Genomic DNA, 72,089 nt, shown 5'->3' with positions numbered 1-72,089 from the left:
TTTCTGGTTTCCTTCAAGTCTTAGCTTATGCCGCATCATCTTCAAAAGTCTTTCCCAATTACTCTTAATTCTAATGACTTTCCTCCATGGTTTTCTTTAGCTTATTATGCATATAAGATAAAACATACATATTATGCATAATATAATTATATATGCATATAAAATAATCAGTGTCTTGTTTTGTATTTGTTTCCTCTCCTGTTCCCCATTAGATTGTGAACTTCTTAATATCAAAGACCATGTTTTGCCTTTTACTGTATCCTCAGGATTCAGCAAAATGCCTGACATAAAGTAGGCATTTAATTAATACTTGTTAACTTCATTAAACTTGACTTAAAATCTTGGGAATAATATTAAAATGTTGAACAATGGGGCTCTAGAGATACTCTTGTTTATACCACTAACAGTATAATGCAACTGCTCCTGAGAATCAAAGAAATAGCAGGTAAGTATAGGGTTTTGGACTGATCCTAAATTAGAAATCAACATGGTGGTCAACTCAGAAGAGTTTTGAGAATTCAAGAAGGCAAGAACAATTGGAACAAAACAAAATAACCACTATCTCACATGCTAAAAATACCTTGCTACAGTTGGCTGGCTATTAATATGGAATAGAATGCATGGAATAGAATGGAGCCATGAATATTTTTTCCAGGATAACATCTTTACAGGGTATATATCATAAGAGGGGGATTTTCACTTCTTTGCCACATAAGCTTTATAGATATACTGAAGCACATGCAATAAATGCAGTGGTTATATACATAACTTTAGACTTGAAATATGTTGTATCAGAAGTCCTTTTTAATACAGGTGAGGCAAAATGAATCCCAGGTAGAATGAACTGACTATCACTCAGATAGTAAATGACAAAATGATGATATTGCTGCTCCCTTCAAATATCTGCTCTGTCCAAAATAGCATACTATCTCTTTCCCTAGATCATTGGAGGTAACAAGGAGAAAGTGAGGGGGAAATGTGAGGAAGTTAAAGAGAGTGAAGAAAAATAATTTGATAAATGGACTCTAGCACAGGATTTATATCATGCTTATTTTGTAGTTTTTAGAATAAAAGTTTTCTTGATAATTTGTTTCTTATATTACCACAGTATCTTGTGTATCTCCTCCCCAATCTCTACTTGAGAGCCATCCCATATGCTAAATAGTATTTTTGAGAGAACAAAAGCAAGCACAATTGATCAATGTTTCTATAAAGTCTGAAAATATGTGATACTATAATTATAATACTATTGATCAAAAATGTTTTTATTTTCCCTAAAGGAACATTTCAGTATGGTGTACCAGTTCTACACAGATGAAGTTCATCCTGATTGTTCTGAGGTATTTTGGGGAACACTCTTCATCAGATTAAGGGAGAGAAAAAGAAAAAGGATTCCACAGGTAGGTGTTTTGAAGTGACTTGGACATGTAAGGTTAGCAATTAAAACAAATGTTCAGTTGTCAGGGATTATAAGAGCACAGTTATAGGTCTGGAAAAGTTCTCATCCAATCACTTGATTTTTACTTACGAAGAAACTAATGCCCATGGTGATTAAGTGAATTGTTCAAATTTCCATAGCTAATTAGCATCTGAAGGAAGATTTGAACTTAGATCCTATTACTTCAGACTCACTTCTCATTCTACAACTACTCTACCAATTACTCTTTAATCAGATAACTTGGAGCTGATAGCAAAAAAGTCATTGCAAAACACAAAAGGATGTTGGGAAAGAATGATGATTAGAAAAGGAGGGCAAAGATTCCTCTGTGGGTCAAAGGAAAGTGAATATGTCAATGGGCTGAGTGACCCAATAGCATTGTCCAGTGGATAGAACATTGAACAAAGATCAAGGCCCTCCTGAAGAATTTATTAGCTATTGTGACCCTAGGCAAATCACTTCAGCTCTGTTTCCTCATCTATAAAATGAAGAGGTTGGACTCTGGCTTCAGGTGTCAAAGCAATTCTAAATCTATCATCCTATGAATCTGGATCATAGAAAATAAAAAATAAAAATAGGTAAGAGCCTAGTAGATGAGCAGTGACAATTAAGATTTCTCTAGTAAGGGCAATTTGCTTGAAAGAAGCTCTTAATCTATCATTTTCTTTTAATAAATCATTACCACACTCTCTGAGGTCCAGTTTTATTAGACTGTTTTTAATAAAACAGGATTCTTTTTATACTTTGCAGCTCCCAGCATCTGACATTGAAGACACTTCTATACTCTGAGAATCAATACAGGGGTGGGGGGAAAGGGTAAATCAGTTAGTCTACCACTTAAGTTCATGTGCTCTGGAACTCATCCTTCTAGAGAGAAGTAACAATTGTTTCTAACTATATTTCTATCTCTAGTTAATATATGTCCAGATATACATATACATAAAATTTAAAAATACTATAGGTCTATCTTTATGCATAAAGATAGACCTATAGCATTTTGTATATGTAAATATATGTAAATGTATATGTAATATATGTAAATATATGCAATATATGCATATATGTAAATATATGCATGTAAATGTATATGTAAATATACATCTGTATATATGCATGTATGTCTTATGTGTATATATGTTGCTATAAATGAATGCAAAGGAAAATCTGCAGGAGTGAGAGAAAATTGTACATTTTATTCATGAACTTTGCAACATACAGGTACCTCACCTGAGGCACGAATTAGTCTTGGAATTTCAGGTAATTTATAGACCTCAGAAACTCTTTCCCCACCCTCTTGGATGTTCATAGGCTCTCAGAGTTTAAGTTACAATCCAAGAGGTCCACCCATTCTATGACATGCCCCTAATATGATCCTCCCACACATCATATGTAGCATGATATGTTAATGAACCCCGATTGTCACAGGAGGTGTGACAATTACCTAATTGCACTAACTCAGTTGCATTAGGTCAAGATCTCTAGGTCACTCTTGATCTGTTGAGAACTGGTTTGGGGTTTGCTATCCCTGGAATGGGATTAGGAAATTCTTCCAGTCTTGTGATTGGCTGGGCCATTCCCCCTTTGTAATGGATACCCTAAGGGCTCCCCTCCACACCCTGTGAAGACCAATCCCTTACATTCCTCACATATGTATATATGCATGTGTGGATATGCATATTTTTATGTGTATATATATATATATATATGTTATTTGGAGGCTTTTACTTTTTTCTGCATTCTATCTATGGGGTGAAAGAAAGGCTTATGTAATATGCATTGTTGCCTTGAATTGCTGAATTGAAATTCCTAATCACAGAATTATAGTTGAAAGGTAATGTGATCATGCATCCAAATGATATCTAAACAAAAAACCCACTGTAAAGTATTCATCAAATTGTTTTCCAGGTTTGCCTTAAAGACATTTAGCTACTTATATCTTGCAAAGTTCTATTAAGCAGTTTTGTTTGGTTTGGTTTAGAATTGTTTCATTTGGCTTGATTTTACATCTAGTTTAAACTGACTTTACTTTCCCCCACTTGGTAACAAGAGTTTCCAGGATATAACTTGATTTATTGAGACTGAACTTCATTTTATAAAACTAATATGAGAATCTAGAATGTCCTTTGGGGAAGAAGAAATTTAATTTTTGACAACTGATGATAAAGCATTACCAATTTCAATTGTATCATTTCATTGAGGATGGGGGGAATAGGGTGACATAAAAGTTTATTGTTAAAGTTTTGCTTCTAGGTCAAATAGACCAGATCTTATTACTGTTATGCATGACAACCTTTCATATACCTGAAATATTTTCATTTTACTGCAGTATATTGCACAGTACTAAGTTAAGCATTAAGAATATAAAGAAAATAAGGTTTCTATTATCAAGGAGCATATGCTTTTAGTGAGAGGAAAAAAACACATACCTAAACAAATTGTTTTTCTTGGTTCCCTCTATAAATAATAAAGCTAATACTACATGAGATAAATTTCTTGAATATGCCTTTTTTAAGGTGACCTATATTATGACTTTTGATCTCTCTGAAATGTCATACTATAATATCAATATTCTATTTATTAATGAAGGCAATAAACCAACTGATTAATCTCCAGAATTAAACCCTGTCCTTTTTTAATGGAAGCATTAGCAAATCTTCCTTATCATTATGATTTTAGGTTGTGTTATCAGTCAAGTTAGTATCAAGACATCAGTTATGTTCACAGTTAAAAGATTTGTTGGTGTTCCTGTTTAATTACATAAATACATATACAGATATACTATGAATACAGGGGTATCTATCTATCTGTGTGTGTATATATATATATATATATATATATATATATGTAGTACAACAATTATGAATATTGGGAAAACAACTTTTCTTGTTTATTTAGTTATATAATTTATAGAAATAGGCTTAATGAAAATATCACTGCTGTAGAAGTATGGAAAGATGTTATATTACTACATTGAGGACTTTTTTAGAACACTTAATATAACTTTTTTGATAGATTCTTTTTTCTCTTTATTGTCAAAAGACCTCTACTATTAAATAAAATTGACTTTCCATATTTAAGCATGTTTACATGAAATTTTTTGTGTGACACAATTTTCTATCACTGACACCTTCATTTGATATAGTAAAGCAGTACTGATGCCCTTACCCCTGTGTTTACCACATTCTGATAATGACTTAAAGTTGCATACAAATATTTTCAATTGTTCTCAGCTTCCTGGCACATCTCCAACCAGCGATTCTAAGAGAATAGAACTGAAGTCTATGAAGTTACAGGCTAATGAACAATAACAGCAGGTTCATCCACAAATCCAATTACCAGTAAAGTAAATGTAGCATATCTAGTTAGTGATATTGTTTAATATTTAATCCAGTGAAACCAAAGCAAGACCATTAAAATTCTCTATCAAGGTTTCACAGTATCAGAATAAATTGCCAGAGAAGCAAATCTTAATATTTACAAAGACCCAAAATTCCTGTGGAAACTGTTTCTAACTTGCTCTGCATAGGCAGAATAAATGCAGGTAAAATGGAATGCAGGTAAAGTTTCCACTAAATTGTAAGCTTTTCCATTCATTTATTATGTTTTGTTGGGGGGGGGTTGTTTGTCTTCTTCAATCAAAAACATTTAAAAATGAATTAGGTTGATTTGAAACACAAAGAGAACAACTCTTTAAACACTGCAGCTAGAGTAAATCTATGGTAATTGTGGCCTTCCAGAGTAAGGAGAGGTGAACAATAGTAATTTTTTCAGATTGATTGTTAGGTATGGTTTATTCCTCAATATGAATAAAAGCCTGTAGCACAGTTCCTAGTAGTGATATACATAGACTGAAAAATGCCACATCTTGAGTCATCTGAGATATCTGTCAGGGATTTTTATGTCTTATATGTTTATCATTGTGTGCTTGAGGCACTTGGGCTGTGGGCCACCTTGGAGACATTAAAATGTGGTTCTAGATGTCTGGATACTTTACAAAATCATCATTCCCTTGAGTAATTTACTCTCAAAGTTCCTCCCTTGGTTTAATAGATTTGGACAAAGAATTAAGATACATAGAAATTATTTTTCTTAATTCTTGAATAAATAAAAATTCAGCATTATAAATTTTTGTCAAGGGTACTCATGTGATTGTGTGTATGTGTGTGTGCGTGTGTGTGTGTGTGTTTCTGTGGGGGAGTGCGCACTTGTGGGTTTGAGCATTTGAAATCATGTATTCAGTTGGATTAGAAGAGCTCTAAAATTTATTATACTTTCTTTTCTATATCCCTATTTATAATAGTTGCCAATATATAATAGTTGTAATACACAAACAAGAGTATTTATTAAACATCTGGATGTCCAGATCAGACTGATTTCTTCTCTCAATTATCTGATTTAACTATAGCCAAAGTATTCTGTAGTTTCTGGTGTGAGTAAAACAATTGAAGGGTTGTTAAAAATTTTAGGCAAATTGTGATTCAAAGTTTTGAATGACTAGTTCTGCATACTGCTATAGTGTGATCATGTAGCTTATAAAGCCATCAAAATGAGGATAGTCAGTCTCTTTACACTGTTTTGTAACCTAATTAATCTTTCTTTCTGTTTCCTGAATGAGTGTACCTGTATATTCCTACTGAATATTCTTGCTATTTCATTTGAGAAATAGTCAATGTGCAAGTATCAATGAAATTTGCCTGATATTTAATTCACCTAAATTTGTAGCATGAGCTACTAAATATAAGACATAAACAGATATGTCAATGACATCTGAATTTTGGGGCCAGGAGAATCTGTTTCTTAATTGTTCTAAGTTTTTCAACTGATCCTTAAGTTCAAAATCATCATGAAATATCTTGATGACCATAATGTGATATGCTTTGAGTAGTACCAATTTTTTTTTTGGTAATCATATGTACGATCAATTAACATTCCAGTATTATAGTGCATTTCAAAATTCCATCTTCTACCATTATCTCAATAATATGAAACCTGATAAAGAACAGATCTTTAGTTTGTTAGATTTAATTTATTCTTGACTTTTGTATAATGACTTCTACTTTAGGAGCTCATACATAGATTATCATATATCCTTTTTTGAAATTAGTTTAAACTTCCATTTTAGGAGCTCATACATAGCCTGCAATATCCTTTTTTGAAATTAATTTAAATTTAAATAAATTAATTTCAAAAAAGTATATATGATAAGCTACATATGAGCTCCTAAAATAGAAGTAAAACAAAACTCAGAAAGATTTTTAAACAAATTGTATCATTCAAAGAACAATTGATTCTAATAGCATATTACATTTTTTAAAAAAAATTAGGAAAATGGGTTTTTACTAAATCAAGGTTTTTTAATACAAACATGGACTCAATATCTAAGTCAAGAACTCAAAAAGAGAGAAAGAAAACTATAGAACAATATCCTTAATGATAATGACAAATTTTAAACAAAATGCTAGTCAAGAGACTACAGCAAAATATCTCAAAGTTTATATACTATGATAAGGTTGATTTATAACAAGAAAGCAGAAGTGGGTCTATTAGAATGTTTGCCAACTTACAAGACTATATCAATAACAAAAACCATATATTATCTCAGTGGATGAAGAAAAATCTTTGCACAAAATATACCATTCATTCATCAAAAAAAAAAAACCAAACTAGAAAATATAAGACTAAGCGTACCTTTTTTTTTTAAATCTGACAAGTAGTCTCTCTCTGGGGACAGTCAGATTGTACAGTACAGAGTATACTGGGCCTAATGCCAGGAAGAATCCTTTTTAAGAGTTCAACTCTGTCCTGCATGATCCTGACAAGTCCTTTAACCTTATTGACCTCAATTTCCTCACCTGTAAAAGGAGCTGGAAAAGGAAATGGCAAACTGTTCCATTATCTCTTCCAAGAAAACCCAAAGAGAAATTATGAAGATTCAAATTTAAATGAAAAATAAGTGTCTATCTAAAACTTAGTACTGATATTTTATGTAATGGGGATAAAATACACATCTTCCAAAAGATTGGAGAGTAAGTGGGAACAATTATTATTGATGCTGCTATTTGCAATGCTGTTAGAAATCCTACCTATAGCAACAGAAAAAGAAAAAAAATGAAATAGAGGAAACAGGGATTGATCAGGAAGAAAGTTTTCAAAAAATAATATGATGGAGTGTGTGTGTGTGTGTGTGTGTGTGTGTGTGTGTGTGTGTGTTTAGAGCATCCTAGAGAGTAAATAAAAAATTTCATTGAAACAATAATTTTATCAAAAAATTGATAACTTTATCATCTTCAGTAAATAATACAAATAAATAATCATTATTTCTCTATATTGTCAATAAAATCCACCAGAATGAGAAAGGAAGAGAATTTCTATTTAAATAACTGAGAATATGTAAAATATTTTGAAATCTACATAACAAGGCACACAAAGAAATAATATGAATGCAATCATCAAACAGCCTTCATAGCATTAGAGATGGGTGTAAATAAATGGAGAAATGTTACTTGATCAACTGTAGAATGCATCAATATAATAAAATAACAATACTAACTAATATAGTGACATATCACCAGAAAAAATAATAAAATTCATTTAAAGGAATAAAAAAGGTGAAGAATATTTAGAAAAATACAGGAGGAGGGATGGAATAGTAAGGAAGAAAAATCTAGAACTATCAGATTCCAAATTATACTACAAAAGAATATTCATAACAATGATTTGCTAATGGTTAATAATTAAATGAAAGTTATAATCAGTGGATCAGTTTAGGAACAAAGAATGTGAAAACAAATGAAGAAGGTAATCTAATATTTTATAAAACAAAAGTACTCACCTACTGGGGTTAAAACTAACTCTCTTCTCCCTCTCTGTGCACATATGCATATATACAGATATATGCACAATATAAATATATGTGTTTATATATGTATATATGTGACTGTGTGTGAAAATGGAAATACATTGAATAGGAGCTAGATATAGATGGATATTTCATGTTGCTTTCAAAGACAAGCTTCAAATACATGCATGATTTAGACATAAATCATGTTATAACAAACAATTAAGTAAAGCAATGAAGAAATCAACCTTTCAGAACTATTAAAAGGGAATTATTTTGGGGCCAAATGAAATAGAATAAAAAAAGATGAAATGGATAATTTTGACTACAAAAAATAGATAAGTTTTGTGCAAATAAAATCATGATAAAGTAATTGAGAAAAATTTTGAATTAAATTTCCCAATTTAAATTTATAACATTGAGTTATTTTTTAATTGGTGAATTATGAATCAAAATGGACAGTTTTCCAAGAAAGAAATCCAAGATTTCAATAGCCCTATTAAAAAGGAAAATAAAGCCCACTGATAATGAGGAAATTGTTAAATAAGCAACTCTCACATTCTAGTTTATATCTATAGAATCAGAAAAATTGAATAAGAAAAATAAAAAAATATAGGGCCTAAACAAAAAATAAGAACATTAATATATTGTGGATTGAAACTATGAATTTGTCCAGTACTTCAGTAAACTTATTTAAAACTATAGCAAAAAAATATAAGAAAACAAAAACCAAGCACCACCTCCACAAGAAAAGCTTTGCATACCTTTTGACTAATTTATTCCTAAACTAGGCCTATACTTCAGTGGAATCAAAGAAAGAAGTTAAGAATAATCCATATGTAGAAAAGTATTGCTAGCAGCCCCTTTGTATTGGCACTCTTCCCCCCTAGAAATAGAGGAGTACCCATCAATTGTGAAATGATGGAACAAATTTTGTTATAGGATAAAGGTATACCACTGTTCCATAAGAAAGGATGAGAAGTTTCGGGGAAATCTGAGATTTCTATGAAGTCATAAAATGAAATTATCAGAAACAGAACAATTTACATACAAAAAATATTTTGAAGATGAACAACATTGAAGGACTTAGGAACGCTGATCAGTGCAATGAACAACTATAATTCCTAGGGTTCCGTGAGTAGCTTAAGTTGCAGAATAAGGCAAATATATGTTTCTATATGTACAATAATGAACTCTTTCTCACTTTACTATGCACATTTGACTTTAAGGTTTTTATTTATTTATTTTTTTAAATTTACTAATGGGGAAGTAGAAGAGGAAAATTAGATCTTTGGTAATAGTAAAGAAAATTGAAGATAACAACGAAGAAGAAGAGGAGGGAGAGAGAGAGAGAGAGAGGATAGATCTATAGAAAATAATAGAATTAGAAATAAGAAACTTGGACACAGAACTAATTCCAATTATGTGAGTTAAAAATATTGTTACTACATTTTCTATTTTCTGTAAAATAACAAAAATATATAAAAGAAAAAATTCCAGAGCTTCTTCAGATGTTTAATCACTATGTGTGTGATTGAAGATAATAAATCAGAATTGATGTTTATCTGTTGTGAAAAATGCATATGAAATTAAAATATATGAGAAAAAATTTGTCAGAGAGCATATGACAGAGAATGCATAAGTTTTCTTCCTATATTTGGTAATGCATATACTGTTGATTTTCTGTCATGATCCTTGATTGAAAATTAGAACAAATTCATCCCTGTAAGATAAAAATGTTTTAAATTAGCTATAGAAAAGAAATAAAATAAGTTCATAAATGGTATCCTTATTTGAACATCAAATTTTGAAAAATTGTTAACTTTATAAAAATACTTAAAGTGGAACTATAAAGCAATACAAAGCTTCTTCTGCATAGAAAGGTTTCATGAAAGATTATTAGCTAAACTTTGAGTTATAGTACTATATATGAGCTTCCTAGCTAAGATATTTCATATTAAATCATAAAACAGTTTCCATTTTCTGATTTTGAGCAATCAAGAAGAAAAATACAATGTATTTTCACCCTTATAGGATGCTGCTCTCAATAGGCTACAAAGATTATGTCAAAAATTTAAACTGGGGGCAGATAGGTAGAGCAATGGATAAAGCACTGGCCCTGGAGCAAGGAGTACCTGAGTTCAAATCTGGCCTCAGACACTTAATAATTACGTAGCTGTGTGACCTTGGATAAACCACTTAAACCCATTGCCTTGCAAAAAAAAACCCAAAATCTTAAAATAGTATGCTTCTATCTTTATTTAGATTCCTTAGTTCTTTCTCTGCATGTGGATAATATTTTCCATCGAGAATCTTGTGGAATTATCTTGGCTAGTTGTAGTTCTGAGAAGAGTTAAGTCTATCATAGTTGATCATCACAAAAATGTCACTGTTACTGTGAATAATGTTCTGGTTCTTCTCACTTCATTCTGTATCCATTGATATATCTTTCCAGGTTTTCCAAAATCCTCCTGATTTCTTATTGCAAAGTAGTATTCCATTACATTCATATATCACAACTTGTTCAGTCATTCCACAATTGATAAGCAATCTTCAATTTCTTTGCCAACACAAAAATAGTTACCATAAATATTTTTGTACGTGTGAGTCCTTTTCCTTTTTATGATCTCTTTGGAATATAGACCTAGTAGTGGTATTGCTGAAGCAAATGGTATGCAGCTTTATTGCCCTTTGGACATAGTTCCAAATTTCTCTGCAAAATGGTTGAATCAGTTCACAACTCCACTTTTCCCACAGCTTCTCCAACATTTATTTTTTTATTTTCTGTTTCATTAGCTGATCTTTTAGCTGTGAGGTAGTATCTCAGAGTTTTTTTTTAATTTGTATTCCTCTAATCAATAATAATTTAGAACTTTTTTGTGACTATAAATAACTTTAAATTTATCTGAAAATTACCTCTTCATATCCTTTGTATAATTATAATTTGGGCATTGGCTGGCATTCTTATAAACTGACTCAGTTCTCTCTATATAGTTGCAAAAAAATCAGAAATACGGAGTTAAAATGTTTCTCAGCCTTGTTCTTTCCTTCTGATCTTGGTTGCATTGGTTATATAATTACATATTTTAAATGAACATTCAATCTTTATGATGCATTAAATTTTTCAGAAACCTTGTTCAGAATATTGTTATAGCATTATTAGTCTTGAAGTAAAAGCTCTTTCTAAATGGATTATGTGTTATACATACATCTTTTTGTGGTGGAAATTAAACAAGTCCATCTTATTTGGAAAATGAAGGAATAAACTGTAATATATGAATGTAATTGAGATCATGACATGGATGGTTTCAGGGAAACCTTAAGAAAACATGTATGAAGTGATAGAGTATAGTGAGCAGAACCAGAACTTTCAGACTCCTACAACCTCCCACAGCACTTGTCATCATCCCACCAGGTAAATAGCCAGGACCTGAAGTTTCTAGGTCAAAATGTTAGAAACAATGACCCTTTCACCCTGGAAGCAGAGTGCAAATTTTAAAGAAAAAGGTCAAAAAATATGAGCAAATAAAAGCAAAAAAAGAATATGACCACTGACAGTTAATATAGTGACAGGTAATGGGGAAGACCTAGACACAAACTCAGAGTAGTACAATGTCAAAACATACTTCTTAGTCCTCATCATTTCATAAAGAATATCTGCTTTCCCAGTTTGGAACATTTCACTGGTAACTGCACCCCAATATGTACCCTTCCTCTTTTGGAGCTGTAAGTCTTATATTGTACTTTAATGTACTGTGACAAACTTCTAGTGAATCAATAATTATCTAAAATGAAGAGAAATAGAAAAATAGATTGAGTTTGATTAGTACTGACCTTCAAATTGGATAAATGAAATAAGAAACATTCCTCTTTCCTTCTTCCCCCCAAAATTAGATTTTTTAATTTGAATTACCTGAATAATTTCTTCAGTGTTCTGCTACCAAGGCAAAAAGCTTTTCAAAGCATTTGTTTTCACACCATGAAAAGCAGACTGTGAGGTATTCTTGTCATCATTTATAATTCTGTAAAACAAAGTTAAATTTCATAGAATATTGTTTTTAAAAATGTTTCCTTTCTTTATATAATGCTTATGAATTATTTTACCTCAACTTCATAGAAATTGTTTATGAAAAACAGAGGCCATATGAAATAATTCCATATATATATTTCTGTGTACAAGAAAGGATGATAACTGTATAATGTAACTCAGTCTAAAATAATGTATATATATATATATATATATATATATATATATATATGTATGTATGTATGTATGTTCAAATCATTGGGAGAATGGATTGCTATTGCTTCCTTAAGGTTATTGTAAGGAACACAGAGTGAAATAAATTATCAATATTAATTTTCAAAGGAGAGATATTTTAGCTTGATTTAAGTGAAATGGTCTTGGTTTCCTTTATGATATGTTATGAGTTTTATAATGTTTCTTCCACAAGATTTTAAGTACCTCTTTAAAACAAAATACAGTGCTGATAGTGTGAAGACAGAAAATGGAATTTCCTGATTTTATTTTTTAAATAAGTCTTTACAATGCCTCGTGAGTGAAGTAGCCAAGAATTTTAATGGCTTAAATAGGAAATAGAGGCTATTGTTCATTTTTTAAATTAGATAAAGAAATTGCCTATTTCCCAAAGTAAGTGCTTTCTGTTCCTAAGCACTAATTTAAAGTATTCATTTGCTACTTGACTTCATAAATTCAAGATCAAGTAATTTTTCACAATATGTATCTAACCTAAGAGAAATGTTTTCATTAATAGCTTCTAGTCATTGAAAAATGTCAAATATTAGACTGTCCAGTTGCATTACCTCTAAGCAACATCATTCTGCAATTGAAAAGTTGAATCATAGGTTGTCATTTTAATCACAATAATAATAAATATTTATAAACTGTCAAGTTGTCTTTTCTTATTTTGAAGAGAATAATCAAGTCTTTTTCTATCCTCTTAGTCTTCCTTTTGAACAAGCATGTTTCACTAAAATAAAATTTTAGAAATAGATTTCCAGGGTAGCAGTGACATGGAAGTTAAGTAAAAGAAGGAAGGGCAAAGAACTCCATAGAAGAAATAAGATGGAGAAGAACCATAAAGGAGTCAGGAAAAGGGATGATAAGGAAGCAAATCGAACAAGGAAGCAAATCCAACCAAGGCACTATATGGTAGTCACTATGAAAGCAATCAGAAGGAACATTTTAATAAATTCAAATAAGAATGGTTCTGTTGTTATTGTTATTGTTCAATTGTTTTTCAGTTGTGCCTGACTCTTTGTGACCTCATTTGGCATTTGATTGGCAAAGATACTGGAGTGGTTTGCTATTTCCTTCTCCAGTTCAGATCATAGATAAGGAAATTGAGGCAAAAAAGGTTAAGTGACTTGTCTAGGTTCACACAGCTAGTAACTCTTGATGATGAGTCTTCCTTGACTCCAGGTCCAGAACTTCATCCACCGTGGTAGCTAGTGTTCACATGGAAATAACCTCATTTTCCAGATGATGAAACTAAAACATTGTCTGCTTTGAAAATTTGACAAAATTCATATGTCCTAAAAACATAAAGCAAAAAGCAACTTGGCCATGTTACATACTAAATCAGTAAAGGGTAGAATCAGAATTTGAGTATATATGTATTTGTGCTCTGACTCCAGAACTAGTGTCATTTCTATTAGGCCAGGTTTTTTTTTCTATCAAGATAATATACTTTTTTCCCCCTTATAATGCTCTCCAATACTATCCCAAGTCATTCAGTGAGATAGGAACACACTAATGAGGTGGTGTGGTATTCTAGGAAAACATTTAGAAGTAGACAGAATTGTTTCTAAGCTGATCTATGCATTTATGCTTATATTTTTCTCTAAGTTCACTTGTGTAAATTTTTTTTCTTAAAAAAGGTCTGAGTAATTTTTTTTTCCTTAAAAAAGGTCTTAAAAAGGGCAAGGGTAGATCTTCAAATAAGTAATAGGTACTTACCCAAAGGATATGTAACTTGAAGGCCAATATGAAGTCACTTACAATCAAAACAGTATCTCCCCTTCTGGTCTGCAATAAATTGTGAAATTACAGATTTTTTTAATTTATCCCTTTTTATTAAGGATTTGCTATTATCCTTTTGAAATAGAAATACCTGGGAGGCAAGAACAATCATTGTCTGTTGATTGTTAACCCCACTGAGATTTAACACTCAGTTGGTAATGGGAGATTCATTATGAATACAATCAGGTATAGTTAATTTTAGAATGTGAAGATCCCTTCAAGGATAACAACCTTAGCTGTATCCTGCAAGAAGTGTATATGGAGAAAGAGTGGAAAGTTTTAGGAATTGGTTGGGAAAAAATCCTATTGCTGCATAGATGAAAAGACATCAAGGGTGCCATGGATTAATTGTAGTGTTCTAGGTTTTAATTGGCAGTTCAGACATTTTGAATGTTATTATTTGCTCTGTGCTTTAAAAAAATAGTTAAGTTCAATTTAAATACTCACTGGTATTCTTAGGTCATCGGCCTTGACAAACTGAGGGAGATCTTTGATCAATTTCCACTTATTCTATAGTACTGTCTGTGTTTCTGTGTGTGTGTGTATGTGTGTGTGTGTGTGTGTGTGTGTGTGTGTGTGTATGATACATTACTAATTCTGTTTATTCCCTTTCCAGAATCACATCTTAAGAAAATATTTTTTATAAAATGATAAAAAAGAATCACATCTTATATATCAAAAGAGTTGCTATTTTTAAAATAAACAAACCCAGATTAAAAAGAATCTCATGGCAAGAAAATATTCTACCTTTCCAGTTTTATTATACTTTGTTCTTCTCCGTGAACTTCTTCAAATTCCAGGTACATTTGGGTTTCTTGCTGTTCCTCAAATTCAAGACTTCATTTCCCAGCTCTTCACATTTTCCCTAATTGTTCTCCATAGTTTGAATATTTTCTCTCACAACTGATTCCTAACTTCCTTTTAAGACTCAAGAGGCTCCTCCCAATTCCTTCTGCCTTCTCTCTAAGGGTATCTTACATTACCTTGCTATAGAAAGTGTATATATAGTTATTTGAAAAAATCCTCCCCCATTAGAATAATGGGAACTTGAGAAAGTGACCATGTTTCTTATCTTTCTTTGTATCTTCAGTGCTCATCACATTTTTTTGGCAAGTGCTTAATAAATGTTAATCAGCAGGGCAAATGTGTGGCAAACCTTACTTTGGCTAATAAGTCCAGAAACAGTGATTATATGGTTATATTAATGAGAATTGATACTTGTAGGGCTAATTCAGGTTTGCAGATCATTCTATATACATTTTCTCATTTGCTCTTGATAATAATCCAGTACGATAAGAACTATAAATATTATCTCTATTTTATATGTTCTATATGACAGTAAGTATCTTTTTCTAGTCTGAAGAGCTAGTATTGTATTCCATCATTAAGATCATACTTAGAGCCATTCAGGTTTAGTAAATGCTGACAGAACTTAATGTCTGAAATGAAAGGATGTCATGGTAGAGTGAGGCATAATAGGAGGACTTCAATGAAGGACAATATTGTTTACATAAATACATTACATAAATACATTATACTATTAGACTTAACTGATGTAAAGTATTTTGCATATTTTAAAAGTACTATATAAATGCTTATAATTATTACTGCTACTTAGTAAAACATCTATATATTTTTATGGTAAGATAACTCATTCCATAATCTGGATTGATGAGATTGATGAATGATGTTTTGCCATGTAATAATCCTTTTTCAAAGTCCCTTCTGAAAATTCTGTGGCAAATTGGCATGACTACATCTTTGTTCTTGTCATATTCTGTTGAAGTTGAAGAGATATGACCTCTGTAACTTCTCTGGGGCTTAGACTGTATCTATTTCCAGCTGTATCTACAGATGGACATAATGAAAAGAGAAAATTTCAGCCAATCATCTGAATATTTAGTACTGGAGAAACAAAGCATTGAAGTATTTAGAAACACCTTACTAACTGCCCAGGTTTTTCATTTTTCTTCTGAAAACTATCAGGATGAAATAATAAGTTAAAAAATTCATAGGTCCCTAGAGCCAGTGAGTTATGTCATGATTTAATAATTTTTATAAAAATAGAGAATTCTAGTAAGCATACTAGTGATTATCAAAGAATACATTAGCTATTGGAAATAATCCTTCTTTTGAAATTTCTAAAGTTTGTCATTAGAGTGGTTCTACATATATTGATGTAAGGAAATACTGATAGCTAGATTTTGAGGAAATTTGTGGACTTGAAGATTTCATGTTTTCCCCTGACCTAATTGTACTGCCTGGTTCCCAGTGTCTGTAGGGTTATCTTCTAAGACACAAGACAGAAGGAATGGACAGGAAAGTACCAACTTAAATAGAGGACAGGTTGTTGTATAGCAACCCCAAGCTTCATATAAGACCTGACTCCTCCAATCCCTGTATGTGAATAGTTGTTTCCATTCTCCCATTGTAGTCCATCGGTATAATTCTATTTTCACTAGATAGATATCACAACACTGATTATCATTTTTGTTCATCTTTTGGCAATCTTAGCATACTCCTATCATGAGAGTCCTGAATGTCAGTTCAATATAAATCTTGACCTTCCCTATACTCTACCCCTTCTCCTCTATCCCATGCAATATATACGTGAATTGAACCAGAACTCCAATTAATCAATCAGCTGACAAGGATTTACTAAGTTATGAGGACATAAAAAGAAAAAAAACCTGCCTGTCTACCGGAAACACACTGTAATGGAAATCTTTTTGAAAGGAATGTTGCTCCAATTTTATACTTATCTAGTTAGTTTAGATATGACTGTATTCAAGACAGATTATTAAGGACAAATTAATAAGCTATTAGAATTAATGGAAAACACATGCAAAAAAGTAGATAAATAAAAGATAGCTACAAAGGAGAAGGAAGGTAATATCAAAATGGCAGATTGGTGTTGTCCTTTATTCTTTTTAAAAATTTTTAAATGTATTTATTAATTTATTTTCATCCATATGCACACAAATTTTTAAGTTAAAAAATTTCCCTTCACCCTCCCTTTCTACCCCCCCCTCCCCTCAGTGGCAAAGAGTCAGGTTAGCATTGTATATACATATTTTGATAAATATGTTTACTAATTAACAATTTTTGGTATGAGGCATTAGGATTAAGGGAAAAAGATACATAAAAGTTAATTTTTTTTAAGTGTTCATCAGATTCTGAAAGGTGGTTGTTCTGTGTGTGTGTGTGTGTGTGTGTGTGTGTGTGTGTGTGTGTGTTTGTGTTTTGTTGTTTTTCCCCCTGGATGGGGCTAATATGGGGATATATAGATAACATAGCCAGTCTAATATAGTTGCCTTAGCTCACTGAAATGCTGAGAGATGCTGCTACTATCAAGGTTGTTCATCTCAAAATGTTGTTGATGTGTACATTATACTCTTGGTTCTACTCCCATCGCTAATAACTAGTTTTTAAAAATATTGATAAAATTCTCCTATGAATTCATAAGGATCGAAAGGTTTTTTTGTTTTTGTTGTTGTTAACACCTTTGGTGGCTCTTTTGAAACTATTTTTTTTAATTCCCTTCCTGAGATAGGGTTAAAGTTATCTATTTGATTTTCATTTTGTTCTCTTTTTCTTTTTTCCTTTTTTGGTTGTTGTCTCTTTTTTAATTAAAGATTTTATTTATTTTGAGTTTTACAATTTTTCCCCTTAATCTTACTTCCCTCCCCCTACTCCCCACAGAAGGCAATTTGACAGTCTTTACATTGTTTCCATGGTATACATTCACTCAAATTGAGTGTGATGAGAGAGAAATCATATCCTTAAGGAAGAAACATAAAGTATAAGAGATAGCAAGATCAGACAATAAGATATAAGGTTTTTTTTTTTAATTAAAGGCAATAGTGCTTAGTCTTTTTTTTCAAACTCCACAGTTGTTTCTCTGGATACAGATGGTATTCTCCTTTGCTGAGAGCCTCAAATTGTCCCTGATTGTTGCACTGAAAGAAGGAGCAAGTCCATAAAGGATGATCATCGCCCCCATGTTGTTGTTAGGGTGTACAGGGCTATTCTGGTTGTGCTCATCTCACTCAGCATCAGTTCATGGAAATCCCTCCAGGCTTCCCTAAATTCCCATCCCTCCTGGTTTCTAAAGAACAATAGTGTTCCGTGACATACATATGCCACAGTTTGCTAAGCCATTCCCCAACTGAAGGATATTTACTTGATCTCTAATTCTTTGCCAAAACAAATATGGCTGCTATGAATATTTTTGTACAAATGATGTTTTTAACCCTTTGTCATAATCTCTACAGGATGTAGACCCAGTAGTGGTATTGCTGGATCAAATGGTATGCACATTTTTTTGCCCTTTGGGCATAGTTAGAAATTTCTCTCCACTTTGGATGAGTTCACAGCTCCACCAACAATGTAATTGTGTCCCAGATTTCCCACAACCCTTCCAACAATGATCATTATCCTTCTGGTCATATTTGCCAGTCTGAGAGGTGTGAGGTGGTACCTCAGAGAACCTTTAATTTGCATTTCTCTAATAAGTAATGATTTAGAGCAATTTTTCATATGACTATAGATTGCTTTGATCTCCTCATCTGTAAATTGCCTTTGCATATCCTTTGACCATTTGTCACTTGGGGAATGTTTTTTTTAAATATGACTCAATTCTCTGTATATTTTAGAAATGAGTTCTTTGTCAGAAACATTTCTTGTAAAGATTGTTTCCTAATTTACTACATTTCTTTTGATCTTGGTTACAGTGGTTTTGTCTGAGCAAAAGCTTTTAAATTAAAAATTAAATTTAATTTAAATCATCTAGTTTGGTTTTAGTGACATTGTCCATCTCTTCCTTAGTCATAAACTGCTTCCCTTTCCATAGATCTGACAGGTAAACTAGTCCTTGATCTTCTAATTTGCTTATAGTATTGTTTTTAATGCCTAAATCCTGTATGCATTTGCATCTTATCTTGGTATAGGATGTGAGGAGTTGGTCTAATCTAAATTTCTTCCATGCTAACTTCCAATTTTCCCAGCAGTTTTTTTTTTTATCAAAGATACTCAATAGCTGGACACTTTGGGTTTATCAAAAAGCAGATTGCTATAATTGTTTCCTGCTATTGCACCTAGTCTATTCCACTGGTCCATGACTCTGTTACTTAGCCAATACCAGAAAGTTTTGATTACTGGTGCTTTATAACATAATTTTAGATCAGGTAGGGCTAAGGCCCCTTCTTCTGTGCTGTTTCCATTGAATCCCTGGAAAATCTTCACTTTTTATTTCTTCATATGAATTTACTTACAACTTTTTCTAACTCATTAAAGTAATTTTTTGGAATTTAGATTGGTATGGCACTAAACAGGTAATTTAGTTTTGGTAGAATTGTCACTTTTATTTTTATTATATTACCTCTACCTATCCAAGAGCAATTGATGTTTGACCAGTTATTTAATCAGATTTATTTCATGTGATAAGTGTTTTGGAATTGTTTTCAAAAAGTTTCTGAGTCTGCCTTGGCAAATGGACTCCCAGGTATTTTTATACTGTCTGAGGTTACTTTGAATGGGATTTCTCTTTCTAGCTCTTCCTGCTGTATCTTGCTAGTCATATATAGAAAAGTTGAGAATTTATGAGAGTTTATTTTATATTGCTAAAATTGCTAATTGTTTCCAGTAGTTTGTTGGATGATTTCTTGGGATTCTCTAGGTATGCCATCAGGTCATCTGCAGAGTAATAGTTTTGGCTCTTCCTTCCCAATTCTACTTCCTTCAATTTCTTTTTCTTCTCTAATTGCTGAAGCTAACATTTATAATATGATATTGAATAGTAGTGGTGATAATGGGCATCCTTGTTTCACCCCGATCTTACTGGGAATACCTCTAGCCTCTCCCCATTGCAAATAATGCTTGTTGATGGTTTCAGATAGATACTGCTTATTATTCTAAGAAACAGTCCATTTATTCCTACACTCTCTAGTGTTTTTAGTCACAATGGTTTCTGTGTTTTGCCAAAAGCTTTTTCAGCATCTTTTGATATGATCATATAATTTCTGACAGCTTTGTTGTTGATATAATTGATCATACCTACAGTTTTCCTAATATTGAACCAACCCTGCATTCCTGGGATGAATCCTACTTGGTCAAAATGTTATCCTAGGGATAACTTGTTGTAATAATTTTGCTAAGATTTTATTTAAGATTTTTGCATCTATATTCATCAGAGAGATAGGTCTATAATTTTCTTTCTCTGTTTTTACTCTTCTTGGTTTAGGTATCAGTACAATATTGATTTCATAGAAAGAGTTAGGCAGAGTTCCATTTTCTCCTATTTTTCAAAAAATTTATATAGAATTGGAACCAATTCTTCCTGAAATGTTTGGTAGAATTCACTTGTGAATCCATCAGACCCTGGAGATTTTTTCTTAGGGAGTTAATGATGGCTTGTTGAATTTCTTTTTCTCAGATAAGGCTATTTAATCTCCTCTTCATTTAACCTGGGCAACTTATATTTTTGTTAATATTCATCAATTTCACTTAGATTCTCAAATTTATTGGCATAGATTTGGGCACAATAATTCCAAATCATTACTTTAATTTCCTCCTCATTGGTGGTGAGTTCACTTTTTCATTTATGATACTAGCAATTTGGTTTTCTTCTTTTTTTTAATCAAATTGACCAGAGTTTTATCAATTTTATTGTTTTTTTCATAAAAACCAAATTTTGGTTTTATTTATTAATTCAATAGTTTTTTGCTTTCAATTTTACTAATTTCTTCTTTAATTGTTAGAATTTATAATTTGGCATTTAATTTTTGATTTCTGCTTTCTCTAATTTTTAGTTGCATTTTTAGTTCATTGCTTTCCTCTTTCTCTAATTTATTCATGTAAGAATTTAATTATGAAATATTCCCCTGACAGCTACTTTGAGTGAATCCTATAGGTTTTGATATGTTGTTTCATTATTGTCATTATCTAGGACAAAATTATTAATTCTTTCTGTTATGTGTTGGTTGATCCATTCATTTTTTAAAATGAGGTTATTTTTTTCCTATTAGCTTTGTGTTTGTTTCTCCCTGGCCCAATAATGCATATGAATTTTATTGCATTGTGATCTGAGAAAGATGTATTCACTATTTATGCCTTTCTTTAGTTGATCATTATTGTTGTATGCCCTAGTACATGGTCAACATTTGTATAAGTGCCATGTACTGCAGAGAAGAAGGTATATTCCTTTCTATCCCCATTCAGTTTCCTCCGCAAGCCTATCATATCTAGTTTTTCTAATAATCTATTTACCTCCTTAACTTCTTTCTTGTTTGATGATTCAATTTATCTAGATCTGAGAGTGGGAGGTTGAGGTCTCCCAGTAGTAGAGTTTTGCTGTCTATGTCTTCCTGTAGTTCTTTCAGCTTCTCCTCTAAGAATTTGGATGCTAGCCCATTGGGTGCATTTATATTCAGTATTGAAATCACTTTATTGTATATTTCACCTTTTAGGAGTATGTAATTTCCTTCCTTATCCATTTTAATACTATGTATTTTTGCAGCTGCTTTGTCGGAGATAAGTATTGCTACCCCATGCTTTTTTTCACAAATATATTTTGCTCCAACCTTTTACCTTTACTCTGTATGTATCTCTCTGCTTCAAATGAGTTTTATTTTATGCAGCATATTGTAGCATCCTGGGTTTTAATCCTCTCTTATATTTGCTTATGTTTTAAGGGAGAGTTCATCCCCTTAACATTCAAAGTTATAAGTACTAACTCTTTATTGCCCTCCATGCTATCTTCCCTCTGTTTGTATTTTCCCCCTTCCCCCTTATCTGTATCTGAATTCCACCCCCTGCAGTGTGTTTGCCCTCCTATATCCACCCCTCCCCTTTCTTTCCCCTTTCCATTTTCCCCTTTTCCCTTCCCTTCCTTCTGTTACTTCCTCTTTTTTTCTCCTCCCTCCCTTTCTCTGCCCACCTCCCCTTTTCCCCTTTTTAATACTTGAAAGGTTAGATGTTTTTTAAGTTAATTGAATATGTGTGTAAGTTAACTTTAAACCAAGTCTAATGTGAAGAAGATTCAGGTGTTTCTTATCTCCTCCCTTCTTACCCTCTATTAACATAGGTATTTTGTACCTCTTAATGTAATGAGATTTACCCCATTCAATCCCCTCCCTCCTGCCATCTCCTTCCTGTCCCCCTTTTTAAGGATGTAATATTTTTTAGATCATTCTATCTGAGTCATAGAAAATTCTGAGTATCCATCACTTATAGGTAGGTACATTCTGTCTAATGCGGTTAAAATTCTTGAGAGTTATTAGAGTCTTTCTCCCAAGTAGGGTTATAGCCAGTTTCATCCCATTGGATTAGCAGTCTCATGGACAAATCATGATTGTCCATTACTTCTGGCTAGTTATATTATCTCTGATAGAGTTTCAATTCTGTAGAGTTATGTGGAGCTTTTTCCCATGCTGGGATATAGCCAGTTTCAACTTATTGGATAGCAGGTTGTTTTTTCTTTATCCCCCCCTTTTTATCCTTTCATGTGTCTCTTGAACCTTCTGTTTGATGTCCAATTTTTTAATTTAGCTCTGGACTTTTCATCAGGAATTTTTGGAATTCTTCCATTTCATTAAATGTCCATTTTTTCCCCCCAAAAAAGAAGACTCAGCTTTGTGGGATAGTGGATTCTTGGCTACATTGTATGTTCCCTTGCTCATCAGACTATCTTGTTCCAGCCCCTTGCATTCCTTAATGTGGATGCAGCCAGGTCTTGCATAATACTTACTGAGGCTCCTTGGTATTTCAATTGTTTCTTTCTGGCTGCTTATAGAATGTTCTCTTTTATCTGATAGTTCTGGAATGTGGCCACAACATTCCTTGGTGCTTTCATTTTAGGATCTCTTTCTGGAGGGAATCTATGTATTCTTTCTGTAGCTATTTTGACCTCTAATTCCATGATATCAGGGCAATTTTCCATCACTAGATCCTGTAATATTAAGTCCAGGCTTTGTTCCTCTTCAGTGTTTCCAGGAAGTACAATAATTCTCAGGTTGCCCTTGCTCTATTCTTTCTTGAGGGTAGTGGTTTTCCTGATGATGTATTTTACATTTTCTTCTATTTTTTTCTATTTTTTGGTTTTGTTTAACAGGCTTTTGCTGTCTCATGATGTCATTAGTTTCTGTAGCCTCCATTCTTTTTTTTAGAGAGGTGTTTTCTTCATTTACCATTTGCAACTCCTTTTCCTATTGGTCAATTCTATTTTTGAAAGACCTTTCCATTTGACCAAATAAGATTTTGAGAGAATTATTTTCTTTTTGCATTTGACCACTTGAGGTACTGAGAGAATTATGTACTTTTTGCATTTGCCCTATTGAGGATCTGAGAGAATTATTCTCATTTTGTATTTTTCTAATTGAGCTTCTGAGAGAATTTTTCTTGTTTTGTATTTGTCCAACTGTATTTTCCACTGATTTGTTTTCTTGTTTCAAGGTGTTAATCTTCTCTTGGGCTTCTTTTCCCAAATTTTCCAATTGATTTTTAAATTCCTTCCTTATATCTTCAAGGAAGTCTTTCTGTGCTGGAGACCAGATCATATTCTCCTCAGAGGTTGTAGGTCTCTCTGAGTTAGGATCTTTTCCTTCCAAGAATTTTTCTATGGATCTACCTTTCCTCTAACCTTTCTTCATTTTGCTAAGACCTTGAGTTGGGGAGGGACTGGTTCACAGAGGTTTGGTGTTGGGATCACTAGAGGCTTTACTTATTGAGTGCAATATCTCCAGCTGGCCAGTAGGAGGTGCTGGTTGCTTTCTCTGGAGTGTCAGTGACCCTGATTGAGGCCTACTCCCTTAGCCTGGAGGGAGTGGTTGAAGCTGTTAAATACTTTTGTCTTCAAATAGTGGTGGATTTTACCCTGGGGGTGAAATCATCCCTCTCTGTATTGTCAGCTGGGCTGATTCTTCTGCTCACCCACCTGTGCCTGAGGAAGAATTAGTCTATGGTTGTGTTTGTTCTGGGAAGAGGCCTCAGCTGCAATGGAGGCTTGGACTCTGAGTTCTTCAGACCAAAGGAGCCTAGGGATGATGGCTGCAGCTCTCCTGTACTGGAACTCTCCTCCTCCCCCCCAAGCCCTGTCAGTAACCTCCAAACCAATACCTCTGCTCCCTAGTTGCCCCAAGCCCCCATGCTCAACCAAGCTCTAGCCCCGCTGATCAATGCAGTCTAGTTCTCGGGCCCTCAGGTTCCCGAGGCTCTAATGCCACTGCTAATTAGACTGATATGCTGCTGATCTTCCCTCTGTGCCGGGACTCACCCAGGACTTCAGAAAACAAATTCTGAGGTAGATGTTCTTTCTCCAGGATTTACTTTCTGGGTTTTGTGGATGGGATTTCTGTTAAGAGATTTGTTTCATATCATTGATGGGGAAAGATCAGGAGACTTTAGAACTGTGCCTGTCTTCTCTCTGCCATCTTGGCCAGTGTCTGTTGTCCTTTATTTTTAAAGAAGACAAAAATAACATCACTATGTAAGAGTCAATTTACAATGCAACTGATCAGACCAATATGAGCTTAAAAAACTGTATCATAGGTCAGACACAAATGGTCCATGTGAACAATTGAAGTGGATTCTCTCAGTTTGTGTATCTCATTTTTCTTTTGAGCTATTTCATTTCTGCTTTGATCATAGAGCACAGCACCTTCTTTTATGAGAGTGTAACTTTGAGAGTGTTATTGTATCATTCTGACCACCATATGAGCACTTGCTGGTATATATTTGGCCTTCCATCTATGTGTCTAAGCTATTGGAGTTGCACTCTCTGCAGTAGTTTGAATGCTTGGCAGTTTAGTTCACGAAAGAAGCTCAGCCTCTAGAATTTTATTCTGCCAAGTGATCTTCATAGTCTAGTCAATTCAAATGAAAGAAAGTTTCCTGACTTGGCATTGATAAATATTGTCCAGGTTTCAAAGGCAAACAGCAATGATGTCAGCATAACAGCTCTGTAGACCTTCAATTTGGTAGTTAATCTAATGCTTCTTGTCTTCAGTCTCCCAAGCACTGTACTAGCTCTGGCAATAAGTGCATCAATTTCATTATCAGTGTTTATATCCCTAGAAAGTAAACTGACAAATAAGTGAACTTGTTCGTAGCGTTCAATATTTCTCCATTTGCTATAACTGATGGTTCCATGTATGACTGATGTGGTGTTGGCTGCTGGAGCTTAGAAGTGCTTTCTTGGGTTTAATGCTAGGTCAAAATTAGCACAAGCAATAGAGAATCGAGCAATACTTTGTTGCATCTCAGTTTCAGATGCTGCATTGAGTGCACAATTTATCTGTAAACAAAAAAATTCATGCACTAACTATTCCTCCTCTTTAACATTGGTCTGTAGACTTTTCCAAGTTAATTTACCATCAATGTGGTAATTGCCCTTTATATTGTTTTCATGTGCATATGTTATCAAGATACATTCAATTTGGAGAGAAAAGGGAAAAAAGAAGATCCTAAAGCATCATAATTCAATTATTTCAGAATTATTTATCAAAGATATATTATTTTCAAGGAATTCACCAAGCTTATATAAATAAAAATTAGAAAAAGTCTATCTTCAAAGAATGTGTTGTCTGTCTATTTGGGAAGACTTAGCAATGCATGGAGCATATGATGAATGACAAATGAATGGTTATATATTTGTCTTTATATCTCAAGTACCTACCATAGTTCCAGGCACTCAGAAAATGCTTAATAAACACTTGCTAACTGAAGGAACATAATCAAGAAGTGCTGTATTTATTGTGAGAATGATTAACAGAAATATGCAGCATAAATCAAACAAAAATCTTACAGATTTAAGTTATATCTCCACACATATTATTGTAGAATTTCAATAGGGGGCTTTAAATACAGGAAAAAATCCTATCCATTTGAAAGGGCATTCCAAAGGTAATACTTATAATTATTCAATTTTTATTTTGTCAGCCTCTCATATTCAAATATGTACATATGTATATCTATCTATCTATAACCTATGATTAAATATAAAAATTTAATAACTTGATTTATGGTTCTCATAAGTTTGGTGGTAATAAACTTTGCTAAATACTAAGACTGAGAATGTGCTGTGCAGGCAGATGGTAAATATATGCCTAAAGTCTATCCCAGAGCTGCAAACAGAACCATCTGCTTATGGTACTGATCTCTTTTTTTGTACATTGGCATCAAATTGAGCTAAGGATCACACTTTACAAACACTCTAATTTCATACCCCAGGCCCCAATAGTGAGATCACTCATGTCCCTCACTAAAACTTGTTTAAGTTTATAAGTGACATTTTTTTTTCATAGAAACTCAGGAGAAACCTCATACCAATTTACTGAATATCTTTCAGATTAAAGAACTGATGTGGTTTCCAATAATGAATGGTTTTTTTCTAGTCAATCCTCATGGTTAAGAATTTCTTTTATATAAGACAAAAAGAATGCCTTTGTACTAGTACAAAAACTAATTAAGAATATAAACAGATGAAATAGTTATTTTTCTAAAAAAACCAGTCAAAGCTGTAGCAATAAGAGGAAAAAAAGAAATTGAAGGAATCAGAATTGGCAATGAGGAAGCATAGGTTACACTCTTTGCAGATATATGCTTAGAGAACCTGAGAAAATCATTTTTAAAACTCCTTGAAATAATTACCAAATTCAGCAAAGTAGCAGGATATGAAATAAACCCATGTTAATCATCCGCATTTCTATATAAGAACAACAAAGCCCAAGAGCAAGAGATAGAAAGAGAAATTCCATTTAAAGTAACTATAGACAATAATAAATACCTCCCAAGACAAACCCAGAAACTGTATGACCACAATTATAAAACACTTCTCACCCAAATAAAGTCACATCTAAATAATTGGAAAAATATCAATTACTTACGGTTAGGTTGAGTTAATATAATAAAAATGACAATTCTACCCAAATTAAGTTATTCAGTGCCATACCAATCAAACTACCAAATAACTACTTTGTTAATCTAGAAAAATAGTAACAAAATTTATCTGTAGCAACAAAAGGTCAAAAATAGCGAGGGAACTGATAAAATAAATGTGAAAGAAGTTCAAACAGATCTAAAACTACACTATAAAGTTGTAGTCATCAAAACTGCTTGGTACTGGTTAAGAAATAAAGTAATGGATCAGAGGATTACGATAAGTTCAAAGGAAAACACAGTAAATGACTATAGCAAACTCCACTTTGACAAACCCAAAGACATCTGGGATAACAACTCACTATTTTACAAAAATTGCTGAGAAAACTGGAAAATAGTATGGCAAAAACTTGGTCTAGACTCACATCTCACACCCTATACATAAGTAAGGTCAAAATGGGTACAGCATTTAGATAAAAAGGGCAACACCATAGGTAAATTAGTAGAACAAGAAATTATCTTTGGAAAGGAGATAAATTTATGACCAAACAAGTACATTTTAGAGTACATTTTAAACTGCAAAATGAATGGTTTTGACTATATTAAATTAAAATGTTTTTGCACTAATAAAATCAATGCTGCCAAAATTAGAGGGAAAGAAGAAAGCTGGGAAACAATCTTCACAACTAGGAGTTCTGATAAAGGTCTCATTTTTAAAATATATAGAGAATTACATCAAATTTATAAGGTTACAAGTTATTTCCCAGCTCATAAATGGTCAAAGGATATGGCCAGACAGTTTTCGAATGAAGTAATTAAGGCCATGTATAATAATATGAACAAATGTTCTGAATCAGTATTGATTAGAGGAATGCAAATTAAAACAACAATGGGATATCATATCACATCTATCAGATTGGCCAAGATGAGACAAAGGGAAAATGATCAATTTTGAGAATTTGTGGGAGGATTTGGATATTGATGCATTGCTGGTGGAATTGTGAACGGATCCAATCTTTCTGGAGAGCAACATGGAACTATGGCCAAAGAGCAATAAAACTGTTCATACCCTTTGGTCCAGCAATTCCAATTCTAGGTCTTTATCCAAAAGAAATTATAAAAAATGGGCAAACTCTTACATGGTCCAAAATATTCAAAGCAGCTCTTTTTTTAGAGTCAAGAATTGGAAATTGAAGGAATCCCCATCAATTGGGGAATGGCTAAGCAAGTTAAGGGACATGAATAATATGGAATATTATTGTTCTATAAAAAATCATAAATGTTGGACTCTAGAGAAGCATGGGATGAGTTACAGGATCTGTTGCTGAGAGAAGGGAACAGATCCAAGAGAATGATGTACACATTAACAACAACATTGTGAGATGATCAACCTTAATGGAAGCAATTCAATGAGCTAGGACAATCCTATTAAACTGGCTTTGGACAATGTTATCCTCAACCAGAAGAAAGAAAAACAAAGCAAAACAATACAAAAAATCCCCCAATCTTTCAGAATCTGTTGAATATTTCACAAAAGTGATCTCTTATGTATCTCTTTCCCTTAATCCTAATTCCTCATATTGAAAATGTCTAATATGTAAACATGTTCATCCAAAGTATATATGTACAATGCTAAACTGACTGCTCACCACTGAGGGGAGTGGTGTGGGAAGGGAGGGTGGAAGGAAATTTTGTAACTTAAAAATATGCATGTACATATGCATAAAAATAAATAAATTTTAAAAACAGTCAAGTACTAGAGTTATACTTTGCTTCTTCTTTATTTTTCCCATCTATTTCCAAATTTATGAATTTTCTAATATGATGATAAGAGAAAATAGCATGAAATGTAAAGAACTAAGAATAAATTTGCAAGTTTGAATATACTTTTGCACAGAGAAAGACAAAGACCAAAAAATGGGAAGAATCTCAGCCTCAGGAGTTGCAAATGTTTCCCATTAAACAGAGCAAAACCTCTAGAACTATATATGTTTTTGAATATGTTAAAAATGAGAAACTATTTTGAATACAAACAGGAGACCTAGAACTTTCTAACTTTGAACAAGTCATTTTAACTTTTGGGAACTTTATAAAATGAAAGGATCTGTGCAGAAGATTTTAAATATTCCTTTCAGCTTTAAAATTTGTTTATAGCATTCATCTTCTTATAGTTATTTATTTGAATGTTTTGAGGCAAATCTTCTTAACCTCATTTTCAGTATCTTTAAAAATGGAATGTGTTTGGATTAATTGTTCTCAGAAATCCTTTCTAACTCTAGATCAATGATCCTAGGATCATCAAATCTATCTGATATTTTGATTAGTATTTCCAAAAAGATCGAAACATGGTCTAAATTATCTTCTGTTTGTTTAATAACTGGGATTAAATGACTACATTTAGGAAATGTACTTTATATTTTATGACTTTTTAAAAGTTCAGGGGAGATATTCAGATAAAATATCACTCTTTTTAATCATATAAATATTTTCCAACTATATACAATGGTCGTTAACCAATCATCTTTTTTTTGCAAGGTTTTGAGTTTTTCAAATTTTCTCCATCCCCACCTTCCTTCCCTCCCCACTTCCCCACATAGAAAGCAATCTGATATAGGCTTTACATTTGTAACTATGCTAAACAAAGATGGAAATTGAATGTGTTCTGAGAGAAGAATCAGATCCAAAAGAAAGAAGGAAAACATAAGAGGAAATGAAATTATATAACACATAAGATAACTTTTAAAAATCGAATAAAATAAACATTGGTCTTCATTTAAATGCCACATTTTCTTTTTCTAAATATGGATGTTATTTTCCATTACAAGTTCCTTAAAATTGTTTTTGATTTGATCATCAAGCCATTAAATAAAATGTTTGTAGATGGTTTCAAATAGACACTGCTTATCATTTTAAGGAACAATCTATTTATTCCCATTACCTATTGATAGGAATGAGTGCTGAATTTTGTCTTAAGCTTTTTCAGCATCTATTGATATAATCACATGATTTCTGTTAGATTTCTTATTGATATTATTATATGATTATATCAATTATACAGATAGTTTTCCTAATATTGAACCAACCCTGCATTTTTGAATCAATTCTGTTTGTTTATAGTGTATTATCCTAGTTATAACTTGCTGTAATCACTTTCTTAATATTTTATTTAAAATTTTTGCATCCATATTCATTAGGGAAGTTGGTCTATAATTTTCTATTGTTGTTTTGATTCTTCCTAGTTTAGGTATCAGTACCATAATGTGTCATAGAAGAAATTTGGCAGAGTTCCTTCTTCACCATTTTTTCAAATAGTTTACATAGAATTGGAACCAATGTTTCCTTGAATGTTTAATAGAATTCACTCGTGAATCGATTTGGCCCTGGAGATTTTTTTCTTAGGGATTTCACTGAAGGCTTGTTGAATTTCTTTTTCTGAGATAGGGTTCTTTAAGTATTTAATTTTCTCTTCTCTTAATCTGCAGAATTTATATTTTTATAAATATTCATCTATCTTACTTAGATTATCAAATTTATTAGCATACAGTTTGGGAAAATAGTTCTGAATTATTACTTTAATTTCTTTCTCATTGGTGTATGAATTCACCTTTTCCATTTTTGATACAAGTAAATTGATTTTCTTTCTTTTCATTAATCAAATTAATCCAAGGTTTATCTATTAAATTTTTTCATTAAAACCAACTCCTGATTTTATTTATTTGTTCAATAGTTTTCTTGCTTTCAGTTCTATTAATTTTACCTTTAATTTTCAGAATTTATAACTTGGCATTTTATTGGGGATTTTTCTTTTGTTATTTTGCTAATTTTCTAGCTGTAGCCTCAGTTCATTGAACTCTCCTTTCTTTATATTATTCATGTTATCATTTAGAGATATAATATATCCCCTAATAACTGCTTTGACTGTGTCCCATAAGTTTCAGTATGTTGTCCTGTTATTGTCAATGGCTTGAATGAAATCATTAAATCTTTCTATGATTTGTTGTTTGATCCATTCATTCTTTTAAGTTATATTATTTAGTTTCCAATTAGTTTTTGATCTATCTCTCTATTTCCCTTTATTTCATGTGATTTTTATTGCATCATTGTCTAAAAATGATGCATTCAATATTTCTGCCTTTTTATATTTGATTATGAGGTTTTTATGTTCTAATAGATGGTCAATTTTAGTGTAGATGCCAGAAAAAAAAGTTGTATTCCTTTCTATCTCCATTCAATTTTCTCTAGTGATCTATCATATCTAAGTTTTCTAACATTCTCTCACCTCCTTAACTTCCTTCTTGTTTATTTTATGGGTAGATTTATCCAATTCTGAGAAGGGGAGTTTGAGGTCCCATACCAGAGAGTTTTGCTATCAGTGTCTTCCTGTAGTTCATTTAGCTTCTCCTCTAAGAATTTGAATGCTATACCTCTTGGTACATACATATTTAGTAGTGATAGTATTTCATTCTCTAGTGGAAGAAACAAAAATAAAAGTGGAGAATTTGGAAGACAGCTAGAGAAGACAAAATTTAAAAATTATCAGGCTTCTCCCAAACTGGGAAGACTCTAGAAAATGCTATTCTGCATGTTTTGTTTTGTTTTGCTTTTTAGTTTTTTCAAGGCAAATGGGATTAAGTGGCTTGCCCAAGGCCACACAGCTAGGTAATTATTACGTGTCTGGGGTCGATTTGAACTCAGGTACTCCTGACTCCAGGGCCAGTGCTCTATCCACTGCACCACCTAGCCGCCCCTATTCTACACATGTTCAGAAATATTGAAAGGTTGCAAATCACAAAAATATAGAGGATGCTAAGAGGGAAGAACAATTGATTATTATCAAACATGTGAATTTAAAATTTTTAAATAAAGTGTTTCAGTAGTATTGTTAGTTTTTCCAAACACTTCTCTCCACTTCAGCTTGTTTGATACTATGAAATGAACATTATGTTTAGAATAAAAAAATCCAGGTTCAAAGTCTGCTTCTTACTCTCACTCTCTTGAGTAATACCTGTAACAAATTCTATTTATATGGGTATCTCTACTTATTAGTGAAGATAAATATACTGCCTTGTGTGAATGGGAGATGGAATTGTTGAAAGGTTAAAGGGTTTCCCTTCAGAATTCAACAGTTCCTTTTCGAATGGGGGATTCCTCCTTCAGGACTCTTCAAGCATAGAGACTTCAAATTTCTAATTTTATCAGGTGCTTTTGACTTCCAGCTTAAAGTAGGAAGATGGAACAGGCGAAAACCACTTCAGCTTGCTGAAGGAAAAGATGACAGTCTCTATCATAAACCTATCCACAACTTGCTATACTAGAGACAGAGACTACAGTGATTTTTCTCCTTGGGTGGGATTCAAAACACTCATTTAACTGAACTAAGTTGTCTTGTTCCCATTAGGAGAACTTCTTCACTTTGCATTCTCAGGTATACAGTTTTCCTACGAATGTCTTTTCTGATTTCTATTTTGCAATGATTTGGATAAATGGGTTTCTTTGTAATATGTTATGTGTGTTCATTTGGTGATAAGGGGTTAAAGCCTTGGATAGTGAGCTAGTGGTATCCCTTTCCCTCAAAAATGACAAAACAGTTAGAAGTTAGACTGATATAATCATATATCCTAGATTATCAATATTTAAGGGAGCAAATAGATATAATTCTAACAGGGCCTCTGCTCCCAACATCAGGGAGCTGACTCTTCAATACTTTTGGAGTCCACTTCTTTGATAATCTCCCTTCACCAGGAAACTCTCATCAATGCAATAAATTAACTCATTGATCCTTAGTTTCTTCATCTGTGAAATGAGGATTTTAAACTAAATGACTTCTGAGATTCTTTTATTTACAATCCTATGATTATTATATAATCTTCTCTAGCCTAAGGAAGATTACTCATCCAAAGTCTATCACTACTCTGCCAAAAGGAAAGATGTGCAGCTCATCATTAATTCTGAGGAAGCATGATTGGTCATTGCATTAAATTTGGATTTTGATGAAGTTTTCCTGATACTACTGCAGAGGTTCACATTTGAGAATTTCTGGGTAGAGCTTTCTAGGTTTCATGCACAATGTTTTGTGGGTTTCTTGAAAAGTTGAAAGTTTCTGACTACAGGAGCAGTTTGGGATTAGGGAAATGTCACATTTTTAGGGTGGAAAAAGATCCTAATCAGATGAATCTGGTTGATTGTGCACCACTCAAAACAAAGGTAAGAAGTCACCATTAAACTGAAAACCTGGATGCTTATAGCTAAAAAGTTTCCAGTTTAAAAAGATCCATATTTAGGGGATCAAACAAGGACAAAATGCAGTTTCCTAAACAGAGTAAAAAGAGACAAAATATTTTTCCCATCTACACCCTAGAATTTAATATATAGAATTAATATATATATATATATATATATATACATATATATATATACATATATATACACATACACACACCAATAACCAGCAGTCTTGCATTTTTTTAAAAAATATTTCATTCAAAATTTAAGACATAAAACACACATTTCCATAAAATGATGATGGAAATGATTGAATCTGAAATGTTGTTCCTTTTAAATTTTTAATAAAATTATTTAACATTCTCTTTTTTTCTCCTTTTTCCTTTCCCTCTCTCATCCCACCCCAAGATTACACTATTAGGCACAAATATGTAAAACCATTCTGTATATACTTCTTTTATCAGTTCTGTCTCTGGATATAGATAATGTCTTCAAAAAATCCTTTGTAGTTAATTTGTAGTTAATTGGGTATTTATAATAGTCATAATGACTTATTTGCCCAAAGTTGTTCTTAAAGCAATTATGTTGTTTTATATATCTATATATACATTTTATTCTCATTTCTCTCTTTGTTATTTTATGTAATTCTACCCATGTTTTTCTAAGATCACTCTGCTCATCATTTCTTATAACATAAATGTATTTCATCACAATCATATGATAAAACTTGTTCAGCCATTCCCCATTTGACAGACATCCCTGCAATTTCCAGTTCTTGGTCATCACAAAGAGATAAGCTTTATATATTTTAGGGCCTTTTCCTGTTTCCCTAATCATCTTGGTAAACAAATCTAGTAATAAAAATGTTGGGTTAATTCCAAATTGCTCTCTATAGTAGTTATATCAGGTCAGAATTCAACCAATACTAAATTAGGGTGCACCATTGTTTTCGCATTCACTCAAATATTTGTTGTAGCCCCCTTCAAACATTGTATTCAGTCTGATAGGTGGAAAATGATATTTCAAGTTTGTTTTAATTTGCATATCTCTAATAATGATTCAGAGCATTGTTCTAAAAGATTTAAATTGTTTTGATATCTTCATAAGAAAACTTTCTGTCCACAAACTTTGAACAAATTGAAGAATGAATCATAGTCTTTTAGTTTTGATAAAATTATTTATATATGGTGAGCTATGAGACTTTTATCTGAGGAACCACCTACAAAATTTTTCCCACAATTTTCTGCTTTCCTTCTTATTTTGACCACATTCTTTTATTTAAAAAAATCTCTTAAAATTTAATGTAATCAAAATTATCCATTTTATATCTTACACTTCACTGTACCATTTCTTTGACTAAACCTGTCTGATTGACAATATATTCCATTTTCTTCTAATTTTCTTCTAATACCTCTTTTATTTTTAAGACATGTATCCATCCTGATCTTATTTTGGTAAATAATGCAAGGTAAAGCATTGGTCTATGCCCACTTTATGTCATATTGTTTTCTAATTTACCCAACTTTCCCCCCCAAATAATGCATTTTTATCCCAAAACTTATTTTTATATTTCCTAAATGAGGTTGTTATATGTATTTGCTGTTATAAATTGTATGTCTAATTTTTTCTCCTGATATACCTTTCTATTTCTTGTCCAATAATATTACTTGTTAAAAAAGGAAAGTATTACTTGAAACAATAGATAAGTAAGAATTAGAACTATCTGTATGCATCAGACTATCCTTTAATAAATTTAAGTATTCAAACTATTGAGGAAAAGACTAAGACAATTTTCCTATCCATCAAATGATGAAACGTTGACTATATGACATCTAAGATTCCCTTCTAGCTCTAAATCTATAATCTCAGGAATCCATGATTATATTTTATGAAAGTTTCTCAGAGAACTATCAAGCAATTTTCCAAAAATATACTTTAGTCCAGTAGCATAAATTGTGCAGTATGAAAAGTTCCAAATTTGTACACAAGCAACAAGGAAGATTATATCATTTTTTTTAAATAGAGAAGATTGGATAGAAAAAAGTTCATAATTATGACTAAGAGAAAATTAATTTAACAAGAAATAAAATTAATCATAATAGAGAAAACAAGCATCTTAAACCATATGTAACTATAAAAGCTATTGCACAATGAAAATAATTGGAACCAGCAAGAGAAATTTCTGCGTGTGCACATTCCTTCTCAGATAACTTTTCAAATGTATTTATATATTTATATATGCCTCTACTTATATATCTATACTGATAATGTATATTTATTTTTATATTTTGCATGTATTTTGTTGCTCCAGAATGTAGGACTTTGCCTGAGACAAAGTAAGCACTTAATAAATACTGGTTAATGGACTAACAAAATGACAGCTAGAGATATATATTAGGAGCAAATACATAATTCTGATAAACATTTGAATGAATTTGAAAGGACTGAGTCCTTACAGAAATACAAATTATCAACTAGAGCAGAAAAGCTCTAAACATTAAAATACAATTTATTTAATCAAAATTTTTTTATTGCGATGATTTCAATTCTTTGATTGCTTATCCATTCTTCCCCTTAACTAGAAAAGTGAAGAGTACTTCATTCAATTTTCTTTGATTTTTTCCAATTTTCCTTGATATGCTTTTAGTAATATTATATTTGGATCATGTATTCATTTGGCTTTTAATATAGCATATGGTTTAATGTACATGTCTAAATCTATCTTTTCTCAAATTGCTTTTTAATTTTCCCAGCATTTCTTGTCAAATAGGGAATCTTTGCCCGAGAAATTTGTTTTCCTGGATTAATTTAATTGTAGGCTATTTTATTTGTTTTCCTCTAGGTTTTGCTTGTCTAGTCTAGTCTGTTTGATGGAATCAAGCTATTTCCATTAAAAAATTAAAAACATAAAAAAGAAGCTGGAATCTAATATTACAGATGTTGAGAAATAAAAAATTTGATTTCCCATCATTAATGCAGCAAAATTAAATATTCTTTTCAAAATGAGATATAAACTATTTTTAATTGGAGAATTTATAGAGTGCAAAAAACTTATGATAACTTCTCAATGGGACCAGAGCAATTAATAGACTATATATAATCAATTCATGTTCAAAAATTGTGCATTATCTTAACATATATTTATTTATAAATATCAGAGTTATATTAAAAACAGACAAACAAGCAATTTGATTGTCTAAAATGACTAAATGAATATGTAGGCTTCTCTCCAAATTAATAAGTAGAAGAGAATCTCTGTTACTCCAGTGTGAGCTCCCATGAACAAGTAACTACATACTGCTGCAATCTTCCTTAAGGGTTAAACAAAGGAGAAGAGAAAAGAAAAAATTATTAACTGATTGTTATTGCTGCAGAAAAATAAAGAGTTAATATTACTTTCAAGAGAGGAAGAAATTGAGGTTAAGGAGTGATAGAAGTAAACGTATGCAGGTGAGGAAACTCCTTTATTAAAACAGAAGATTTGGGACAAGATTTCTTTTAAAATATATATACATATATACATATATATATGTATATATATATGTGTGTGTATAGATAGAGCGATAGATCAATAGATCGATAGATTGATAGATAGATAGATAGATAGATAGATAGATAGATAGATAGATAGAAATATATCTAAACACATATATGGAACTAAACATATAAACATATATGTATTCACATGAAAATATGTTTAAAATGTGGTAAATCTGTTTGGTGGTTGCATCATTATTGTATATACTTTAAGCCAGTAAAAAATTGTTAGTGAAAAATAGAATATTGTCATTTTCCCTCTTTCAGTCTCAGTTATTTCCACCCTAAAATGAGAGAGTTGCAGAGAATGACTTCTAAAGATTCTGCCACTTCTAATCGTTAATGGTATGATTATCTCTACAATATTTTTTCATTTTTAATATTTTTCTACAATTAAATGAAAAATATTTTACATTCTTTGTATTTTTTAAAGTTTTGAATTCCATATTCTGTCTTTCCTTCCTTCACTCCCTGCTCCCTGAGATGGTAATCAATATGATATAGGTGTTTTATTTTTGCAAGGCAAGTGTGGTTAAGTGGCTTGCCCAAGGCCACACTGCTAGGCAACTACTAAATGTCTGAGACCAGATCTGAACCCAGGTGCTCCTGACTCCAGGGCCGGTGCTTTATTCACTGTGCCACCTAGCTGCCCTGATATAAGTTTTTCATGTGCAATCAGATAAAACATTTCCACAAGAGTAATTTTTAAAGGTTCAAGATTATATAAAAAAAATCCAGAAAAAATGAATTTGATAAAATATAACTTTTTGTGTTAAAAACATTAACATGAAGAGAGAAGAAAGCACTTTTTTAAAGGTGATAAACAAGACTTTCTATGAAACCAAGAAGTAGAATTATAAGTAAGGGGTAAATATTAGAGTATTTCTAAGAACAAGGGAAATTATACCTGCCTGTTCTCATCATTATAACTATTCGTTGTACTATTTGAAATTTTAACTATAAAATTAAAGTAATACAATTAGCTAAGGGAATAAGTATTAACATATAAGGGATCATGATAGGTCTACTTACAGATGATATGATCATATATTTAGAAAATCTAAAATAATAAATGACTTTATTAAAAGAATAAGGGGAGGAGCAGCTAGGTGGCACAGTGGCTAGAGCACTGGCCTTGGAGTCTGAAGGACCTGAGTTCAAGTCTGACCTCACACACTTAATAATTACCTTGCTGTGTGGCCTTGGGCAAACCACTTAACCCCACTGCCTTGCAAAAAAAAAGAATAAGGGGAAGTAGTATTTTATTAATAAGAAAAATAATAAAATTTATATGATATTTTAAGTAATATAATATGTTGAATATATATGAGTTTTAGCCTCCTAATGTACTCACAAGATCTATGTTAAAATAACTATAAAACTATTTTTTAGCAAGGCAATGGGGTTAAGTGATTTTCCCAAGGTCAAACAGCTAGGTAATTATTAAGCATTTGAGGGTAGATTTGAACTTGGGTCCTCCTGACTTCAGGGATGGTGCTCTATACATTGTAGCTCCTAGCTGCCCCTAAAAACAATTTTGAAAGAAATAAAGGAAGAAGAAAATAATCAGAGTAATACATAGTTTAAACCAAGATAATAAAAATAATAGTACTATTCAAATTTATAGAATAGTTACAAATTTAATAGAAGTAGATAAAAATGATTCAGAAATTTCCAGGGAATAAATGAACAACAGCATCAAGGAAAATTTTGAAAATAAGAGGAATAGAATTCTGTACTACCGAATTTCAATCTTTATCATTAAATAATTATTAACTTCATTTGCAACTTGATAAAAATTATGAAATAGTATAATGGGACAGAACAAATATAAGGAGAAAACTAAAGCACATGATAGAGCAGTGATTAAAAAACTAAAGATGATAATTCACTATGATAAAAAGTTGTCATGAAAGATAGTAGTTGGAAAGAAAAAATGAGGGAGGAAGGATGAATTCTTATTAAAATAAAATACAATAATATACAATATGTCTCTTATGTAACCATTTCATTTTAGATCACAAATGTGGAAAGGAAAGATATCTATTAAATAAATTGAAAATCATTGCTGAAAATTAAGATATAAGTATTTGTATTTTAAAACATCTATAGATACGTCTATATATGTGTCTATATTCACATATATATATATATATATATGCATACATATATAATTTATATGTATTAAAATCTTTGCCATAAATAAGTATAATAAAATTCTGGTATTCAAAATCTAAAAATAATGGACAAAATCTCATCAAAGTATATAATCCATTTCACAACATCTTGGTAATAGTAAAAGATATGAGAATGAGCAACTCTTGAAAGAAGAATCATTAGTTAATAATAACCACCTGAAAAAATTGTTAAAGCTTTTTAAACATCAGAAATAAAAAAGTTTCAAAAATCTCTGAGTACCCCTCTAACTTTATTAGGTTTGCAATGATAATTTAAAATTATATACTTCAATATTAGTAATGGCATTAAAAATGGGTTTACTGTAGACTCCTCCTCAAGCTCCATATTGAATTCCTGGAAGGCAGTATATTTATATTGCTTAATGTAAGGCAATTCAATAAAAGCTACCAAATTTTATATATTTTGGCCAGTTATTGTACCAATGGAATTAAAATGGAAGTATTTCACTGAAAAAAAATAAGACTTCAATGCACAATAATATTCTTCAAAATTTTACTCATAAGTACAAAAAAGCAGAAACAAACTTTTAACAAATTTTAGCATTTGAGTAGTATTTGGCTCAGAGTTAGCAAGGTATGGTTTTAAATTTCTGCTAGCAATATTTCCTGGTTGTGTATCTATGGATAAATTATTTAACATTTTTTGGCCTTTGCCTTTAATATATTAAATGGCATTAATATCTATCTCTCATGGTGGAAGTGAAACTCTAAGGAGGTATCTGTAATGTTCTTGCAAAACTGGAAGTATTAAATAATTGCTAATTATTATTATATTGTTTGTTAGTAATAAAAGAATTTTTGGTATTTGAACTAAATGTTATATCATAAGACATGTAAATTTCATAATAAAAGAAATAAAAATTGTATATGAAATGATAAACACAAACACTGAAAACTGTGAACACCATTTTAAAATACCTAGAAATAAAAGATGCCAAAAAGGGGGTAGAATGTGTGGAAGCAAAACAATTACTTATTTCCCTCATTCCCAACTTTGAAAAACAAATATGTTAAAAAAGGAAAAAATTTGAAGTTCATTATCATTTGAAATAGATAGGTTTGTTTTGTTGATAACTATCAAATTTAGAAAGAATAAAATAAAACAATAACAATCACTGTGCCTAGAAATGCATCATCTGACAACCTGACACTTGCAGAGGGATGTTTCATAAATGTCTGATATTGAAGAAAAATATTTTGATATTGTCACAGAATTTTAAAACTGTGAGTAGTTTTAATTATTTTTCTAAAAGTAAACAATTTTGGTGCCCATATGAAAAGTACTTTGATGATATCCGGAAAATATTTATTTACAAAATCTGTTAAATCGATAAAAAGTATACTTTTAACCATTTGTTTGAATCTCATACCACTTTTTCTCTTAACCTTGTGATAATTTCTCTGAGCATAGATGTGTGTAATTCCTTTTGCAGAATCCGGCATTAAATTTATATCCATCAAAATATGTAGTTTCAAATGAAATATTTAGGATTTTTTTATAAAAATATTTATTGGAGGGATGGAGACAAGATGGTGACAAGAAACAATCATCTCTTAGGTGCTCTCTCTTAAAACTTATAAGCTAAGGACACTAATTTTTTTTAGGTTTTTGTAATGCAAATAGGGTTAAGTGGCTTGCCCAAGGCCACATAGCTAGGTAATTATTAAGTGTCTGAGACTGGATTTGAACCCAGGTACTCCTGACTCCAAGGCTGGTGCTTTATCCACTACACCACCTAGCTGCCCCAGGACACTAAATTTTTGAGAGACAGAACCCACAGAGGGATCCAGTGAGGCAGTTCTCCAACCTAAGGTAACCTGGAAAAGAGTGGAAAGGCTCTGCTCCCTATGGTTGGAGGGGTAGCCCACCACAGCCAAGGAAATACAGCCTCCCAGAGGCAGCCCCAGTGCGATGGGAGATATGGCTCACAGTAGCGAGGGCACTTTCCTGATCTACACCCCGGGGAGCAACAAGCACAAGTTGGGGGATCAGTGGGAGTACCTTTTCCAGAGCAAGCACGTGAAGCCCAGCCCTCAGGGCACACAGCTAGCAGGTGGCCACAGGACCCCAGATCCAGAAACTGGAAGCAGAAGCTGGTACGAAGGAGCCACGAGGGCATGAGTGCTGAGCCTAGGGAGGGGACTGAAGAGAAACTACCTAGCTCTGTCTTCTGACCCTCAAACAGGGCTCTGGGGTTCTGACCACATTCAGACCCTGATTGCAGTTTAGGCCCCCCATAGAACAACAGACCTCCCCCAATTCAGTCCCATTGCAGAAGGGTGCACTTATGATCATTCACAGACCAGGAGGGAAGACAGAGCCTCACACACGGAGATTGTTGTGGGGGGTATGTACCAATAATACTCAAAAGCTCAGGAAGCACTCCAAAACCATGCTCAGGATGGGGAAATTAGTAAGCAGAGAAAAAAGAGGAACACCACTGAGAAATACTTTGTCTGTGATCCCAAGAAGGATCAAAACACTCAATCTGAAGAGGAAGAAGCACAAGCTCCTGCATATAAAGATTCCAAGAAAACAAACAGAAATTGGGCTCAAGCTATGACAGAGCTCAAAAAACACTTTGAAAATCAAATGAGGGAGTTAGAAGAAAAATTGGGAAAAGAAATGAGAGAGATGCAGGAAAAAGATGAAGAAGAAGTCAGCAGCTTAATAAAGGAGATCCAAAAAAAATTCTGAAGAAAATAGCATGTTAAAAACAAGTTCAGGTGAAATGGATAAAACAGTTCAAAAATTATTGAGGAGGAGAATGCTTTACAAAGCAAAATTGGCCAGATGGAAAAAAAAGAGATAAGAAAGCTCTCTGTGGAAAAGAAATCCTTCTGCCAAAGAATGGAAATGAGAGAGGTTCCTGATTTTATGAGAAATCAGGAAACAATACTTCAAAACAAAAAGAATTAAAAACTAGAAGAAAATGTGAAACAACTCATTGAAAAAAAACAACTGATATGTAAAACAGATTTAGGAAAGACAATTTTAAAAGTTATTGGAATACCTGAAAGTCATGATGAGGAAAAGGGCCTTGACATCATTTTCAAAGAATTGCTACAGGAAAAATTGCCCTGATATCCTAGAAGCAGAGGGCAAAATAGAAATTGAGAGAATCCACCAATCTCCCTGAGAAAGATCCAAAAACAGCAATGCCCAGGAATATTATAGCCAAGTTCCAGATCTCCCAAGTCAAAGATAAAATATTCCAAGCAGCCAGAAGGTCATCCTGCAGCTGCAGTCAGGATCACACAGGATTTATCAGCAACTACATTAAAAGCTCATGGGGTTTCGAATATAATATTCCGGAAGGCAAAAGAGCTTAGAATGCAACCGAGATTCAACTACGCAGCAAAACTGAACATCCTCTTCCAGGGAAAAAGATGGATTTTCAATGAACCAGTGGAATTGTAAATGTTCCTCTTGGAATGGCCAGAGATGAACAGAATGTTTGATTTTCAAATACAGGAGTCAAGTGAACCATAGAGAGTGTAGGAGAAGGGGAAATATGAGGGACTAAATGATGATGAACTACATGTATTCCTGTATAGAAAAATGATACTGGTAATATTTATATGGACCTTCTTGTTTAATAGAACAGGTAGAAGGTGCTTTTATAGATGAAGCACAGGAGAAAGCTGAATTTGAAGATATAATGTGGTGTAAAAATGTAGTCAATAGATAAAAGGGAAATGTAACGGGAAAAAGAAAAAGGAGAGGAGGAATACGCTAAGATATTTCATATAATAAGATTTTTCTTTATTACAATGAGCTATTGCAATGATATGGAAGGGGGTAGGCAAGGGGAAATGAGGGAATCTTTACTCTCATCAGAGGTGGCTAGAAGAAACAGCATATATACTCAATGGGCTATAGACATCTGGAGTAAGAAGGAGAGAAGGGGGACAGGGTGTAGGGCGGGATGTGAGTGAAGGAGGAGAGGATAGACCATGGCGGGGAGAGTGGTCAGATATAACACATTTTCTTTTTTACTACTTGCAAGGGGCTGGGATTGGATGGCCTGTTTGGGACCATAGGGCCAGGTGGATGCTGGGCCTAAGGGGTAGTATGTGGTCTCAGGGCATCTCGGCCCCAGGGCTTGGGATCTGTCTGCACCACTCAGCTACCCTACAGCAGAGACAGAGTGAAAGGAGAGAGAAAATATAGTACATGGTAGTTGAAAAGTATGAACAGAGGGAGTTGGGATCAGCAATGGCAATGGTGGAAAAATATGGAAGTAACATTTGTGATGGACTTGTCATAAAGAATGTTATCCACCCACAACAGAGCTGGTGGTTTTGGAACACAGACTGAAGAACATTTATTATTATTATTATTATTATTATTATTATTATTATTATTATTATTATTTTGGGGGGGTGCAGGGCAAATGGGGCTGGGTGGCCTGCCTGGGCCTGCACAGCTGGGTGATTGTTGGGTGTCTGAGGCAGGATGTGGCCCCGGGTGCTCCGGGCTCAAGGGCCAGTACTCCTTCCGCCACCTGCCTGCCCCTGCTATTATTATTACTATTTTATTTTATTTTGGGTCTTTTATTTTATTTTTTGAAGGGCAATGGGTTTGACGTGACTTGCATGGGGTCACACAGCTGGGTGATTGTTGACTGTATGGGGCCATATTTGGGCATGGTTGGTCCCGGCTCCAGGGCTGGTGCTCCGTCCACTGTACCAACATTATTTGTATAAAATAAGAATAAATAAGTAAATAAATGGGGAAAATGTTTATTTATTTTCATCCACATGTATACCTGGAATTGGAATTGCTGTGTCAAAGGGTACAAACATTTTGACCATAGTTCCAAATTGCACTCCAGAAAGGTTGGATCAATTCACAACTACACCAGCAATGTATCAATGCAATGTCCCAATCCTCCCACAAATTCTCCAACATTGATAATTTTCCCTTTTTCTCATTTTGGCCAATCTCATAGGTTTGAGATGATACCTCACTGTGGTTTTAATTTGCATTTCTCTAATAAATAATGATTTGGAGCATTTTTCATATGATTATGTGTGTGTGTATGTGTGTATCTTCATTTTAAAAGCATCTGTTCATATCCTTTGACAAGTTATCAATTGGGGAATGACTTATGACCATATAAATTTGATGCAATTCTCTCTATACTTTAGAAATGAGAGGGATGACTAGGTGGAACAATGTATAGAGCACCAGCCCTGGAGTCAGGAGTACCTGAGTTCAAATCCGGCCTCGGACACTTAAAAATTACCTAGCTGTGTGGCCTTGGACAAGCCACTTGACCCATTGCCCTGCAAAAAAAAAAAAAAGGAAATGAGACCTTTATCAGAACTCCTAGTTGTGAAGACTGTTTACCAGATTTCTGCTTTCCTTCTAATCTGGGGAGCATTGATTTTATTTGTGCTAAAGTTTTTTAATTTAATATAGTCAAAATCATTCATTTCGTAGTTGATAATGTGCTCCAGTTGTTATTTGGCCATAAATTTATTTCCCTTTCCATAGATCTCATAGAGTATTTCTTGGTCCATTAATTTATCTATGATGTCACTCTTGATGTCTAAATCCTATACCCATTTTGACCTTCTTTTGGTATAGGGTGTGAGATGTGGATCTATGCCTTACTGATTTCCAGTTTTCCCAACAATTTTTGTCAAATAGTGAGTTCTTATCCTAGAAACTGATGTCTTGTCAAAGAGTAGATTTTTGTAGTCATTTACTGTGACTTCTTTTGAACTTATCTTAATGCACTGATTCATTATTCTATTTCTTAACCAGTACCAGGGAGGTTTTGATGACTGTGGCTTTTCTAGAATAATTTCATAGCTATACCACCTTCTTTTACCTTTTTTTCATCTGTTCCTTTGCTATTCTTTCCCTTTTGTTGCTCCAGATGAATTTTGTTAGTTTTTTTTTCCTAGCTTGGTAAAGTAGTTATTTGGTAGTTTATTGGTATGGAACTGAATAAGTACTTTAATTTGAGTAGAATTGTCATTTGTATTATATTAGCTTGACCTAAACATTAGCATTTGATATATTTCCAGTTATTTAGATCTGACACTTTTTTTTGAGTGAGATGTATTTTATAACTGTGTTTATGTAGTTTCTGGTTTTTGTCTTGGGGGGTAGATTCCCAAGTATTTAATGTTCTCTATAGTTATTTTCATTGGAATTTCTTACTCTCTCTTCCTCTTGGACTTTGTTGTTCATATATAGAAATGCTGATGATTTTTGTGGGATTATTTGATATCCTGCTATTTTGCTGAATTCGTTAACACTTTAAGGATTTTTAGTGATTTTCTCTGGTTCTTCATATATATATATATATATATATATATATATATATATATATATATATATATATATAATATATATATTATATCATCTGCAAAAAGTGAAAATTTTGCTTCCTCATTGCCAATTATGAATTCCTTCAATTTCTTTTTTCTTCTCTTATTGCTGATGTTAGTATTTCTAATACTATATATTTTTTTAGTTTTTTGCTAGGCAATAGGGTTAGGAGGCTTGCCCAAGGCCACACACAGGTAGGTAATTATTAAGTGTTTGAGGCCGGATTTGAACTCAGGTACTCCTGACTCCAGGGCCTGCTCTGTCCACTGTGCCACCTAGCCCCCCCTCTAATACGATATTGAATAGTAATGGTGATAATGGGCATCCTAGTTTTATCCCTGGTTTTATTGTAAATGCCCCGAGGTTTTTCCCATTGCATATAATATTTTTCTGTTGGTTTTAGATAGATACTGTTTATTATTTTAAGGAAAACTCATTATTACCAAACTTTCTAGTGATTTTAATAGGAATGGATGTTGTATTTTATCAAATACTTTTCCAGCATCTATTGAGATAATCATTTAAATTCTGTTGATTTTGCTATTGATATATTCAATTATATTGAGAGTTTTCCTAATATTGAACCATCCCTGCCTACCTGGTATAAATACAAAATGATTATGGTATATTATCCTAGTAACAACTTGCTGTAGTCTCATTGCTAAAATTTTATTTAAGATTTTTGTATCAATATTTCTCTGTTTTGGTTCTTCCTGGTATAGGTATCAGCACCATGCTTGGTGTCATAAAAGGAGTTTTGCAGATATCCTTCCTCTACCATTTTTTAAATAGTTTTATGTAGAATAACAATTAATTGTTCCTTAAATGATCGGTAGAAATCACTTGTAAATCCATCTGGACCTGGAGACATTTTTGTAGGGTGTTTACTGATACTTTCTTCAAAATCTTTTTCTGAATTGGGACTATTTAAGAAATTTATTTCTTCTGTCAATCTGGGCAGTTTGTATTTTTGTAAATAATCATCCATTTTATTCAGGTTATCCAGTTTATTGGCATTCAGTTGGGCAATGTAGCTCTGAATTATCTCCTTAATTTCTTCCTCATTGGTCGTTAGTTCACCCTTTTAATTTTTGATACTGGTAATTTCATTAGCTTCTTTTTAAAATCAAATTAACAGAAGATTTGTCTATTTTAATGGTTTTTTCATAAAACCAACACTTTGTTTCATTTATGAGATCAATGGTTTTCTTGCTTTCAATTTTATTAATCTCTCCCTTGATTTTCAGAATTTCTAATTTGTTATTTAATTTGGGATTTTTAATTTTTTTTTCTAGCTCTTTAGTTGCATAGCCAATTCATTGCTTTCCTCTTTCTCTATTTTATTCATATAGGCATTTAGAGATATAAAGTTTCCTTTAAAAACTGCCTTGGTCTGGTCTCAGACAATAATTACCTAGCTGTGTGGCCTTGGGCAAGCCACTTAATCCCATTTGCCTTGCAAAAACCTAAAAAAAAACTGCCTTGGTTGTATCCCACAAATTATGGCATGACGTCTCATTATTATAATTTTCTTAGATGCAATTACTGATTATTTCTATTATTTGCTGTTTGAGCCACCCATTATTTAAGATAAATTTATTTAATTTCCAATTAGTTATTGGTTTATCTTTCCACAACCCATTATCACATGTAATTTTTATTGCATCATGGTCTGAGAAGTTTGTATTTATTACTTTTGCCTTTCTGCATTTGACCCTAAGGTTTTTGTGCCCTAATACATGATCACTTTTGATAAAGGTGCCATGTGGCTGCTGAGAAAATGGTATATTCTTTTCTATCCCCATTATGTTTTCTCCAGAGATCTATCATATCTAAGTTTTCTAAGATTTCATTCACCTTCATTAATTCCTTCTTGTTTATTTTGTAGTTAGATTTATCTAGTTCTGAGAGAAGGAGATTGAGGTCTCCCATTATTAAAGTTTTGCTGTCTATTTCTCCTAGTAATTCATTCAGCTTTTCCTCTAGGAGTTTGGTTTCTATACCAAGTAGGTGCATACATGTTTAGTAATGACAATGGTGACTTTTAAGAAGATATAGTTTGGGGCAGCTAGGTGGCACAGTGGATAGAGCACCAACTTTGGAGTCAGGAGTACCTAAGTTCAAATCCAGCCTCAGGCACCTAAAAATTACCTAGATGTGTGACCTTGGCCAAATCACTTAACCCTATTGCTTTGCAAAATAACCCCCCAAAATAAAAATAAAAAATAAAATAAATAGATAAGAAGACATAGTTTCCTTCCTCATCCTTTTTAATGAGATTGATTTTTGTTTTTTACTTTATCTGAGATTAGGATTGCTTCCCCTGATTTTTTTTACTTCGACTAAGACATAATTTATTTTGCTCCAACTTTTACCTTTACCCTGTGTATATCTCTCTGATTAAAATGTGTTTCTTGTAAACAACATATTATATGATTCTGGTTTTTAATCCATTCTGCGATCTGCTTCCATTTTATGGGACAGTTCATCTCATTCACATTTATACTTGTGAGTACTAATGCTATAATTTCTTCCCTGCTATTTTCTCTATTTATCTCTTTCTCTTTCCTTTCCTCTTATCCCTCATCACCAAAATTATACTACCTTTCCCCTTTGACTTTTCTTTTAAAAATTTAATTTTCAGTTTATTTTCATGCATACTTTCACCTTCCCTTTCAACAGTCTCTTCATTCCTTATTATTCCCTTTCCCAGTACCCCTTCTTCCCTGTAGACTAGGGTAGTTTTTAAACCCAGGTGGAATAGTGTCTTATTCCCTCTCTAGGCTAAATCTATTGAATAGAATTTACTCAGTAGTCACATTCTCTCTTCTTTCCACTCAAAAATTATAAAACTTTGTGTCTCTTCTCTTTGTGTTATTTATTGCTCTAATATTATTAATCAGGCACCCTCAATCACAGTTTGATTATTTGACAAATTCATATTATTATAAAGGTGTCATCACAGATTGTGCTTGATTACTTGATAAGCAGCACTGACTCAAATTACAACAAATTATAATCATAATAATTTTTTACCTTACCCCCATTTAAAGTATCTTTCACACACAAAATCCTCCTCATGAGCCAAAGTAAAATCAAACGCCATATTATTTCTTGAACTATTTGTGCCCTTCCCCCATGCCAGGCCTATTTTCTCTCACAGGACTTGAAGCAAGGCCTATTTTCTTTCACAGTTTACCCACCCTTCCCACCCAGGGTACTTAACCACTTGTTAAGTGAAGCAGAGGTTACATCAAACCCTGATCTAACAAGAATCATAAAGATCTCTAAGTACTAGAAGGCTTTAAATGTCTCACCTGAGAATTTTACAAATATTGTAAGCTATAGAAACACTGACAAGACCTGGCATTTTATAACACCCTCATTAGACAAGGTGTTAAGATTTGTCATCCCAGTGGAATTAGAGTGGTTCAAAGGATAATGAGACACTAAAGTTTAAAGTTAACACCTCTACTTTTCTTTGGGGCTTTTTGTTTCAAACATAGTGATGTCATCTTGGACCTCTTAAATAGAGAGATAAGACTCAACTATACCCTTATCCTTTAGGTTCATTCTCCTCAATTATATTCTACCCTTTATCCTAATTAAAGTAAATTTCTAAAGATTTAGATGTATTATCTCTTCCCTTTTAGGGTTTTATACAATTTGATGGTCTTGAACAACAATAGTTTGTTTTCTTTTGTTTTTCCTTCACCTTTTCATTTACCTTTTTTCATGCAACTCTTGAATCCTGTATTTGGTTATTGAATTTCTACTCAGTTATGGTCTTTGTGTCAGGAAATTCTGGAAAAATTCTATGTCATTGAACATCCCACTTTTTCCCAGACAATATATGCTGAATTTTTCAGGACAGTAAATTCTTGCTTGTAATCTCACATCCTTTGTCTAATATATGCTATTCCAAGTTTTCCAGTCCTTTAGTGTTGACACTGATAGTGTGAGCCTGATTGTGTTCTCTTTGTATTTGAATTTTTTTCTTTTCGCTGCTTGTAATCTTCTCTTCTTTATATGAGAGTTCTTGAACTTTGCTATAACTACCCTTTTAATTTTTATCTTGGGGTTTCATTCTGTAGGGGTACTGTGGATTCTTTTAATGGTTATATTGTTTTCTTGTTCTAACAGATTTGGACAGTTTTCCCTTATAATTTCCCGCATGATGTTTTTCCAGGTTCTTTTCTTCATCCAGGCTTTCTGGTAGTCTGATCATTCATAGACTGTTTCTCCTAGATCTGTTTTCCAGGTCAATCATTTTCCCTAGAAGGTACTTTACATTTTCTTCAATTTTTTAAGCCTTTTCATTTTGTTTGAAGAAATCTTATAGTCTTGTAGATTCATTGGTTTTTATTTCTTCAGTTCTAATTTTTAAGGTTTTATTTTCTTCAATTAACTTTTGTTTTCTTTTTCCAGGTGGCTATTTTTACTTTTAATGGAATTGATTTCTTTGATAAATTTTTCAAAATTTTCCTGCATGACTTTCATTTCTTTTTCCCACTTTTCTTCCTCCTTTCTTCTTTGGCTTTTAAATTCTTTTTTAAGCTCTTTAATGAGCTTTTTTATTTGAGTCCAATTTATTGACTGTTTTGATACTTCCCTGTGAGCGAATTTTCGAGGCTTTCTTTTTCACACATGGTATTCCTGTCATTTTTGTTTGTAAAGTAATTTTCTATAGTGAGTGTTCCTTTAGCTTTTTTGCTTATCTTTGTTATTTTAGCTGTGCTCCTGGGGTCCTGGGGTATACAGGGTAAAGATCCACGTTTCTTTTTTTTTTTTCTAGGGCTGAGGTCTGATCCCTAGCTTATTGTTAGCCAAGATGTTGCCTATACAGTAGAGGTCTTGCCTTTGCAAAGGATTTTTTTCTTCCTTTATGTCCACATTCTGACCTAGCAATGATTTGTTCCTGACCTAGTCCTGTCTTTTAGCCTAATTTTCTCAGGGTTCAGAATTTGTTTTGGGCTAGAGTCTCCCTGATGGTTTGCTATCTAGCTGCTGTAACCTCTGCTGTTGTTAAACTGTCGGGACATGGATTATTCTGTGGCTAGGAGCCTCCTGCTAGTTTTTCAGCTCTCCCACCTCCATTATTTTATTTCCCCTTTTCCCTCAAAGGGGTAGATCTTCACTAAAGATCTACCATGTTGTCTATAGTTGAAAACTTCTTTGATTTTTCTCTTTTTATTGGTGGGATCTGTAGTGTGAATGTCAGAATAGACATTTCATTTATCTTTGGTGGGGCAAAGCTCAGGGAGCATGTTTGCTTCATGTCACCATCTTGGCTCCACCCTGGAAGTCTCCTTTCCATCAAATATTTAGGATTTTTTTTTATTTTCCACATGTATAGAAAGTGAAGTTAGTTTGGCAGATGGGGTTGCTTAATGCAATGTTACATGAAATACATAGTAATTTCATATGAATATATAATTGGTTACACAAAGTATTTGCTTAATGAGACTTGGGAAACTGAATTTTCTCTTGAACTCTATTTCTAGAGTTCCAGTCAAGGAATATAAAAATGAAAAAACTGATCCTTATGAGTTTCCATTTTTCTCCTTCATCTCTGTCTAGACAGTTTCTTCTCTCTTCTTCCATGTTCTCCTTATTCCATCTCACAATATCTTTCTGAGTCATAACCCTTTGGGCCTTTCTCAGAATGTTGTAGTTTAGCATGCTGGGGAACTTTTTTCATTACCAAACAGGAAATATGCTTGCTTAATATAAAATTTGAACTGACTTCAAATAATATATTTTCCAACTATTGTTTCAAATAAAAGTATTACATGTGAATTGTAAAATTTTAGCACTGGTAAATCTAGTCTTGACTCCCGGGATCCCAACAAGTGAGGGTATTGAAAGTCACCGTAGTTATTTTCTGCCTCTATTTTGTATCTGAGGAATTAAGTTTAAAAAAAAAATTTACGGTGGTCTTAAAATTGGACAATTTTCATTGTTAAAAACTGATTATGCTAATTGACTGCCTTTGATAAAAAGACATAATATCTTTATGGCATCTGGTCCATTGTGAAATTAAAATATTAACTCTAATTTGGTTTTTCAAAGTGCTTTAAAAAATAATGTCAAGAACAAAAACCTCAATAATTACATCAATGGTTGTTTTTTTCTGACCAATTGCTTTGGACATTTTTTTCTTTTTTGGGTGGAGTGAAGGCATTTTAGGTTATCCAGATTCTGATTTTATTCATCTTACTTAAAAAGAATTAATAATGATGGACATAAAATGAGTTTTCTTAAATTCAGGTAGCTTGGTAGAATGTAAAGCACATTCAATTTAAAATTAAAGTATTTAGCATCACAATCCATTTACCTCACTTGGTGATGTGGGACTTCAGGCAAATCACAAACTCTCTTGATCTCAATTTTCTAATCGATATATTTAGGTATTTGGGTATAATTGGACTAGATGGCCTCCATCTTGTAGGTTACCAGAAATTCTCAATCTAGTCTAACCAAACACAGAGAATCTATGGATGAGTTTCAAGATGTCTGTGAAAATAGAAGGAAATATCAGTTGGTAATTATATTTCAACATAATGTGTTTCATTGTAACATTATCTTTATGCATTTAAATACATTATTCTAAGAAGGGGTTTGGCTAAGAACCTCTGTTAAAGGATAGCTAGGTGGTGCAGTGGATAGGACATCAGCCCTGGAGACAGGAGGACTTGAGCTCAAATTTGGCCTCAGGCGCTTAGTAATTACCTAGCTGTGTGACCCTGGGCAAGTCACTTAAATCTATTGCCTTGCAATAACCAAAAAAGAAAAAAAAATAATCTCTTCTCTAAGAATCATCTAAGAAATGGTGTACCCATTTCCTTGACCCAGTAACAATGCTCCTAGAAAGTGAAAATATTCTTTTGGCACTCTTAGAAGCAAAGAAATACTAAAATGCAGAAATTCCTTTGGAGTTCAAATGTTTATGATCTAGTATCAGTTTTAATATTTTTCCAACTTCAAAGGAAACCATGAAAACAATTTTCTGAATTAAAGAACTATAAAAATATTTATGTTCCTGCCATTTGAAAAAATAGATAGCATTCTATTTTTTTATTCTTATAACCTCCAAACTAGCTTTTCTTTTATGAATGAAATTTGTCACACATTCATTTTTTCCATGAAAATAGCTGCATCTAACAAGTTTGAACATACTTTCTTAAATACAAAATTTTTAGTATTCAATTTTTTTAACCTTTTGGACAAACCAGCTATGATCATTCACAATTTTAATTTTGCTCATTAAAAAAACAAAAATCACATATCTATTTTCTCAAGAAATGGTAGAGTATTGCTTTGCTTTGGGAATGTGAGGATTGGCAGAGTAGAACTTATCTTGGAAGTGATAAATCTTTCTCTCTAACAAGGAATTAGGATGAAGAAACTATTTTTCTTTTCTGTTTGGACTTTGTCAAATTTCAGTTCAATATATTGCCATATTGAAAGCAGGCAATAGGATAATCTAGCAAATGTTGCTGTAAACTAAAGAACAATCTATAGACTGACTCCTCTGAGGCAAGAATAGCCTATTGGTCTTGTCAGAACCTAAACTTACAAGTAGATTGGCTCTGGTTCATGTCTTTGACAGTTTTCTAGAAGCATGTGAATTCTTATGCCTACATGAGCTTTATTTATGATTTGTTTCAATTGTATCAATACCAACTTCAACCTGAATTTATCTTGTACACAGTGATAGTCATCAAGTCTGCCTGGTACTGATTAAGATATAGCGTAATGGAGCAGTGGATTAAGATCCCTTCAAAAGAAACAGTGGTAAATTATATCAGTAATCTGCTGCTTGACAAATACAAACACATTAGCTTCTGGTATAAGAACTCACTATTTGACAAAAATTGTTGGAAAAAAACTGAAAAATAGTATGGCAAAAACTAGGCATAGATCCACATTTCAGACCCTATATCAAAGTAAGGTCAAAAGGGGTACAGGATTTCATCATAAATTGTGACACCACAGACCAGAGAAATATTCTGTCAAATCTATAGAAAGGGGAGAAATTTATGAACAAGAAAGAAACAGTACATTATAATGCAAAATGAATCAATGATTTTGAGTATATTAAATTAAAAAGGGTTTGCACTAATAAAACCAATGCTGCCAAAATTAGAAGGAAAACAGAAAGCTGGAAAATAATTTTCACAGCTAGGATTTCTGATAAAGGTGCCATTTCTGAAATATATAGAGAGTTGCAACAAATTTATAAGGTTATAAGTCATTACCCAATTGATAAATGGTCAAAGGTTATAAACAGACTGTTTTTGTCCTTCATGTTCAAACAAGATCACAGCATCAGAGACCTGGTGTCATGACAAGCACATGAATTGGATTTTAATGAGGGATGCTGTGCTAAGTCACCAGCTTCACTTTCTCCTCCAAATCCATCTGGGTCCAAGGGCCACATATGAATCAGGAGGACTGGAGATGGCCTTGGGTGCAAAGAAATCAGGGTTAAGTGACTTGCCCAAGGTCACAAAGCTAGTAAGTGGTAAATTTCAAGCTGGATTCAAATTCTGGTCCTCCTGACTCCAAGACCAGGGCAATTGCTCCTATTAAAAAAATACAGTGTTCAACTGAAGATATTAAAGTATTACATAGTCATATATGCCAATTATGCTGAATTTTTTCCTAATGTTGAAACAGCCCTGCCTACCTGGTATAAATCCTACCTGATCGTGGTCTATTATCCTAGTAAAAACCAACTATAATCTCTTTGTTAAAATTTTATATAAAATTTTTGATTCAATGTTGATTAGGGATATTGGTCTGAAATTTTCTTTGTCTGTTTTGTGTCTTCCTGCTTGAGGTATCAGCACCATATTGGTGTAAAATAAAAAATTTGACAGTATTCCTTCTTTGTCTATTATGTAGAATAAAATTAATTCCTTAAATATTTGGTAGAATTCACGCGTAAATACATCTAGACCTAGAGACTATTTCTTGAGGAATTTGTTCATGATTTCTTCCATTTCTTTTTTGGAAATGGTGTTATTTAAGTAATTTATTTCCTCTTCTGTTAATCTGGGTAGATAGTAGTTTTGTAAATATGTATCAATTTCATTCAGGCTATCAAATTTATTGACTTACAGTTTGGAAAAATAGCTCTGAATTATCTCCTTAATTTCCTCTTCATTGGTGGTTAGTTCACCCTTTTCATTTTTGATACTTGTAATTTGGTTATCTTTTTATCTTTTTTCAATCAGATTAATCAAAGGTTTATCTATTTCATTGATTTTTTCCTAAAACCAACTCTTAGTTTTATTTATTAGATCAATAGTTTTCTTTTTCAATTTTATCAATACCTCCCTTGATTTTCAGAATGTTTACTTTACATATTTAACTGAGGATTTTTAATTTGTTCTTTCTCTAGCTTTTTTTAGTTTCATGCCCAATTCATTGATCTCCTCTTTCTCTATTTTATTCATATAAGGATTTAGAAATATTAAGTTTCCCTTCAAAACCATCTTAATACATCCCATAAATTATTGTATGATGTCTCATTATTATTTTCTTGGATATAATAATTAGTGATTACTGTTTGGTCCATTCATTATTTAAAATTAAGTTATTTTGTTTCCAAATAATTTTTTATTTGTCTTTCTATGACCTTTTATTACCTATACTTTTTGTTGCATCATGATCTGAAAGTATGCATTTATTATTTGTTTTATGAGAGAGAGTTCATCCCATTCACATTTACAGTTAAGATTATGAATTCTGTTTCCCTCCATGCTATCTTTTCCCATGTATATTTTTCTCTTTCCTTTCCTCTTATTCCTTTTCTCCAAAGTTTTACTCCCTTCCCTCTTTAACTTTTCTATTAGAATTTAACTTTCAGATTATTTCACTTATGCTTTCAATTTCCCTTTTATCAGTCCCTTCTTTTCTTTTCTTTGCCTTTCCCCCATTCCTGTAGATTTTTTAAACCCATGTGAGAATGGATCTTATTCCCTCTCTAGACCAGAACTTACTCAGAATTCATAACCTTGCTTCTTACACTGTAATATAAAAATCTTTGTTAACCTGATGTTATTTATCAGTCAAGTACCATCAATCATGTATCATCTATCAAAGCTTGATTAATTGATTAGCACAAAGTATTATCAAAGTACAATTACAGATTGATTGATTAGTAGCATTGCCTCAGAGTCACTAAGTAACCTACTCTCTTCTGTCTCATTAGAAATACACTTCTCAAGAGTCTTGAATTACATCAAATTATAATCATTTTTACCTTACTGCCTTTTCATGTACCCAAGGGCACAAAATCCTTATGAGTCAAAGTGTCATCAAAACCAAATCACTTCATGAACTATTTGTACCCCTCTCTCCCAAGCATACTCTCTTTCACACTCCCCCATTGAGTACCCCAATCTGGGTACTTAAATCCTTGTTAACTGATTAGGTCCAACCCTTCTAATTTGGTTCTCATCCTCTGTCATTAAAGTCACTACCGATTTAATTAACTATTGAGTCAAAGCTCTCTAAATATTAGGACATCTGACAGTCTCTCTTAAAAACTTTACAATTGATTGTAAAGTATGGGAGATACTGACTTAGGAATACTTAGCATAGGATACCCTCATCAGAGTGCTAAGTTTTGTTAGTAAAGCAGAATTAAGGTAAATCAAAGAAAAGAGATACAAGTTTAGAGTAAAAACCCTTGCTTTTAATCTAGGTTTTTTTTTGTCTCAAACTTAGTGATGTCATCTTGGTGCTCTTCAATGCAAAGAAAAGAACCAATCATATCCATATCCTCTAAATCCAACCTCTTCAATTATATTCTACCCTTTATTCTTAGAAAACAATATTCTGAGAAAAATAGAGTTCTTAAGAGTTACTAGTGTTATATCTTCCCTTACAGGGTTGAATGCAATTTGATGAACTTGATTAACATTTCTTTTGTTTTTTCCTTCTCTTTTCATTTACCTTTTTATGTATTCCTTGAGACTTTTATTTGGCCATTGAATTCTCTGTTTAGTTCTGGTCTTTTTATAAGGAAATTTAGGAAGTCCTCTATTTCATTGAACTTCCATCTGGGTTGTAATCTAAGTTCTTTCCCCATCAATATAAAATATTCCAGGTCTTCCAGACTTTCAGGTTTGTAGCTTATGAGTCCTGTGTAAGCCTCATTTTGCTTCCTTTGAATTTAAATTCCTTCCTCTTTGTTGCTTGCATCACTTTCTCCTTTATTTGAGGATTCTGGAATTTGGCTATGATAGCCTATGGACCTTTCATCCTGGAGTCTCTTATTGGAGGATTCTGTGTATTCTTTAAATGCCTATTTTATTCTCTTGTTCAATTAGTTTTGGATAGTTTTTCCCTGATAATTTCCTGAAAGATGTTTTCCAGGTACTTTTTTTTTTTGATCTAGGGTTTCTGATAGTCCAAAGATTAACAAATTATCTCTACTGGATCCATTTTTCAGATAATTTGTTTTTCCTAAAAGTTACTTTATGCTTTCTTCAATTTTTCAGCCTTTTTCCTTTGCTTGATGGAATCTTGTAGTCTCATAGATTCATTGGTTTCTATTTGTTCAATTCTAATTTTTAGGGTTGTATTTTCTTCAGTTAACTTTTGTGTTTCCTTTTCTATCCAGTCAATTTTATTTTTTGAAGAGCTAAATTCTTTTTCCAATTGATTATTTTTACTTTTAAAGAAGTTGATTTCTTTGGTCAGTGTTTCCTAATTTTCCTGCATGCTCTCATTTCTTTTTTCCATTTTTCTTCTTCCTGTCTTCTTTGGTTTTTAAATTCTTTTTTTAAGCTCTCCTATAAGCTTTTGGATTTGAGATCAATTCATAGACTTTATTGAGACTTCTCCTATGTGTAATTTTTCACTGATTTCTTATGATATTGCATTATTTTCACCTTTAACTGCAAAGTAGCTTTCTGCAGTGAGTGCACTTTTAGCTTTTTTTGCTCATCTTGAAATATCTGAGCTCTTAAACTGGGGTATAGGAACTATAGATCCAAGTTTTTTCTGCTGACGATGGGGTCCAATCCCTAGCTTGTTGTTGACCAAGATCTTGCCTGTGCAGTACAGGTCTTGCTTTTTAAGAGGTTTGTTTCCTCCTTTAAGTCCAGGTTCTGCCTGTGCAGTGGTTTCCCCCCAACTCAGTCCTGTCCTTTACCCCAGTATTCCCAGGGTTCAGATTTTGTTTGGAGTTGGATCCCTCCCTTCTGGCTTGTCATAAGATGCTGAGACCTGGACTGCACTGTGGCTGAAAGTCTCCAGTTGGCTTTCCTGTTCTCCAGTCTACCTGGGCTTTTACTTTCCTTTCTCCCCCCCAGAGAAACAGACCTTCACTGAAGATCCTCCATGATGTCTACTGTTGAAAACTTCTTTGGATCATGTCTTTTATTTGGTGGGATCTGTATAGTTAATGTCAGTGCAGAGGCTTCATTTATCTTTGATAGGGAAAAACTCTGGAAACATGCTAGCTTCATGTCACCATCTTGTCTCTGCCCTGGAAATTCTCTCCATTCATTTTTTTAAATTTTTTTGCAAGGCAATGGGGCTAAGTGACTTGCCTAAGGTCACACAGCTAAGTAATTATTAAGTGTTTGAGGTAGGATTTGAACAAATTTCCTTCTCACTCCAGAGGTAGGATTCTATCCACTGTGCCATCTAACTGCCCCTCCATTCACTTTAAAAAAAATTCCTATGTATTTCTCTCTCTTAATTTTATTTTTTCATATCAAAAATGACTAATCTGTAAACTTGTTTAACACATATGTGTATATACAATATTCACCTGCTAAGGGGAGGGGAAAGGGTAGGAAGGGTGGATGAAATTATGTAACTTAATATATATACATATAACATGTATTTTGAAAAATAAAATAATTTTAAAAAGAACAAGGTATATTTAGTCAAGAATACTACCCCTGGAGTCAGAAGGAACTTTTTTCAAATCCTAACTCAGACACTTAATAACAGGGTTTGAATTTTTGATTTTAAATATAGTCAGAATGACTTTTTGGCAAAAGCTGTAATAAATATAATAAGAATTATCTATGAAGAGATACATTTGAAAGAAGGCTTGCAAATCCAATCAAAGATCTTTATTTTTCCAATTAATTTTATTTTTTCAAATTACAGGTAAAGATAGATTTCAATATTTGATTTTATAAGATTTTTCGGTGAGAAAAAATTTTCTCCATCCCTTCTTTCCCTCATACTAAAGAGGGAATATATATTAAACATATTTTCAAATTAATTGTGTTATGAAAGAAGATTGAAAACAAAGTTAAAAATAACATGAAAAAAGAAAAAAAATGAAAATAGTATGCTTTGTTCTGCATTCAGACACCAGTGTTCTTTCTCTGGATGTGGATTACATTTTTCTATCCTGAGTCTTTTGGAATTGTATTAGAACACTGTATTACAAAGAACTAAGTCTATCAAAGCTGATCATTACACAATCATGTTACTATATATTCTCCTGGATCTGCTTATATCATATATCATATACCTCAGCAACAATTCAGGTAAGTCTGTCCAGGTTTTTCTGTAATCCCCATCCTCTTCTAGTCTTATAATGATTAATAATTTATTACATTCATGTATCACAACTTGTTCAGCTATTCTCCAATGATGGGCATACTCTCAATATCTAATCCTTTGCCACCAAAAGAAGAGAGACTATAAATATTTTTCTACATGTGGGTCCTTTTCCCTTTTTCATGGTCTCTTTGGGAGAAAGACTTGGTAGTGGTATTGAAAGATCAAAGGGTATAAAGTTTTATTTATTTGGGGGACATAATTCCAAAATGGTCTCTAGAATGTTGAATCAGTTCAAAATTCCATCACCAATGCATTATGTTCCAATTTTCCCAAATCTCCAATAGCTATCATTTTCCTTTTCAAGCAGATATCACAGGTGAGGGATGGAACCTCAGAATTATTTAATTTTCATTTTCCTAATCAATAATGATATTGAATGTTTTGTGACTATAGATATCACTTGGTCAATGATTTGAATTCTGATTAGTTTTCTTCAGTTCTCTATTTGAGATATGAGTAATTTTATGAAAAACACTGTAAAAATAGTTTTCCACCATAGTCACATGAAAAATAACTCTAAATCACTAATTATAAGAGAAATTCAAATTAAAGCATCTCTGAGGTACCACCTCACACCTCTCCGACAGGCCATTATATCCAGAAAGGAGAATGATCAATGTTGGAAGGAATGTGGGAAATCTGTGACACTAATACATTGTTGGTGGAGCTGTGAATTTATCCAACCTTTCTGGAGAGTAATTTGGAATTATTACCAAAGGGCATAATTTGATTCATTCATACCACTACTGGGTCTATACCCTGAAGAGATTATGAAAAAGGGTAAAAACATCATTTGTACAAAAATGTTCATAGCAGCTCTGTTTGTGGTAGCAAAGAATTGGAAATTGAGTGACTGTCCATCTATTGGTCAATGGCTTAAAAAAATGTAGTCTATGTCTATGTCTATGTCTATGTCTATGTCCATGCCTGTGCCTGTTCATGTGCACATGCACATGCATGTTCATCTGCACATGCATCTTTACACACATGTATGTGTGCATGTGTGTGCATGTGTGTACGTGTGTGGGTATGTATGTGTGTATTTATATATATGTGTATATGATATGTATATGATATGAATGTGGTATGTATATGATATGTAATATATGTGTATATACATATATATGTATATACATATATGTGTATATATATATATATATATATATATATATACACATATATATATGATAGAACACTATTGTTCTATTGAAACCAGGAGGGATGGGAATTCAGAGAAGCTTGGAAGGATTTGCATGAACTGATGATGCTGAGTGAGATGAGCAGAACCAGAAAAAACACTGTACAACCTAGCAGCAACATGGGGGTGATGATCAAACTTGATGGTCTTGCTCATTCCATCAGTGAAAGAATCAGGCACAACTTTGGGCTATCTGTGATGGAGAATCTGTATCCAGAGAAAGAGTTGTGGAGTTTGAAGAAAGACCAAAGACAATTACCTTTCATTTTAAAAAAAATTTATCTTGTTATGTAATTTTGCTACGTCTTATAGTTTATTTTTTTTTCCTTAAGGATATTTCCTCTCTCATTACATTCAATCTATATATATATATAGATAGATATATATATATATATATAGATAGATAGATATATATATATATATATATATATATATATATATATATATATATGCTGGAAACATTGTAATGCGTAATAGACTGCCTCCTGTGGGAGGAAGGGAGAAGGAATTGAGATTGGGGGAGAATTGTAAAATTCAAAATAAATAAATATTAAAATATTGTTTCCCAGCTTTCTGCTTTCCTTTTAATCTTGATAGCATTGGGTTTTTTAAAAAAAAACTGTTTAATTTAATATGATCATAATTATTTATTTCGTACTTCCCAAGGTTCTCTGTCTCTTCTTTGCTCATAAAATTTTCCCTTTTCCTTGGATCTGAGAGAAAAACTATTTCTTGCTCACCTTACTGACCTATGGCATCATCCTTTACTTTTTAAATCCTGTACCCTTTTCTATCTTATCTTGGTATGGGGTGTGAAATGTTGGCCAATGCTGAGTTTTTTCCATACTGTTTTCCAGTTTCCCCAGCAGTTTTTCTCAATGAGTGAAGTCAAATCTCAGAAGCTGAAGTCTTTGAATTTATTAAACAGTAGTCACTTACTATAATCTTGTTTACCTAACCTATCCATTGATCCACTACTCTGTTTCTTAGCCAATACAAACTAGTTTTGATGATTTCTACTTTATAGCATAGTTTTAGATCAGATAGAGACTAGACCATCTATCTTGGTCTTTTTTCATTAATCTCCTTGAGATTCTTTACTTTGCTTCTCCAAATGAATATTTTGATCATATTTTTTCTAGGTCTATATGATAATTTTGAGGAGTTGGTTTGGCACGACATTGAAAAAGTAGATGAATTTAAGTAGAATTGTCATTTTCTTTTTTTATTGATATTTCATTAATTTTTCCAATTACATGTTATGAAATTTTTCCAAGATTCATCCACATGCATATTTATAAGTGAAATAATTTCCTTCCATCCTCTTTTCCACCCCCTGCCCTCAGCATGGAATAGTCTAGTGAGCATTATGCATATAAACTTTTGTTTAACATGGTTATATATTAGTAAGCTTCTGTATGAAGATTTAAGATTAAGGGAAAAGAAACCATGGATAGTAAGGAAAAATAAGAGAGGTTTTTTTTTTAAAGTAAACCTAGCTTTCATTCAGATTCTGTAGTTTGTTGTTGTTGTTGTTTTTTTTGTTCTAGTTTTTTTTTCCATTATTTGGATGTGAATGACACTGTCCATAACAGGGTTTCCAGGGTTGTCTTAGTTCTCTGAACTTCTGAGAGGAGCTGCATCCATCAGAGTTGATCAAATTAAAATGTTGTTGTTAATGTGTCCAATGTTATTTTGGTTCAGCTCAATTCTCTCAGTATCAGTTCCTGTAATTCTTTCCATGCTTCTCTAGAGTCGGACCACTCATCAATTCTTATAGAACAAAAATAATCTATAACATTCACATATCATAACTTATTCAGCCATTCCCCAAATGATGGACATCCCCTCCATTTCCAATTCTTTGCTACTACAAAAAGAACTTACATAAAAAAATTTGTAACTTGTGGGACTTTTCCCATGTTTTTATGATTTCTCTTGATATAGGTCTAGTATTGGTTTTATTACTCTTTGGGAATACATCCATATTATTCTCCAAAATGGTTGCATTAATTCACAATTCCAGCTACAATGCATCAATGCCTCAATCCTCCCACAACCTCTCCAACACTGATAGTTTTCCCTTTTTATTATTTTAGCCAGTCTGATAGATGTAAGGTAGTACTTAATTGTTCATTTAATTTTAATTTGAATTTCTCTAATCAATAATGACTTGGAACATTTTTCCAAATGATTTTATATGTGTATATATATATATATATATATATATATATATATATATATATCTTTAACTTTTTCATTTGAAAACTGCCTGCTCATATTATTTGACCATTTATCAAATGAGGAATGACTTGTAACCTTAAAATTTTGTTTCAGTTCTTTATAGATTTTAGAAATGTCTCAGGATTCTTAGCTATGAAAATTGTTTCCCAGCTTTCTGTTTTCTTTCTATTCTTGGCAGCATTCATTTTATTACTGCAAAACCTTTGTAATTTAATGTAGACAAAATCATCCATTTTGCAATTTGTAATGCACTCTACTTCTTGTTTGATCAGAAATTTCTTGCTTTCAATAGAACTGACAGAGTATTTCTTGATCGGCTGATTTGTCTATGGTATCATCCTTTAAGTCTAAATTTTGTACCCATTTTGATCTTATTTTGGTATAGGGTGTCAGATGTGGGTCTTTGCCAAATTTTTTTCCATAATGTTTTACAGTTTTCTCAACAATTTTTATCAAATAGTAAATTCTTATCCAAGAAACTAATGTCTTTGGGTTTGTCAAACAATATCATTTGTCAAATAGATTTTACTACTGCTTTCTTTCATATCTATTCTAATGCACTGACTCATTACTCTATATTTTTAACTAGTACCAGGCAGTTTTGGTGATTGCTGCTTTAGTATACTTTTAGATTTGTTAGAGCTAGGCTATCTTCCTTTCCTCTTTTTTCCATCAGTTCCCCTGATATTCTTGATCTTTTGTTACTCCAGATGAATTTTGTTCCTTTTTTCTTGCTCTGTAAGATAGTTATTTGGTGGTTTGATTGATATGGTACTCAATAAGTAAGTTAATTTAGATAGAATTGTCATTTTTATTATATTAGTTTGACATAACTTTTTTATCTGAATTTATTTAATTGAAAAGTATTTTGTAATTGAATTTATACATTTTTCTGGGATTGACTTGAGAGGTAGATTTTCAAATATTTTATTTTGTAGGCAGTTACTTAAAATGAAATTTCTTTCTGTCTTTTGCCCTTAGGTTTTGTTGTTCATATACAAAAATGCTGATGATTTATGTGAATTTATTTTATATTCTGCTACTTTGCTGAAAGTATTGTTTCTTTTTAATTTTTTTTTATGCTTTTTGCAAGGCAAAGGGGTTAAGTGGCTTGCCCAACACCACACAACTAGGTAATTATTTAGTGTCTGAAGCCGGATTTGAACTCAGGTACTCCTGACTCCAGGGCCGGTGCTTTATCTACTGTGCCACCTAGCTGCCCCAGGAAGTGTTGTTTTAAGCAGTTTTTTTTCATGATTTTCTAGGGTTTTCTAAGTATACTATATCTGCAGATTGTTTTGTTTTGTCATTGATAATTCTAGTTCCTTCAATATCTTTATTCTTCTGTTATTGCTAAAGTTAACATTTCTTAATTGAATTGTAATGGTGAAAATAGGTATTGTTATTTCACCCCTGGTCTTATTGGAAATATTCCTAGTTTATCTCCATTAAATCTAATATTTGTTAATAGTTTTAGATAGATGTTACTTATTATTTTAAGGAAAATTCTACTTATTTCTATACTCTCTAGTATTTTTAGTAGGAATAAATGTTGGTTTTTGTAAGAGACTTTTTCTGTATCTATTAAGATAATCATATAATTTGTTATTTTTTATTCATATGTTCAATTATGTTTAGTGTTTTCCTGATACTGAATCATACCGGCCTATCTGGTATAAAACCTAGCTGATCATGTAGCTATCCTACTAATAACTAGATGCAATCTCTGTTAAAATTTTATTTAAAATTTTTGCATCCGTATTTATTGGGGGTAATTGTTATCTGTAATTTTCTTTATCTCTTTTGATTTTTCTTGGATTAGGTATCAGCGACCTACTGGTGTCATGAAAGTAATTTGGCAGAATTGCTTCTTTTCCTATTATGTAAATAGTTTATATAGAATTGGAATCAATCATTCCTTAGATGTTTGATAGAATTCACTTCTAAATTCATCTGGACCTGGAGACTTTTTTTTTAGGGTGTTTGTAGTTGATTTCTTCAATTACTTTTTCTGAAATTGGATTATTTAAGTGTTTTGTTTTCTCTTCTGTTAAACTGTATAGTTTTTATATTTGTAAGCATTTATCCATTTCACTCAGGTTGTCAAATATATTGCTTTACAGTTGGTCAAAAATAGCTCTGAATACTCTCTTAATTTCCTCCTCATTGTTGGTGATTGCACCCTTTTCATTTTTTTATATTAATATTTTCTTATTCCTCTTTTTTCTTTAATCAGATTAACCAAAGTGGTTTTTTTCATAAAACAACTCTTAGTTTTGATCATTAAATCAATGGTTTCCTTTTTTTAATTTTATTAATCTCTCCTTTGATTTTCAGAATTTCTAATTTGTCATTTAATTAGGAATCTTTAATTTGTTTTTTCTAGCTGTTTTAGTTGCAGTCATTGATTTCCTTTTTCTCTGTTTTATTCATTTAAGTATATAGAGATATAAATTTCCCCTGAAATTGCTTTGACTACATCACATGAATTTGGTATGATGTCTTATTGTTATTATTTTCTTGGATGAAATTATTAATGATTTTTAAGATTTGTTGTTTGATTCACTTATTCTTTAAAATTAACTTATTTGGTTTCCAATTATTTTTGGTTTATCTTCCCATGACCCTTTATTACATATAATTTTTATTTCATCATGATCTGAAAAATAATTATTTATTATTTTTATCCTTCTTCATTAGATTGTAAGATTTCATGCCCTAGTCCATGATTTTTGGTATTGACGCCATGTAATGCAGAGGAAAAAAATATATTCTTTTCTATTCCCATTCAATTTTCTCCAGAGTTCTATCATATCTAAGTTATTATCTAAGATATTATTTAGCTTCTTAACTTCTATCTTCTTTATTCTGTGATAAGATTTATCTATTTCTGAGAGAGGGAGGTTGACGTTCCCCCACGATTATAGTTCTGCTGACTATGTATTCTTGTAATTCATTCAGCTTCTCCTTTAAAAATTGTGGATGCTATACTACTAGGTGCATATATGTTTCATAATGATGTAAATTCATTATCTATGGTCCCTTTTAAGTAGATGGAGTTTCCTTCTCTATTGCTTTTAATGAGATCTATTTTTGCTTTTGTTTTGTCTGAGATCAGTAACACAGTTCTTGATTTTTTTTTTACTTCAGCTGAAGCATAATTGCGTTTTTGCTCTAGCCTTTTTCCTTTACCAAGTATATCTGCTTAAAATGTGTTTCTTGTAAAGATTTTTTAGGATTCTGGTTTTCAATCAATTCTACTATCTGCTTCCATTTTATGGGAGAGTTTATCCTATTTAAATTTACAATTAAGATTATGAATTCTGTATTTTTCTCTTTGCTATCTTTCCCCAAATGTTCTTTATCTTTCTTTTCCTCTTATTCTTTCTCACTAACATTTTATACTCTTTTCCCTTTATCTTTTTCTTTTAGATTTTAACTTTCAGTTAATTTTCACTTCTACCTTCATCTTCCCTTTTATCAGTCCCTTCTTCCCTTTTCCACCCCTACTTCTTTGTAGGGTTGGATTTTTTATATATAGATTTTTATTTTTATACCCCAATTGGGAATTATTGGGTTTACTGGAAAAATTGGGTTATATCCTCTCTAAGTATAATCTATTGAGTAAGATTTACTCAGTTTTGCCACCTTCCATTCATTACCTCTACTATAATAAGTCTTTTTGCCTCTTCACCTGGTGTTATTTATCCACTTATGCCTAGACTTCTCCTTGTTCACATTCTTTTTATGTTTTTATTGTTTAAACCCTGTCTTTTATTTGCAACCCCTTTATAAAAATAAAGTCCTTCTCTCTATCCTGATAGAAGAACTATTCTCAAAGGTTGATTGATTGATTGATTGATAAGTAGTATTACCTCATAGTCACTAAACACCTTCCCCTCTTTGGTCTCATTAGACATATACTTCTCAAGAATCATGAATAATATAAACTATAACCACTTTATAGCTTACCCATTTTTCAAGTATCCTCCATGAACTCATAATCCTCATGAGCCAAAGCATCACACATAACTAAATCTTTTCATGAACCATTTGTACCACCCTCCTGCCCTCCCAAGCAAGCATAATCACTTCCAACTGTAGTCAAAGTATAAAGCAAAGCAAAATCTCTTTATGATGTTTACATGTTCAATTCCTCTAGGTATATTCCCTCCCTCCATTTTATAGTACTCCAACCAAAGCCCTACAACCCTCCCCAACTAAAATATTGGGCTTACTCTCTCCAACTTTTCCTTTAGCACCCCAAGCATGGTATTAACTCCCTCATAAACTAAAGTATGGATTAAGATGGGGTCCCTTCCTAATTTCTTTATGTCGAAACCTTTAAGTATCTTCCCATTCTCTGTAACTATTGTATTACAAACCTGTAAGTATCTAATAAAGTCACTTCTCATATAATCATGTATAGAACCTCTAAGTATGGAAACCCTGAAGGTTTCTCTTACAAACTTTAGAATTGATTATAAAGCATGGGAGACATTGGCACAGGATCATCTATTATCATATCTCATCAAAACTCATACAGCCACCATCAGAGAAAGTGCTGTGCTCCATTAGCAAAGCAGAATTAAAGTAGCTCAAAGGAAACAAGATTAGAGTAAACACCCTGGGTGTTCTCCTGGACCATTTGTGGCCTCTATGGTAGAACACTCTGAACTCATGTCATCTTGGTTCTCTTCAATGGTGAGACAAACTAATCATACCCATATCTCCTAAGTAAAATCTCTTCAATTATATTCAACCCTTTATCCTAAGACAAACAATTCTTAAGAGTTACAAGTGTTATCTTACCTTCTAGGGTTGTATACAATATAATATTCTTTTTGTTTTAGGTTTTTTCAAGGCAATGTCACACAACTAGGTAATTATTAAATGTCTGATGCCGGATTTGAACTCAGGTACTCCTGACTCCAGGGCAGGTGCTCTTATCCACTGTGCCACCTAGCTGCCCCCTACAATTTAATATTCTTGACTATCATTTGGGTTCCCCACCTTATCTTTTTTGCATCTATTGACTTTCATATTTACTAATTGAATTCTCTATTCAATACTGCTATTTTTATCAGGAAATCTGGAAATTCTCTATTTCATTGAAGATCTATCTTTCCCTCCTAACAGAATATGCTGAATTTTGTAGTAGTAAGTTCTTGGTTGAAATCCAAAGTGCTTTGACCTCCAAAATATCATTCCCGGTCCTTCAATTCTTTAATTTTGAAGCTGATTAGTCCTGGGTAATTCTGATGGTGCTTCCTTTGTATTTAAATAGTTTCTTTTTGGTTGCTGGCAATATTTTCTGTTTATTTGAGAATTCTGAAATTTGACTATGCTAGTCCTTGGAATTTTTATCCTGTATTCCCTTTCAAGGACTATTTTGTCTTCTTGATTTAGTATATTGGAGCAGTTTTTCCTGTTAATTACTGAAAAGATATTTTCCAAGCTCTTTATTGATCTAGGTTATCTAGTAGAGCAATAAATCATAAATTTTCTCTCCTGGACCTATATTCCGGGTTGTTTGTTTTTCTTAAAAGATACTTCATATTTTCTTCAATTTTTTTCAGCCTTTTGATTTTTTGTTTGATGAAATCTTGGTGACTCATAGATTCATTAATTTCTATTTATCTAATTCTAATTTTTAGAATTGTATTTTCTTTGCTTAGCTTAATGTTTCCTTTTCCAGCTGGTTAATATTACTTTTTGCTGAGTTTCATTCCTTTTCCAGTTGGTTAATTTGAGTTTTAGATGAGTTCCAATCCCTTTTGAGTTGATTGATTATATTTTTTGAAGAGTTACAATCTTTTTCCAGTTAATTATTTTTTTTAAAGGAGATGATTTCTTTGGTCAATCTTTAATGATTTTCCTGCATGACTCTCATTTCTTTTTTCCATTTTTGTTCTTCCTCTTTTCTTTTGTTTTTATATTCTTTTTTGAGCTCTTCATTGAGGTTTTGGATTTGAGTCCAATTCATAGACTCCTTTGAGACTTCCCAAATAGTTAATTTGTCACTACATTCTTCTTCTGAGTCAATATTTTTATCATTTCTATCTACATACTGGGTTTCTATGGTTAGTGCTCTTTCAAGTTTTTTTTTTGTTTGTTTTTTTGGTTTTTGTTTTTTTGGGGGGGCTCATTTTGATTGTTTGAGCTCTGCCCCTGGCATATAGGGAGTAAAGCCCTAAGCTTTTTGTACTTGGGACTGGGGTCTGATCCCTGGCTTATCATTGACCTAGGTGTTGCCTTTGCAGTGTAAGTGTTGCCTATACAGAAGTTTTTTTTACCCCTTTATATCTAGGTTCTGCCTATGCAGTTGTTTGTTACCAGTCCAGTCCTGTATTTTGCCCCATTGTTCTCAGGGCTCAGATTTTGTGTGAGGTTGGAACCCTCCCTGCTGGCTTGCAATCTAACTGCCGGGACCTGTTCTGCAATGTATATAAAAGCTGGTTTTCCTGCTCTCCGACATAGCTGGGCTTTACTTCCCTTTTTCTCCCCCAAAAGACAGACCTTCACTGAAGATTCACCAGTATATCTACAGTTGAAAATTTTTTTTGATCTTTTTTTAATTTAGTTGCATTTGTACCTTTGATATCTGTGTAGACGTTAATTTAAAATTGTGTGGGGGAAAGCTCTGTGAGCATGCTAGCCTCATGTCATCATCTTGTCGCTGCCCCAGAATTCCAATTTGTCATTTTTAATATATTAACTCAGCCTATATAAGAACAATTGATATTTTTTCTAATTTTTTAGATTTGAATTCATTAGTGTGAAAAGTATTTTGTAAATATATTCATACAGTACCTGAGGTTTTTTTAGCAGGTAGACCCCCAGATATTTTATGTTGTTTAAATTTGTATTGAATGGAATTTCTCTTTCTATCTTTTGCTTCTGGACTTTGTGGCTAATGAAAGAAATTATGATGTTTTATGTGGGCTTATTTTATATCCTGCAACTTGAGTTCTTTTGCTTTAGAGACTTTATTCGAACTTGATTCAGAGGGGAAAGTGGGAAAAGTTTAGGGAGCTTACTAGTTTCTTTCTACCATCTTGGTTCTGCCCATGAAATCTAGGTCATTGTTTTATTAACAATACAAGGATATATGGAACTAATTGTTCTTTAAATGTAAAATGAAGCTTATAACACATACCTCACTGTGGTTTTGTGAAGATAAAATATGATACTTTTAAAGTTCTTTGAAAATCTTAATGTACTAGATAAATACCACATTGATGATAATATAAACATTACTGTCAGCATTAGTATTTTTACTAATATTGAGAATAGTGAAAAATTACACAGTGGAAAAATTGGGGAAAATACTCAAAAAGGATCTTGGAATAAGATTCACTTTTTCAAATGTCAAAAGACAGGTATTTGCAATATAAGCAATAATTAATGTGAAATAAAAATATAAGAAGGCAAATTTTGCCTCAGAGTTAGCATTTAACAAGAATGCATCAGAACAATTACTTGACCATGGTTCTGGAATAATAAACATCAAAGGAAAAGAATAAGTTAAAAAGGCTGGAAAATGAGCAAAATATAAAAATAAAAAAACTGAATTATAGAGCATTACTATGGTGACAGGGAAGATTAAAATAGAAACTGAGGAAAAGAAAACGTCAAAATCAATGCAACTTTATGCAAAATCTTAAATAAAAATGTATTGGTCTCAGAATCAGTAAGAATTCCTAGAAAAGATCAAAGGGGGTTTTAAATTTCAATGAGAGAAAGAGGAAAAATTGGGTAAAGAATGAGTGATGCAAGAAAATTATGGAAAAAAGTCACCAGCTTGGTAAAAACAAACACAGCAAAATATTGAAGAATATAACACCTTAAAAATAAAAGAATTGGTGAAGTATTTTAAAAGAGGCACAAAAATACACTGAAAAGCACTCCTCAACAAACGGAATTGGCCAAATAGAAAAGGGTGTGCTAAATTCATTGAGGAGAAGTCATTAAGAAAGAATTGGCTAATTGGAAAAGGAGATAAAGAATCTCACTGAAGAAAATAATTCTTTAAAAAGTATTTACCTAGAATTAGGTATTTAAACCAATAACTCAAGGAAGTAAAAAAGAAAAAATAGAACAAAACTGAAAGAAGGAAAAAAAGAGGAATACATAAAATAAATCAGTTAAAAAACTGACCCAGGAAACAGATCCAGAAAATTTAAAAGTTATACAATTATCAGAAAGCCATAATCACAAAAATGAACAAAGATATATTTTAAGAAATGGTAAAGGGAAATTGTCCTGATATTTTAGAACCAGAAAGGTAAAATAGAAATTAAAAGAATCCATTCATCACCTTCTGAAAGATATCTCAAAATAAACATTTCCAATATTTTTTTAGTCAAATTCCAGAGTTCTCAAGTAAATGGAAAAAAATTTCAAGGGCTCAAAAAGAAATAATTCAAATATCATGGAGTGGCAATTAATATCATGCTAGATTTAGCAGTTTCTATATTAGGGAAGCAGGGGATGGGATGGACCAGAAGGCAAAGGAGGTAGAATTACAACTAAGTATCATCTAACCAAAAAAAAAATGAATGTAATACTTCAGGTGTAAACAAAATGATATTTAATGAAATTGAGGTCCATCAAACAATTCTAATGAATAGAACATAACAGAATGGAAAAATCCGAATTTCAAATACAATATTCAAGAGAAGTAAAGGTAAACAAGAAAGGGAAATCATAGGTTTTCAATAATGTTTAACTGTTTAATTCCTACATGGGAAGATGATATCTGTGCCTTCTAAGAGAGCTATTAGAAGTAATATTCATAAACAGAGTACATGTATATGAGTTATGATGAATGAAAAAATATTAAGGGTAAGAAAGAGCATTGCACCGAAAGAACAGGAAAGGGCAAGTAGAATCAAGTAAAATATCTCGCATAAAAGTAGTATGAAAAGATTTTTACAGTGGAGGGGAATGTGAGTGAGGGGGTGGCAATTCTTGAACCTTAATTTTTTTTGGTGAATTAACTCAAAGAGGGAATAACATACATACTCACTTGAGTATTGAAATTGTTCTTAGTTAACAGGGAAGTAGGAGGGAAGAGATATAAGAGAAAGGTGCAGGACTAATAAAAGAAAGAACACATGGGGGGGAAAGTTATTTGAAAAAAACTGATTCAAAACACTTTGGGTATAGAACAGGGTGAAAGAGAATGAGAGAGAGAGAGAGAGAGAGAGAGAGAGAGAGAGAGAGAGAGAGAGAGAGAGAGAGAGAGAATGATAGAGGGGAAATGTAAAAGATGTTGGGGAATATGTGAATTTGGGAAAACTGTGAATATTAATGTCATGACCCCTCCAATAAACCAGAAGAGAATGGCAGAGAAAATATGCTGTTTACAAGAAAAACAATTGAAGCAGAAAGACACAGTCAAGAGACATATAGAATGTATTATGCTTCACTTGAAGTAAAAAACAAAAAAGCAAGGATACAAATCATGATCTCAAATCAAAAAGCAAAAATAATCTAATTAAAAAAATAAGCAGAAGACTGTATTTTTCTAAAAGGT

The sequence above is a fragment of the Macrotis lagotis genome, chromosome X (genome assembly GCF_037893015.1).
Source record: "Macrotis lagotis isolate mMagLag1 chromosome X, bilby.v1.9.chrom.fasta, whole genome shotgun sequence".
NCBI classification, from domain to species: Eukaryota; Metazoa; Chordata; class Mammalia; order Peramelemorphia; family Peramelidae; genus Macrotis; species Macrotis lagotis.
This window is presented reverse-complemented; position numbering follows the sequence as displayed.